At 47.5% G+C, this 70962-nt stretch overlaps 2 protein-coding genes, 2 long non-coding RNA genes and 1 pseudogene across 4 annotated transcripts in view; 3 read left to right on the forward strand and 2 right to left on the reverse strand.

The window, feature by feature from the left end:
• LOC106502936 lies at positions 13915–17450 on the forward strand. The gene is made up of 2 exons (XR_001296605.2): positions 13915–14143; positions 17196–17450. It is a non-coding gene; the product is annotated as an uncharacterized LOC106502936 (long non-coding RNA).
• Positions 24219–25728, forward strand: LOC102183166 (annotated as a pseudogene).
• Positions 31470–35610, forward strand: BTG2 (BTG anti-proliferation factor 2). Its single transcript, XM_018059998.1, has 2 exons — positions 31470–31711; positions 33130–35610. The coding sequence occupies exons 1-2, from the start codon at positions 31594–31596 to the stop codon at positions 33462–33464; spliced, it is 453 nt and encodes a 150-aa protein (XP_017915487.1). The 5' UTR covers positions 31470–31593; the 3' UTR covers positions 33465–35610.
• Positions 61743–66091, reverse strand: LOC106502934. The gene is made up of 3 exons (XR_001296603.2): positions 65130–66091; positions 62493–62689; positions 61743–61994 (listed from the first exon to the last, which is right to left on the reverse strand). It is a non-coding gene; the product is annotated as an uncharacterized LOC106502934 (long non-coding RNA).
• Positions 66637–70962, reverse strand: part of FMOD (fibromodulin) — a 10192-nt gene continuing 5866 nt past the window's right edge. Inside the window, exon 3 of the mRNA XM_005690371.3 lies at positions 66637–68233. Within this exon, the coding sequence (XP_005690428.1) occupies positions 68082–68233 (152 nt within the window). The 3' untranslated portion in view covers positions 66637–68081. The remainder of the gene's footprint in view (positions 68234–70962) is intronic.

Raw genomic sequence — 70962 nt, forward strand, 5'->3', positions numbered from 1 at the left:
CCCTGCCCTGTAAAGGGCTTGGCTGGGAACTCCAAGTTCCTCCTATTCGCTAGAGAGACAGGGGCATAGTACAGACTCCAGGAAGGAGCGGCGTGTGAAGATACCCTAGGACTTGAAGGCAGGGGGACACTGCTGAAGCTGCCTTTTGTTCCATTTCCTTGGGGTTCCCACAGGTTACTTTCTCAGGAAAAAATCAGTGCTACCCTTCTCGGACTTGTTTTCCCAAAAAAGCAATGCTCCTCGGTGTGGATCCATGACATCACACTTCTGGGCCCGGCTCCAGGCCTACTATCAGACTCTCTGTGCAAGCCAGGAGATTCTTCTTTATACTTAAATGAGAGCCACCCATCAGATAGTGGCCTCCTTGGGGTGGGGATTGCGGCCTTCTCACAACCCAGCCACCTGGTCTCAAGTTTCACCCCCTCCCCTGCTTTATTTTCCTCCTTAGCACTTACCACAATGTAATCTAACATAGAATGTACATATTCCACTTACTTATCCTGTGTATTATCTGATCCTCCATCACCCCCTTGTACACACCAGGAAAGGATTTTTTATCTGTTTTATTCGTTGCTGTATTCCCAATGCATAAACACCTGACACAGAGTAAGTGCCTATGAGTAAATCCTTATCCAAAGCCCTCCACACTAAGAGCTCATTACTGAGGGAGGCGAGGGCAGAGAGATAGTAATCCTCTTACAGTGAGATTACCCTTGCCCTCCAGGGACTTCCAGAAGCCACTGGCAGAGCAATCCTGGAGAATTCCTCCCGAGTCACCTATGCACCTTTCTCCGGCTGACCTAAGTGCTGGGCCACTTTGTAAAGAGTAGGGGTAGATTGTAGGGGTAGATTGTGATGGGGCTTAAAACAAGTCTCCCCTCCCAGGACTTCCTTCCTTTTGCCTTATAATCACCATCCATTCTATAGGCCCCTTCTCACCCAGCAGGCCCCCTTTTCCTTCTCTGAGCCCTAAGAAGCACCAGGGGGCAGTACCATCATCTGAGCACCAATGGCCAGGTTGGCTGCTGCACGGTCAGTGGACCCTTCACAGACATCCTCCTTTCTTCCACCCTAAATAGACTGTGAGTTTGCTGACAGTATGCGAGTGCGTGCTAAGTTGCTTCTGTTGTATCTGACTATGTGTGGCCCTATGGACTTTAGCCCACCAGACTCCTCTGTCCATGGGATTCTCCAGGTGAGAATACTGGAGTGGGTTGCCATGCCCTCCTCCAAGGAATCTTCCCAACCCAGGGATTGAACCCATGTCTCTTATGTCTCCTGCATCGACAAGTGGGTTCTTTACCACTAGCAGCATCAGCTGACAGAACAGACTCTGTCTAATTTACCTTCATCTGCCAGTACCTACATCACTTCTATGCAGAGCACATCATGCAAAATGCTGGGAGGGATGAAACACAAGCTGGAATCAAGATTGCTGGGAGAAATGTCAATAACCTCAGATATGCAGATGACACCACCCTTATGGCAGAAAGTGAAGAACAAAAAAGCCTCGTGATGAAAGTGAAAGAGGAGAGTGAAAAAGTTGGCTTAAAGCTCAACATTCAGAAAACTAAGATCATGGCATCCGGTCCCATCACTTCATGGCAAAGACAGAGAAACAATGGAAACAGTGACAGACTTTATTTCCTTGGGCTCCAAAATCACTGCAGATGTGACTGCAGCCATGAAACTAAAACACACTTGCTTCTTGGAAGAAAAGCTATGACCAGCCTAGACAGCATATTAAAAAGCAGTGACATTACTTTGCCAACAAAGGTCCGTCTAGTCAAGGCTATGGTTTTTCCAGTAGTCATGTATGGATGTGAGAGTTGGACTATAAAGCAAGCTGAATGCTGAAGAAATGATGCTTTTGAACTGTGGTGTTGGAGAAGACTCTTGAGAGTCCCTTGGACGGCAAGGAGATCCAACTAGCCCATCCTAAAGATCAGCCCTGGATGTTCATTGGAAGAACTGATGCTGAAGCTGAAGCTCCATTACGTTGGCCACATGATGCAAAGAAGTGACTCCTTGGAAAAGACCCTGATGCTGGGAAATATTGAAGGTGGGAGGAGAAGGGGATGACAGAGGATGAGATGGTTGGATGGCATAACCGACTCGATGGACATGGGTTTGAGTAAACTCCAGGAGCTGGTGATGGACAGGGAGGCCTGGCGTGCTGCAGTCCATGGGTGACAAAGACTGAGTGACTGAACTGAACTGCCAGTAGCTACATTATAGTAGAGGCCCCCTGAGTCATGCATCTGTAGCTTTATGAAAAAAAGCACATGGAATGCAGTTATATTCAGGGCTTGGTGTATGCAAGGCCACAGAAGGGGCTGAACAGAGGAGTTTTCCTTTACTGTGTACACGGAGTAACTATGGACGGGGGACTACACAGCAACATGCCTTGATGTTGGAACTAAATTGCCTACCTATTTCCTCTTACTATTACCTCCAGGAATAATAGCTCACATTAATATAATATTTACGGTGTGCTAAGTGCAGTTCGAAGCATTCCCCAAGGATTATCTCGTTTAATTCTCATAATATTTAAAGATAGGGAACATTATTATATATGTGACATGCATTTCAGAATCAGGGCTATTTTAGGGATAAAGACTATGAAGTGTTGGTGGGAAGGCCAAACTTGTGTGCTGAGAGATAATGAACAGATCAGAAAAAGGGATTTCTCAGTGTGTAAACACCACGTATACGAGGTAGCATAACATTTCACAGCAGAATCAGTTCCATCTCTATCATGCCTTCAGTCCTGATACGTCTCAGGAACGTCATTCAGAATTTCCCAGTTCTAGAGGTTTAACCTTCAAAATCCCAACCTAGGAATCAAGGGTCCACTGTTTGTGAACATTTATTTGTGTGCTGGCCATTTTTTACTTATTTAACTGGCTTTCTTCCCATTTGAAGTGGGAGTGAAGTAAATATGAAATCGCCCTTTCCTGTCCTTGTTTCCCACCTGCTTCCCAAGAAGTCTTCCTAAGAAAGGATCCTGCCCTCTTTAACTTCCACCAGACAGAGGCCCTATGGGGCAGGGCCATGTCAACCCACTCAGTGGGACCTCTCTGCCCCCCTTGCCCCACCAATCCCATGACTAGGAACCTCTCTTGATCCTTTGTCACAAGTGGTGAGCCCTAGGCCCCACTCCCAAGCACCTCTCTCTGTCCTGAGAACACGCTCTCTGGGCTCCCAGCTGGGAGTGACACATAAGACGCTCCTGGGCGCTCTTGAGTAGTAGAAAGAAGACAGAAAGGCAAGGACTGGGGACAGGGTGTGAGAAAGCCAGAGAGCAGGAGAGGCTGGAGAAGGCAGCAAATCCATTCCCCTCCCTCTCAGCTTGGAAACTGGGCTTGTAAATAACATCTGAGTGGTCTGTGCTCCTGTGTTTGAATCATGACTTTCTACTCCCCAAATAGACCTTGACTATCTGCTCCAGGCATTCCATGGGCACCGGGGTAGGACTGGACCCTGTTCTCCCCACTCAGGGCACTCTAGCGGCAGGATCCAGGACTCATGGGCTAGCGGCAGGGTTCTGCTGAAATATGGTCAGTGTGACCTTTGCAACACATCTGTGTCCCTGTTTTCAACAGTTCGTAAGAGAGATGTTATGGGGAGGGAGGTGGGGGGTGGTTCATATTTGGGAACGCATGTACACCCGTGGTGGATTCATGTCAATGTATGGCAAAACCAATACAGTATTGTAAAGTAAAATAAACTAAAAATAAAAATTTAATTTTAAAATAAATAAATAAATAATAACTACAAAAAAAAAAAAAAAAGAGTGGCAAATGTTGCTGTGTTTTCCACTGGAAATAAACAGATTCAGATGTTCAGGGGGCACAAGATTGGGCTTAAAAGAAATGTGTGTGTTTAAGCCCTATAGAAATTCATCCACTCACACCTCCTCCCCAACAAGTTTTGGGTCTCCCAAGAAAACTCTGTGAATGGGCAGTGAAAAGACCCAGTGCAATGGCTGCTGGAAATGGCTGAGAGGAAGCAGGGTGGAGGAGAGAATGGTCAGAACCATACAAACCTGCAGCTAGGTGTTCTGTCCCCACTATAGTGTGTCTCCATGCCGCCCTCCATGCCTCCTGCCCTTTCATATTTTATACTCCAATAATTTCTCTTCCTTCTTCATAGCAAAGAAGTGACTGAAGAATCTGCCATCTGCTGCCTCCCCCAATGCCCAGCTCCCTGTGCCAGGGTAACCCAAACAATTTAGGAAACTGAGATAAGATTCTTGCTGCCATTAAACATGGACAGGTCAGAGCATGCTGCTCAGCTGCAGTGAAACTCCCTGGCTAGTCTGCAGGGAAACAGGGAGACCAGGGCAGCTGGGCCATTAAACATGGATGGAAACCAACCCATAGAAGAAAGCGGTGGCACTTCTCCTGTTGGCCAGAGGGAGGGACAAGGAAGATTTAGCAAAGGTCAGCAGGGCTCATACTGAGCAGCATTCAGTCTCAACTACTCACGCCCTTCACATTCTGTCAGTTGGACAGAAAAAGCATGGCCTCTAGAGTCAGGCTGAAGTGGAAAATTCTGAAAGAGATGGGAATACCAGACCACATGACCTGCCTCTTGAGAAACCTATATGCAGGTCAGGAAGCAACAGTTAGAACTGGACATGGAATAACAGACTGGTTCCAAATAGGAAAAGGAGTACATCAACACTGTATATTGTCACCCTGCTTATTTAACTTCTATGCAGAGTACATCATGAGAAAAGCTGGGGTGAAAGAAGCACAAGCTGGAATCAAGATTGCCGGGAGAAATATCAATCACCTCAGATATGCAGATGACACCACCCTTATGGCAGAAAGTGAAGAGGAACTAAAAAGCCTCTTGATGAAAGTGAAAGGGGAGAGTGAAAAAGTTGGCTTAAAGCTCAACATTCAGAAAACGAAGATCATGGCATCTGGTCCCATCACTGCATGGGAAATAGATGGGGAAACAGTGGAAACAGTGTCAGACTTTATTTTTGAGGCTCCAAAATCACTGCAGATGGTGACTACAGCCATGAAATTAAAAGACACTTACTCCTTGAAAGAAAAGTTGTGACTAACCTAGATAACATATTCAAAAGCAGAGGCATTACTTTGCCAACAAAGGTCCGTCTAGTCAAGGCTATGGTTTTTCCAGGGGTCATGTATGGGTGTGAGAGTTGGACTGTGAAGAAAGCTGAGCATCAAAGAACTGATGCTTTTGAACTGTGGTGTTGGAGAAGACTCTTGAGAGTCCCTTGGACTGCAAGGAGATCCAACCAGTCTATTCTGAAGGAGATCAGCCCTGGGATTTCTTTGGAGGGAATGATGCTGAAACTGAAACTCCAGTACTTTGGCCACCTCATGCGAAGAGTTGACTCATTGGAAAAGACTCTGATGCTGGGAGGGATTGGGGGCAGGAGGATAAGGGGATGACAGAGGATGAGATGGCTGGGTGGCATCCCTGACTCAATGGACACGAGTCTGAGTGAACTCCAGGAGTTGGTGATGGACAGGGAGGCCTGGCATGCTGCGATTCGTGGGGTCGCAAAGAGTCGGACACGACTGAGTGACTGAACTGAACTGAACTGAACTGAACTGATGGCTTTAAGTACCCTGAATCTTAGTCTGCTCAATTATGTGCATGCATGCTAAGTCGCTGTTCAAGTATAAAATGGGCTTAATACTTAATTCCAAAGATTGTTATAAGGATGAAATGAAGTAGCATTTATGATATCTAGCACAGAGTCTGGCCAAAAGAGGTCAGTACTCAAGGTTAATCTTCCGCCCCCTTCCTCCTGGAGGGGGATGAGTTTCTTCCCAGGGACACCCGCTTTGGCCTGGTGGGATCTTTGCCCTGACTCCTGTGACCTCCAGAAACCCTGACGGCAGTACAGTGAGCTTCAGATGCTTGGATGGCATCACCGACTCAATGGACACGAGTCTGGCTAGGCTCTGGGAGTCGCCGTACAGGGAGGCCTGGCGTACTGCCCCTCATGGGGTCACAAAGAGTCGGACATGATTCAGCGACTGAGCTGAACGGAACTGAACTGTCTATCTTACCCCACTAGTCTGGAAGCGCCTTGAAAATAGCTGTCTTGGCACTACTGATTTTCTAGTACCCAGCTCAATGTCTAGCATATAAGAGTTGTTTGGAGAACGTTGAATTAAATTGAAAAAAAAATTTTTTTTTAAGGATGTAAATTGGATCAATGAACTAAAAGGTAAACTACAAAAGATGAAACGAATTGAGGTCATTTTTCGAAGAGAAGGTCATCACAGCCTGCTGAAGCTCACAGGGATCTTAGCAACAATTGGTTCAGCACACTCACTCACTGTGTTATGGAAGGGACTGAAGCTCAGCAAATTGATGGCAGAGCCTGAAAGTTCACAGGGCTCTGAGTCCAGGCTCCATGCTGGATGACCAGCCTCTGTCCCCCTTCTCTGTGAGCAGGGCAGGACACAGCCCTGCTCAGGTGACCAGAGGTTGTGTGACTGACTTTCAGCCGCACAGTCTGCCCAGGGTGGACCTGGACCTAGCCAGCTCTTTGGACATTCAGGCCAGCGCTGCCGCCCCCAGGGCACCTGACGTTTCTTGTTTGTAGGCTGAGGGCACTCAGCTTTGCGATCTGGGTTCTAGCGGTATTGTCCCCTAGTTCCTGTATCCTGCGAGGTCAGGGGTTAAGTGAGAGGATTTGAGGAGGGGAAAGGAGTAGCCCTTTTCCCTTCACACTGTCTGCTCCCAAATAGCCCACTACCTGTTATTAAGTCCCCCTGTCCTTGTGGGACCCTGAGCTCTGCCCCCCTGGAGCCGCCTTGCAACTTCTGCAGTGGAATAGCCCAGGGCCACGCTGGACGGGCCCCTCCTCACTCTGAGTGGCCTGCTAGAGCGGAGGTCCCAGGGGGCCTCTCTGATAATATCTTTACAGGCTATTCCGTGGGACCATTCTGGAGGTTAAATGACACAACATATGTGAAAGTTCTGGAGTATAGACGCCGTCATCATAGAAAATATGTCAGGTGAGGGACTGAAAAGAACCAGGTCAGGGATGCTCCGCCAGGCAGATTTTTTACACTGAAAAGATTCTCAGACCTTCTACCTCCTGGTGCCCAGAGCGACTGCTATGCCATCATCACCCAGAGGAAGGGACTGAACTTTTTGCTCTTGCTGAACCAGGAGTTCAGAAGCCAAAAGATGTGTGTGTGTGTGTGTGTGTGTGTGTGTGTGCGCGTGTGTGAAGTGTCAGAATCAGGGAGAGAATTTTCTTTCATAATAGCAGAGAAACAGGAGACTTCTTAAAGTTCTTTCTCATAATAACAGTATTCATTGAGCCCTAAGTGTTATGTACCCCTCACCTCATCAGTCACAGACGATCCTATGTGATAGAAACTCCTGTAGTTCCCATTTTACAGATGAGAAGGTTGAGGCACAGAGAATATTAGGTTGCTTGTTCAAACTAAGGTTTGAGCCTAAGCAACCTGACACCACAGCCTGAACCCAGACCCCTCATTACACAGTTCTGACTCTATTACAGAAGATCATTCTGGGGGTGCTTGCTGAGTGAAGAGCAGCTCTTGTTACAATGACCAACTGCAAGGAAATTTCTCTGGGCCTTTGGAGAGAGATTCAAAACTCGTCTCCATTCCAGTTCTAGGTCTGCTTAATAAGCCAGGAACAAAGCTATCCTGTGCCTTCTAGAACCTTCTGCTCCTTGAGGCAGCAGGGAGTTTATTTGGCCAAGGATTCACCCCCCAGGGGCTCATGTGCCTCAGCAACTGAGGGCAGCTCACAGATGGCATGCAGAGCTTTCGGACAGGAAGCTGCTGGCTATGCTTGCTCTCTGCCACATCCTGAGAGATGAGATGGCCTGGGAGGGACACTCTTCAGAGCTGGAGCCATGAAACTTCATCCTCTAAAAGGAGGGACTCCCCCCACCCCCACCCTACCGCTGGGCTTGGCTTTGCTCAGCTGCCTGGTGGCTCAGCTGGTAAAGAATCTGCCTGCAATGCAGGAGACTTGAGTTCAATCCCTAGTTTGGGAAGATCCCCTGGAGAAGGGAACTGGCTACCCACTCCCGTATTCCGGCCTGGAGAATTCCATGGATTGTATAGTCCATAGGGTCACAAAGAGTCAGACACAACCAAGTGACTTTCACTATCTGGCCTCCTCCTGGAGGCAGCTGCCTTTTTGAATGCCTAGTGGATCTCAAATTAGCTTGATCCATAAGTTCAAAATATACAAAACCCCTCGACAGCCCAAAATTGACTTGTTTATGAAGCCTCATGTGTTAAAAATAAAGTTTTACCCCCAGGAAGCTGCCTGGCTCTTTGCCCTCTCCCAAGTCCACACTTCAGTTCACTATACTTGGTACTCTACACTGTGGGGTAACAGCGGGAATGAGCTTAAATTTTCATGATGCTGAGAAAGAGGCAGAAGCAGATAAGACGAGCACACAAAGAAAGAAAGTGTAGTCACTCAGTCGCATCTGACTCTGCGACTCCATGGAGTAGCCCACCAGACTCGTCTGTCCAAGGAACTCTCCAGAGAAAAATACTGGAGTGAATTGGCATTTCCTTCTCCAGGGGATCTTCCCTACACAAGGATCAAACCTAGGTGGGTCTCCCACATCGCAGGCAGATTCTTTCCCATCTGAGCCATGCCTAAAGGGAAGCAGGTAAGACAAGCACACAAACCATGGAAAAAAGCTTAAAGATGTTTCCCACACCCTTAAGTAACAGACACTCTTCTCCATGGTACAATTTGGGTAAGTCCTGAGGACACAGTAGCTGCCCAAGGAGGGGGGACTTGATGTTTGAGGAAGGTCTCTCCCTTTTGGAGATGGTGGTGACCTGGGCTCTATGTGAGTGGCAGGCAGAAGTAACAACGTGCTGCTTACACCGCTTACATCTTCACAACCACACCTCATTTGACCCTGATGACCACTCTGTAAACAGATTCCTCCACCCTCATTTCTCAGACGAGGAAACTGAGGCTTAGAGACGTTTCTGAGCGGCCAAGAACTCAAGTGGCTTCTGACTCAAGTTCTTTCTCTTATGTGGCAGTTTGCTTGGGGAAGTCTTGTAAAAGCTTACGGAGCAGGAAACCTTGTCTTCTACAAAGGCAGCTTCCTCCCAACTTTGGGCAAGGACCACTGCTGGCCTTGTAAAATCACAGTGGTAAAAAGTAAGGGGGCCATGCTGATGAGGGCTGGTAGCTGGACAGCAGCAGGAGCAGCCAGGGGTCCTCAGGCCAAGCTGGGGCCAGGCTGCCCACCCCGTGTGGGGCGGCTCCACGCCCAACAGAGACGGAGGCGGGGGGCAGCCCCAGGTCTGAGCGTGGAGGCCCAGCCTGAGGGGTGCCTGAGGGGTGCCTGACTGAGTCTGGGATTTTGGAGGCCAGAAGCAGGCGTAAGATGAACTAGTGTCCTATTTTACTACCAAAGAGGGCGGTTCTTTGTTTCCAGGAACCAGCAGGAGAGGAAATGGGCTGCCTGGGTGAGGGTGTGGGGCAGAGGAGTGGGGGTGGATTAGATCTCTTGCATGAGGAAGTAGAACCTGTTGTCAAGGGGCTTCCCTGTTGGAACACTTGCTCTCCTCCTGGGAAGAATGGAGAGGCAGGGATTAGAAGCTGGCAGAGCTTTCTCCCAGCCCTGGAAGCCTAGAGGAAGACCAATCAGCACAATGTACCCTGAAGAAATGGGGCTGATCTTGGGCTTTGTGTGATGGGAGCAGCAGGAATCCCTGAGTCTGAGCAGGGCCAGGACTTGGCTCCCCTCCTCCCCTCTTTCTGCCCTCCTGTCCTCCACAAGCTCCCAGAGGACACAGACTGCTTCCCCAAATCTACTGTGCCACCGCCTCCCAGTTCCATCACTGCTAGATTAAAGGAAAGCCATGATGGCTGAAACATAGTGTGTGTGTGTGTGTGTGTGTGTGTGTGTGTGTGCATGTCCGTGTGCGTGCATGTGTGTGCGCACGCGCGCATGTGTGTGTGTGGTGGGGGGTGGGGGAGAGGGTGGTTAGGTATAGGAGCTGAGGCTCAGAAAGAATTCGCCAAGTGCAGAGTCGGTCCAGGGGGACAGTTTTCAAGGTCTTTTCACAAATTTTTTAGTCCTTTGACTTTCACAAAAACGGACACCAGCCAGAAAGGATTCTCCTCCATTTCAGTGACAAGGAGCTTGAGGCCCCAGGAAGGGTATAGCCAGCATGGAAACACCTATTCTGTGTTCTGTACTCACTGTCATTTCTTTGAGGCCCGGCTGGAATCAGGACAGAGGAGAAAGTGGCGGAGGTGATGAGGTATCAGAGGGGGAAGAAAACTGAGGGACAGGGACCCAAAGGCAGCCCTGGAACACCAGGTGTTGCTGGCCAACTTTCCATGTGGGGCCTGGAGAGGACATCTATTACTGCTACCACGATTATTGGTAATGACAGTTACTATTTATTGTTTACCTTGTGCCAGATACATAAATACTGTGGAAGGGATTAATGTACAAAATGCTTTAGAAACATGATCATCTTTAACCCTCAAAAGAATCAATAAGATAAGTATTTTTGTTTCTATTTTTCAGACAAGGAGCTTGAAATTCAGAACTTTCCTGAGACCTCAAGGGACTCCCAAGGCCATTCTTGTAACCACTGTGCACTACTGCCCAGGTGAGATACAAATGCTACCCCATTGTTTTTATTCCTCTATACCTGGTGCCTGAGAAAGGAAGGCCAATGTTCTTCACACTGTTCATGTGCTTCTCAAGGCAAGAATACTGGTTTGCCATTCCCTTCTCCAGTGGACCACGTTTTGTCAGAACCCTGCACCATGACCAGTCCATCTTGGGTGGCCCTACATAGCATGGCTTATAGTTTCCCTGAGTTAGACAAGGCTGTGGTCCATGTGGTCAGATTGGTTAGTTTTCTGTGATTGTGGTTTTCTTTCTCTCTGTACACCAATGGAGAAGGATAAGAGGCTTATGTAAGCTTCCTGATGGGAGAGACTTACTGAGGGGAAAACTGACATTACTTTGCCAACAAAGGTCCGTCTAGTCAAAGCTTTGGTTTTTCCAGTAGTCACATATGGATGTTAGAGTTGGTCTATAAAGACATCTGAGTGCCGAAGAACTGATGCTTTTGAACTGTGGTGTTGGAGAAGGCTCTTGACAGTCTCTTGGACAGCAAGGAGATCCAACCAGTCCATCCTAAAGGAAATCAGTCCTGAATATTCATTGGAAGGACTGTTCCTGAAGCTGAAACTCCAATACTTTGGCCACCTGACATGAAGAGCTGACTCATTGGAAAAGACCCTAATGCTGGGAAAGATTGAGGGCAGGAGGAGAAGGGGACGACAGAGGGTGAGATGGCATCACTGAATCGATGAACATGAGTTTGAGTAAGCTCCAGGAGTTGGTGATGGACAGGGAAGCCTGGCATGCTGTATTCCATGGGGTCGAAGAGTCGGACACGACTGAGCAACTGAACTGAATTGAACTGTTCTTCATTATCTTAAATTCCTAGGCTTAAAACATTTTTACTACCCCACCATTGCCCCCACCCCACCAGCCTAGGCCTCAGCAGTAGGGTGATTTCTGCAGCCACGGCAAAGGGCAAAGTGGCCACATCCTGGGCAGATCCCGTGACAAGAAAGGTCACTGTCTCCATGCCTGTGACTCCCACTCTCTGACTGGGGCCAAAGCTTGAGGTGGTGTACAGTTTCACCCAGACAGTTCTCTACCAGGGGAACGAGAGAGGAAGTGAGTCTTTAGGGGAAGGAGAGTGCGTGGGTGCAAAGGGACAGTCTGGGAGGCCCTGGGGACTTTCCCCTAAGCCTGAGCTCCTGCAGTACGGCAGCCAAGTGCCCCTGCACCCCAGCCTCGGCTGGGTCTCTGACTCTTCCCTGTCCTGTTTCTGCCACACCCTCTATTGTGTAACCCCCTCGCTTCCTTTTAGAATCCCTTCACCACCCACTGTTCCCCTCACCCATCCTCCCTCCCAACTCCAGCTGAGACAAGGCAGGCCTGGGGGAGGGGGGCACTCCAAGAGGTTCCACCCTGGCAGGCTGAACTCAGAAATGAGCAGTTCCCCGACTCCTGGCACCCCACCCCCACCCCCACCCCCACCCCCACCCCCACCCCCACACTGGAGGCTCCATGAAGCCTGGTTGACATGTGAGCCTTGAGCTTCTCTTGTGATTTCTCTTCCTTTTCTGTTTACTGACCTGGAGAAGGAAATGGCAACCCACTCCAGTATTCTTGCCTGGAAAATCCCATGGACAGAGGAGCCTGGTGAGCTGGTGAGTCCATAGGGTCACAAAGACTCAGACGTGACTGAAGCGACTTAGCACCTGGCCCTAGGCATCCTGCCTTCTTTTCTGCTTCTTCTCCTTCAGCTCCAGAGCTAACCTGTTTTTATTTGATTTGGCTAGGACGGTGGGGGGATTCGCTGGTGGCTCAGAGGGTAAAGAATCCGCCTGCAATGCAGGAGACCTGGGTTCGATCCCTGGGTTTGGAAGATGGCATGGAAGAGGGCGTGGCAACCCACTCCAGAATTCTTGCCTGGAGAATCCCATGGACAGAGGAGCCTGGTGGGCTACAGTCCATGGGGTCGCACAGAGTCAGCGAGAGGAGGCCGCTGGGTTAAAGGGAAGCCAGTCTCTTACAGCAGTGCCTCCAGTGAGACTCTCGAGGTCTGAGAGTCTCTGGAAGCACAAGTATCAAGACTCTTTTCGATTGTTTAGCAAGAGAAACAATGGAGAGCTGCGACTGTCTTACCCAACAAAGTGGCTCATCTGTCTCCAAGGCGAAAATACACACCATGGCTGTAAGGTGAAATAGGCATGCTTGACAACTAGAGACAAAACAGGCTGCCCAGAATACAAACACCCGCGCCCTCACAGGGACGGAAAGTAGTCACGCATGCGACCCCCGAGGTGAACCCACATTTACACACACACACAGTAAAGAGGAAGTTCAGAATTGGCCACCCCGGCGCGAGAGTTAACCTTGCCGGCCCTCCCCCACCCCTCCCCCTTGCCCCGCCCCCGCCCCCGCCCGCGTCACCGCTTGCCCAGTCGACTCGCAGCCGCCCCCTCCCCTCCCTCGCCCCTCCCCCCACCCCGCCCCTCCCCCTCCTCCTCCTCCCCTCCTCCTCCTCCCCTCCTCTCCTCCTCCCCCTCCCCTCCCCCCTCCCTCCCCTCATCCCCCTCCCACCTCTCCGTCCCCCGACTAGCGTCACCGCTCCCCCAGCGTCACCACTCCCCCAGCCTCCTAGGGGCCGCCCCCCTCCCCCGGCCACTTTTCCCCTCCTCCTCCCCCCACCACTCCTCCCCTCTCCTCCCCCCTCCTTCCCCTCCCTCTCCCCCGCCAGCGTCACCACTCTCCCAGCCTCGTGGAGGCCGCCCCCTCCCCCCGCCACTTTTCTCCTCCCCCTCCCCCCCACTCCTCCCCTCCCTTCCCCCCTCCTTCCCCCTCCCTCTCCCCCGCCAGCGTCACCACTCTCCCAGCCTCGTCAGAGCCTCCCCTCCCCCCGCCCCTCCTCCCGTACCCCTGCCCTCCCCTCCTCCCTCCTTCCCCCTCCCTCTCCCCCGCCAGCGTCAGGGCTCTCCCAGCCTCGTTGGGGCCTCCCCTTCCTCCCCTCCCCCCCCTCCCCCTCCCCCCCCCTCCTTCCTCCTCCCTCTCCCCAGCCAGCATCACTCTCCCGGCCTCGTCGGGGCCTCCCCCTCCTCCCCTCCTCCTCCCCTTCCCCTCCTCCTCCCCTTCCCCTCCTCCCCTCCCCCCTCCTTCCCCCTCCCTCTCCCCCCCGCCAGCATCACGGCTCTCCCAGCCTCCTCGGGGCCTCCCCCTCCTCCCCTCCTCCTCCCCTCCTCCTCCCCTCCCCCTCCTCCCCTTCCCTCCTCCCCTCCCCTTCCTTCCTCCCCTCCCCTCCCCTCCCCCTCCCTCTCCCCGGCCTGCGTCACCGCTCTCCCAGCCGAGTGGCGGCCGCCTCTCTCCCCGACGCTGACGTGGCCGCTACGCCTGACTACCCGACCGCCCGCCGGAAGCGCAGCCCTTGTAGGGCGCAGACTCCTGAGGGCTCCGCGGGGCCGGAGGCCGCACAACAGCGGCCCGCGGTCTCTGGCCGGGCTCTCATCTTCCAAACGACTCCCCGGTCCCGCAAAGGTAAGCCAGTTCAGAGAGAAGAGATGGATTTCCATCTCCTCCAGAGAGCTGGACCGCCCAGGGAGGCAGCCTTCCCAGACACTTTCTCCCAGAATGCTCATCTTTGTGTTTCTCCTGAACCGTTCAATGCAGGACTGAAATGCAGATGACAGCTGGCCTTTGATAGACACACTCAAATGATCCCCATCAGGCTCTGGGGCCCTCAAGTCCGATCCAGAGTCTGTGAGGAGAGGCCAGTGCAGCGTGGTGGGAAGGACAGCCTAGCCTCTGCTGGGTAACCTTAAACCTCATAGTTGCTGCCAGCCTCATTTTCCTTATCCCTGAAGTATAGAAGGTTCTTGCCTTATGGAGTGGTTGTGAGCATCAAATGGGCGTTCAACTTGTTCTTGTAAAACAGCTTTGGAAACTGTGAAGTGTTGTGCAAAATTGTTCAGTTCAGTCGCTCCGTCCTGTCCAACTCTTTGCAACCCCATGGACTGCAGCACGCCAGGCCTCCCTGTCCATCGCCAACTCCAGGAGCTTACTCAAACTCATGTCCATCGAGTCGGTGATGCCATCCAGCCATCTCATCCTGTGTCGTCCCCTTCTCCTGCCCTCAGTCTTTCCCAGCATCAGGGTCTTTTCCAATGAGTCAGCTCTTCGCATCAGGTGGCCAAAGAATTGGAGTTTCAGCTTCAACATCAGTCCTTCCAATGAACACCCGGGACTGATCTCCTTTAGGATGGACTGGTTGGATCTCCTTGCAGTCCACGGGACCCTCAAGCATCTTTTCCAACACCACAGTTCAAAAGCATCAATTCTTCTGTGCTCAGCTTTCTTTATAGTCAAACTCTCACATCCACGCATGACCACTGGGAAAACCACAGCCTTGACTAGATGGCCTTTGCTGGCAAACTAATGTCTCTGCTTTTTAATATGCTGCCTGGGTTGGTCATAACTTTTCTTTCAAGGAGCAAGGCTCTTTTAATTTCATGGCTGCAGTCACCATCTGCAGTGATTTTGGAGCTCAAGAAAAGAAAGTCTGTCACTGTTTTCACTGTCTCCCCATCTATTTGCCATGAAGTGAAGAGACCGGATGCCATAATCTTAGTTTTCTGAATGTTGAGCCTCAAGCCAACTTTTTCACTCTCCTCTTTCACTTTTATCAAGAGGCTCTTTAGTTCTTTGCTTTCTGCCATAAGGGTGGTGTCATCTGCATATCTGAGGTTATTGATATTTTTCCCGGCAATCTTGATTCCAGTTTGTGCTTCATCCAGCCCAGCATTTCTCATGATGTACTCTGCATATAAGTTAAATAAGCAGGATGACAATGTACCCTGGAAGAGCCTATTCAGGTGCCCCTTCTAAGGAAGGGATCAACAGAGGCCCAGATACTGACTTGGCTTCCAGAATTCTGCCTTTCTGGGGCCTCACCCAGCCACTCTGGGATGCCCTTTGACCCTATGGAAAAGCTTAAGCTTTATAAACAAAATCACTTGGTGCCTGCCATCTGTGCTGCCGTGGCAGCGATGGGCTGTTTTGGGCCCGTACTAGTAAGCAAGTGTGGTGAGCATGCTTGAGATGACCTGTCCAGTTAAACCCGGGAAGGAAACCAGAATTGCCAAAAGCCAGTGGGTGAGCAGTCATGTGAATACTTGTACAGTACTGGACTGTCTTCTGCCCCTCCTAATAAGACCTGCAAATCTAGCTCAGAACTTCAAGGGCCAGCAAACTATTTCATACTGGACACCAACTGTCTACTGCTGCCTCCATTCCAACCCCCTTCATTAACTTCAGACCATGTTTGCTGGCAGCTTTGCGTGTATGTCCTCAGTATGCATGCCTCCTCCTTGTCCCCCTCTTGGAGATTCTTGAGGTCAGGAATCATTTCTTTCAAAGTAGGCTGAAGAGCTTCCTCCTTGCACCCTTGAGGATGGGGACCAAGCTTCCTTCTTTTTGATCACTTTAAAACAAGGAGGAGAAAAGGTGTTCAGATCCTGGGGTCAAGTGATTGATTTGTGACTCATGTATAAATGGCACTGAAGCATGGGAGGTCAGACAAGATGAATCTCTGCAATACTCCCCTCGCCCTCTTTCTCCACGTCCTGGCTCAGTGATCCCCACATAACCCCTTCCCTGCCAGGGAAAACTGTGCTGAGTTGCTGAGAAGTAAATTGCACAGTGTAAATTGCAGTTACCCTCTTTTCGGAGGTGGTTGTCCTCATTAAAGATCAGGCACTTGAGTGTGACACCCAAGGCCATATTCCCAATGGGTGTTTGTCAGCTGAGGTCCACTGCTCCTTAGGTGCTAGCTAAGACTGGTTCAGAACTTCATTCTAAGGCCTATAGCAAATCCAGTGCCCCTCCTCAAAATATTCCAGATTCCTCTGGGAGCAAGGTTGGCTCTAGTTTTGAGCTTCTCTTTTCTTAAGTCAAATTAGTTTAGGAAATGTGTTGCTGATCCATGAGTGTTTTTGCTATATGAGCTGGATTTCAGGCCCTTTCCTTACAATTCTTCCTGTTTTCTTTTGCATGGTAATTCAGCTCTTTTTAATCCCTACCCACACTTCTGTGCCTCTCTACAAATTCAGTGAGATGGGCCCAAAGCGTCTGTCTGTTCAAACTCTTAGGCAGATTCCCTCCTCCTGGAATCTGGCTAGAAGAGGGTGGTTGGTGTCTTCCTGGACTTACATGCATTTTTAAATAAGGATGCTTGGGAAAGACCCTGATGCTGGGAAAGATTGAGGGCAGAAGGAGAAGGTGAGGGGCAGAGAATGAGGTGGTTGGATGCATCATTGACTCAGTGGACATGAGTTTGAGCAAACTCAAGGAGATAGTGAAGGACAGGGAAGCCTGGCATGCTGCAGTCCATAGGGTCACAAAGAGTCGGACATGACTGAACAACTAAATTCTTCTTTGAATTCAAAACCTGGGCGTCAGGGAGTTGTTCTCTTTCTAGGAGCTTACCCATCCCCACTAAGAACATAATTCATTCTCCCCAACTTTAGGGGCTAAACCTTCTCAAAGCCCTATTAGACATATCTCATAATATCCCTCTCTCCACTCTCCTCAGGAGCTTTCACCGTGGGACCACATCTCTAATGCTGAAAAGCAGCTGAAAATACCCAGGACCACCTGACTCTCTGACTCAGTGGGACTCAACCCCTGACCTCAGGGGAGTTTCCTGAGCCATGAAGGAAGCCTTGAGCTGAGCACAGAGGGAAACATGGGAAAGGATGTTGATTATTATTTTCCTAGCTATTATCCTGACCTGATTACTCTTGTCATTATGGGCTCTCATTAAAGCTCAGTTGAGGATGACACTAAATGCTACCGAGAATAACTTCAGATTCCTCGGATCCCGTGTTCCCACATTAGGGATTCACACAGATTATGGAAGCAGCAAGGTGGGTCTCCTGGCCCACACTCTCTTATAGATGCGCAGTGTGTGGCTCGGGGAGGTGACTCCCAGCCTGCCCACCAGGCTCTGCTCTGTGAACCACATGGATGAAGTGCTCTGCGTCCCCGGGCTGGCAGCCACGCTCAGCTGAGAAACACCTGGGGCCCTGAAGCCACAGCTGGCCGCCACAGTACCTCTTCTTTAGATTCTTCTCGTGTCCCCATTTCTTGGGTCTGTCTTTCTCCACACGTTAGCCCCCTCCCAGGGGGCTTTCTGGCCATCACAAGTGTGATGCCAGCTTCCTGCCTACCCAGACACCCAGCCGCAGGAGGCCCAGCCCACTAAGGTTTTGCCAAAACAACATCTGCGGCAGCGCTTCTCTTGTTTTCTGTCTGGAGATGAAGGGGGTTTGTCCTGGGCTTCGGGGAGTGAGGATGAGGAGTATGTACAACGTGTCTGTCCTCTCGGTTTGGGAAAGAGGTGATAAATGCAGCTTCAGATCTGCGGCTGACCCCAAGTGCCTGTGCTCCGCTGCTGAGGTTCCAGCACTTGCAGTCACACCTTCTAGCACTGTTGGAGAAGGCCCGGAGGGTGAAGCTGTGGAGGGCACATTCTTGGGGAGGGGGTCTCCAGGATACCAGACTTTTAACAGACAGTTTATATCCTTTTGCTCCTATGATGCACCTAGGGAATTACAGAAGCGAAAAAACCTCTCTGGGGACATTTCCAACCAAATCCTGGTCTAACCACCTGTCCACATCTCCCCTGCTCAAGCTCCCACCCCGTCACTCTCACTCTCTCTCACGCGCACTCAGCCCCTACCGCAGGCCCGTGCTGGTGAAGGAGATCGGAGCTGGAGCACTCCTCTCGTGGGTCAGCAGGACGCAGCAGCTGAGAAGCGACCCTCAAGGGCACCGCCATCTTTGGGGGAGCAGATCCCCTTCATACCGTCAGCCCGTGTCACAAGTCTGATGAATTAGTAACACTTTCCATCACTTGCCCCAGCAGGAGAGAGAGCCTGTGTGAGCCAGTGCGGTGCAGGATAACGTGAAGGTGTGAAAGGTGGCTTTGGGAAGCGCAAAGCAGGCCCTGAGAGCCCAGCTCCAGGAACCTGGAGGCCTGTCTTCCAAGCCACAGAGGCCACCTGCAGTCCCCTGACTGACTCCTGGGAGCAACTCTCCGGGGCTCGTGTCTTTGTGGCTGAAACCCTAGGCTCAGCTGTCTCCCGAGGCACAGGCAGGACTGAACCTTCACTCCTTCCCACACTGGCCACTGTGCAAGGGGCAAACACACTCACTCCCACACCTCTGTGTAAGTGCCCTCCACTAACGTGACTCCCCCCGACCTCCCTCCCGACCCCTCGCGGCCAGCAAAGTCCCTGGTAACCTCAACCTCATCCAAGCGCTTTCTGCAACTCCTGACCTTACCTGAAACAGGACCGTCTCAAGGGGAGCCTGTTGCTCCGTCACAGCCCACACCCCTTCAGGCCCACGTGGTGAGGCGGCATCTTCCTGCTCTGCCTTCCCTGTTCCAGCCATCGCTTCTCATCACTTTCTCTGAAGGTCGTTTAGTGCTACTGTACCGTCGTCTTTGACCTTCCTGGTCACTCTTTCTCACTGACCCCGTGTCTTGGCCCTGTAAGGCCCCGAGTCTTTCTCTCTGTCCCAAATTTCTGCCTCCCCCTGAGGAAACGTCACCATGTGTATGCACAGCTGAATTTTTCTGCCCCTTGGGCTCTCCACCTCCCACTCCACCTGACCATATCCTGCCTTCAGCCTCCAACAGCTGCCACTCCAAAACCCACCACTGCTCCTCCAGAGCCTGGCACCAAGGGTACTCAATAAATACTCCCTAAGTAAGAGGATAAATGAATGAGGGGATGAATGAAGACTGTGTCACAAGAAGGGATGTGGAAAAATGGGAAGAGCTCTCTAGAGGTGAGAGACAGGTTCTAGTCCTAATCCTGCCCTAAATAGCTGTGTGACATTGGGCATCTTTTCCCCTCTCATGGCCTCCTTTTATTCATCTGAAAAATTAAAAACTTTGTGTAGATGATTTCTGAAAACCCTGCTTCTGACTGTTAGCAATACCAGGCTGTGGTTTACTTATTTATGATATTTATGTCAAAAATAAGTATATATACTTATCTATGATGTTTAAGCATTACACTAAGCACTTTCTATATATTATTATTCATCTACCCAATAACTCTGGGAAGAACTTATTGTCCTCATTATAAAGATGAGAACAATTGAGGATAAGAGAAATTAAAGATTTGCTTTGTCATAGATAGTAGGTGGCAGATTCAGGAATAGAATCGAAACAAAAACTTGTTTTTGTTGTGGTCAACAAAAATAAGCGTGTCTGAATGTGCCTCAAGTATCAAGATGAAAGAGGCCTCCTGTTTAAAGAGACTGCTATTTGCTTTTCTAAACTAGGCTTCTGAGGGAGCTTTCCCTGGCAGTCCACTGAAGGGGGCATGGGTTCGATCCCTGGTCAGGGAAGCTAATATTCTGTATGCCGTGTGATGCCGCCAAAACAACAGCAATAATAAATAATATAAATAAAGAAAGGATAAACAAGGTGTCTCTGAGGTGGCCGGGGGCTGCCTTCAGGATGCTGTCTGGGGGTACAGACCGCATTTTGCATAGGCCGGATCCCCACCAGCTCAGCCAACAGTTACGAGCCCGGTGCTGCAGCAGAGGAGGCGCTGACGCAGATCGCGGTGTCTGGGCAGATGCGCCAGGTGTCTTGGTGCCCTCAGAGTGCCTCTGAGACAGGCTGTGTCACGTGAGGTTCATGGACCGTTGCATCAGAATGGCCTGGGTTCTATGACAAATAGGCCTGCATCCCATCTCAAACCACAGAATCAGAACCTCAAGCAAGCAAGAGCCTGCTTAATATGAATTTTTACCAAACTCTCTAGGGATCTGAGTTACTATAGTAAGAAGTCCGAGGGTGCAGGGATTTGAATGCCAGATAAGGGATACTTGATTAATGCTATAGGCAATGGGAAGCCTTTGAAGTCTTTTGAAAGCTGAAAAGTGACATGTTTAGGATATTGTTCAAAGAAAATTATTCTGGCAAGTCTTCAGTGTGGACTGAAGTGAAGAGAGACTGGAGGGCAGAATAACCAGTCAGTCAGTCACTCAATCGTGTCCGACTCTTTGCAGCCCTATGAACTCCAGCACACCAGGCCTCCAAGTCCATCGCCAACTCCCAGAGTTTACCCAAACTCATGTCCATCGAGTCGGTGATGCCATCCAGACATCTCATCCTCTGTCGTCCCCTTCTCCTCCTGTCCTCAATCTTTCCCAGCATCAGGGTCTTTTCCAAGGAGTCAGTTCTTTTCATCAGGTGCCAAAGTGTTGGAGTTTCAGTTTCAACATCAGTCCTTCCAATGAACACCCGGGACTGATCTCCTTTAGGACGGAGGTTGGATCTCCTTGCAGTCCAAAGGACTCTCAAGAGTCTTTTCCAACACCACAGTTCAAAAGCATCAATTCTTCTGTGCTCAGCTTTCTTTATAGTCCAACTCTCACATCCATACATGACTATTGGGAAAACCATAGCCTTAACTAGATGGACCTTTGTTGGCAGAGTAATGTCTCTGCTTTTTAATATGCTGTCTGGGTTGGTCATAACTTTCATTCCAAGGAGTAGGCATCTTTTAATTTCATGGCTACAATCACCATCTGCAGTGATTTTGGAGCCCCCCAAAATAAAGTCAGCCACTGTTTCTACTAATAAGAGTTTTTCCAAGAAAATGCACTGGTCATAGCAAACACCCTCTTCCAACAACACAAGAGAAGACTACACATGGACATCATCAGATGGTCAACACTGAAATCAGATTGATTATACTTTTTGCAGCCAAAGATGGAGAAGCTCTATATAGTCAACAAAAACAAGACCAGGAACTGACTGTGGCTCAGATCATGAATTCCTTATTACCAAATTCAGACTTAAATTGAAGAAAGTAGGGAAAACCGCTAGACCATTCAGGTATGACCTAAATCAAATCCCTTATGATTATACAGTGGAAGTGAGAAATAGATTTAAGGGACTAGATCTGATAGATAGAGTGCCTGATGAACTATGGAATGAGGTTTGTGACATTGTACAGGAGACAGGGATCAAGACCATCCCCATGGAAAAGAAATGCAAAAAAGCAAAATGGCTGTCTGGGGAGGCCTTACAAATAGCTGTGAAAAGAAGAGAGGCGAAAAGCAAAGGAGAAAAGGAAAGATATAAGCATCTGAATGCAAAGTTCCAAAGAATAGCAAGAAGACATAAGAAAGCCTTCTTCAACGATCAATGCAAAGAAATAGAGGAAAACAACAGAATGGGAAAGACTAGAGATCTCTTCAGGAAAATTAGAGATACCAAGGGAACATTTCATGCAAAGATGGGCTCGATAAAGGACAGAAATGGTATGGACCTAACAGAAGCAGAAGATATTAAGAAGAGGCGGCAAGAATACATGGGAGAACTGTACAAAAATGATCTTCACGACCCAGATAATCATGATGGTGTGATCACTAATCTAGAGCCAGACATCTTGGAATGTGAAGTCAAGTGGGCCTTAGAAAGCATTGCTACGAACAAAGCCAGTGAAGGTGATGGAATTCCAGTTGAGCTGTTTCAAATCCTGAAAGATGATGCTGTGAAAGTGCTACACTCAATATGCCAGCAAATTTGGAAAACTCAGCAATGGTCACAGGACTGGAAAAGGTCAGTTTTCATTCCAATTCCAAAGAAAGGCAATGCCAAAGAATGCTCAAACTACCACACAATTGCACTCATCTCACATGCTAGTAAAGTAATGCTCAAAATTCTCCAAGCCAGGCTTCAGCAATACGTGAACCGTGAACTCCCTGATGTTCAAACTGGCTTTAGTAAAGGCAGAGGAACCAGAGATCAAATTGCCAACATCCACTGGATCATGGAAAAAGCAAGAGAGTTCCAAAAAAACATCTATTTCTGCTTTATTGACTATGCCAAAGCCTTTGACTGTGTGGATCACAATAAACTGTGGAAATTTCTGAAAGAGATGGGAGTACCAGACCACCTAACCTGCCTCTTGAGAAATCTGTATGCAGGTCAGGAAGCAACAGTTAGAACTGGACATGGAACAACAGACTGGTTCCAAACAGGAAAAGGAGTAAGTCAAGGCTGTATATTGTCACCCTGCTTATTTAACTTATATGCAGAGTACATCATGAGAAATGTTGGACTGGAAGAAACACAAGCTGGAATCAAGATTGCTGGGAGAAATATCAATAACCTCAGATATGCAGATGATACCACCCTTATGGCAGAAAGTGAAGAGGAACTAAAAAGCCTCTTGATGAAAGTGAAAGAGGAGAGTGAAAAAGTTGGCTTAAAGCTCAACATTCAGAAAACGAAGATCATGGTATCCGGTTCCATCACTTCATGGGAAATAGATGGGGAAACAGTAGAAACAGTGTCAGACTTTATCTTTCGGGGCTCCAAAATCACTGCAGGTGGTGACTTCAGCCATGAAATTAAAATACTCTTACTCCTTGAAAGGAAAGTTATGACCAACCTAGATAGCATATTCAAAAGCAGAGACATTACTTTGCCGACTAAGGTCCGTCTAGTCAAGGCTATGGTTTTTCCTGTGGTCATGTATGGATGTGAGAGTTGGACTGTGAAGAAGGCTGAGCACTGAAGAATTGATGCTTTTGAACTGTGGTGTTGGAGAAGACTCTTGAGAGTCCCTTGGACTGCAAGGAGATCCAACCAGTCCATTCTGAAGGAGATCAACCCTGGGATTTCTTTGGAAGGAATGATGCTAAAGCTGAAACTCCAGTACTTTGGCCACCTCATGAGAAGAGTTGACTCATTGGAAAAGACTCTGATGCTGGGAGGGATTGGGGGCAGGAGAAGGGGCCGACCAAGGATGAGATGGCTGGATGGCATCACGGACTCGATGGACGTGAGTCTGAGTGAACTCCGGGAGATGGCGATGGACAGGGAGGCCTGGTGTGCTGCGATCCATGGGGTCGCAAAGAGTCGGACACGACTGAGCGACTGAACTGAACTGCACTGTTTCCACTGTTTCCCCATCTATTTGCCATGAAGTGATGGGACCAGATGCCATGATCTTAGTTTTCTGAATGTTGAGCTTTAAGCCACCTTTTTCACTCTCCTCTTTCACTTTCATCAAGAGGCTCTTTAGTTCTTCTCCACTTTCTGCCATAAGGTGACCAGTAGGCTATGGCAACAGTCTAGATGGAACAGAAGTCCTGGGGAGGGAGAATTTTGCCCACGGTAAGAGGCAAAAGCAGCAACGATGTTGCAAATGTAGTTGCATTGTTGTGTTGGTCAGTGGCTAAGTCGTGTTCAACTCTTTGTGACCCCATGGACTGCAGCACACCAGTCCTTCCCTGTCTTTCACTGTCTCCTAGAGTTTTCTCAAATTCATGTCCATTCAGTCAGTGATGCTATCTAACCATCTCATCCTCTGCCACCTTCTTCTCCTTTTACCTTCAATCTTTTCCAGCATCAGGGTATTTTCCAGTGAGTCAGCTCTTTGCGTCAGGTGGCCAAAGTATTGGAGCTTCAGCTTCAGCATCAGTCCTTCCAGTGAATATTCAGGGATGATTTTCTTTAGGATTGACTTGTTTGATCTTCTTGCTGTCCAAAGGACTCTCAAGAGTCTTCTCCAGCACCACATCAGTTATTCAATGTTCAACCTTCTTTATGGTCCAACTCTAGGCCTTGGCAACTGATCAGGAGGGGTAGGGTTAAAGATGTCTGCCAAACTCAGCCTGGTGTCTAGACAAAGAACAGTAATGCTATTTTGAGAGAGAATGAAATCAGAAGTTGAGCATAAAGGAAAAAAGTATCTTGACTTGTTCAGTCTGACACGACTGAGTGACTGAACTGACCTGAACTGAGCAAGTCAAGATAATTTTTTCCCTTATGCTCAACTTCTGATTTCATTCTCTCAAAATGGCATTACCATTTTTGTTACAGGCTTGTTACGAGCTGAGATTAAAACACCAGAAAAAATATTTCAAAATGTCCAGTTCTCAACTGAAATAAATAGCAGTTGGCAGCTCAGCAGGAAAGTTAGGGTTAGAGATGATAGTTTGACATTTGCTCTGGGTAGGGAGATGCTAATTGAAACACTTCTAAAATCAAGGTAGATAATGCAAATGAAGATTAAGTATATAAAAATCACAATAAATCCCAGCCTTTTCCCTTTGGCTCACCACTGGAAATCCTGGTGTCACCATGGGCCACTGCCCCGCCCCGTATTATAGATATTGTACTAACAAGCCGTACTCAAAGTCTTCCTTCTGCCAAGGTATCCCTGATTGTGAGATCCACATCTTTGACCTGTAGTGGAAGAAGGCAAAAGTGGATGAGTTCCCACTCTGTGGCCACATGGTGTCAGGTGAGTATGAGCAGCTCTCCTCCAAAGCCCTGGAGGCTGCCTGCATTTGTGCCAACAAGTACATGGTGAAAAGCTGCTGCAAAGGTGGCTTCCACATCCGAGTGTGGCTCCAACCCTTCCCTGTCACCTGCGTCAACAAGATGTTGTCCTGTTTTGGAGCTGATAGGCTCCAGACAGGTATGTGTGGTGGCTTTGGAAAGCCTCAGGGCACAGTGGCCAGGGTCCACTTTGGTCAAGTCATAATGTCCATCTGCACCAAGTTGCAGAACAAGGAGCATGTGATTGAACTCTGCAGGGCCAGGTTCAAGTTCCCTGGCTGCCAGAAGATCCACGTCTCCAAGAAGTGGGGCTTTATTAAGCTGAATGTGGATAAATTTGAAGACAGTGTAGCAGAAAAGCAGCTCATCCTGGATGGATACAGGCTCAAATACATCCCTAGTTGTGGCCTCTGGGCAAATGGCGAGCCCTGCACTCATGAGATCCTTGGTGTTATCCCCTCCTTACTCATGCCCACCAATAAATCCTACTTTCCTATCAAGTAATAATAATAATAATAAACCCCAGCATCCAGCCATGGTTAGTGATAATCACGACTTGGTCTCAGCAGGGATGCTATAAAAAGTAGGTGGGGACTGGACAAATTGAAGGACGCATTCCCTGTCTTAGGTACCAGTCATCGGTAAATAAGAATGTGGAATCAGTGTAAACAGATACGTTAATTTTTAAAGAGACATTATAATTCTAGTATAATTTGATACAACACTGCTACTGCTGCTGCTGCTGAGTTGCTTCAGTCGTGTCCGACTCTGTGCGACACCATAGATGGCAGCCCACCAGGCTCCCCCATCCCTGGGATTCTCCAGGCAAGAACACTGGAGTGGGTTGCCATTTCCTTCTCCAATGCATGAACGTGAAAAGTGAAAGTGAAGTCACTCAGTCATGTCCGACTCTTTGCGACCCCATGGACTGCAGCCTACCAGGCTCCTCCGTCCATGGGATTTTCCAGGCAAGAGTACTGGAGTGGGGCGCCACTTCCTTCTCCAGATGCGACACTACCTACTAGTTAAAAATTGAGAGCTAAAATTTTAAATGCTTAAGCGCTATATAGACCAAACAATGTATATTGTGATTGAGTCTGCTTCACAGGCTTCCAACATGTGACTTCTGAGCTATATGGACGGTAACTGGTAAAGAGAGGAAATCCAGAGACTGTGTACTACGGAGAACCATGACCCTCCCCAGCTCCCAAGTTTGCCTGTAGGTAAGCCCGGTAAAGCTTAGGCAGGCCTGTTATTTTGGCCACCAGGTGTCCAATGGGCTCCCAGGTTGGGTGGCAGGCTGCATCTGCCATGGCTGTTTCTATTCATCACTTGGAAACTGTGGGAAACTGCGGGAAACTGCTGAGGGTGATCCATTGCAGGTTAGAGGCTGCATGCTGCCAGCAGCTGCACCATAGCACCCTCTGTGGCTAGCTTCAGCCTTCACTCTGAAGATTTTGTGTACCTCAGAGCATCTGAGTCCGGAAGCAGATATCTTGTTTAGCAGATCCTACTTGCTCACTTTCCTACAAAGAAGTTCTCTTGCCAAATTTAGGTCTTTTTTGTGCAATGGCATCTTCTTTTTGCATCTTCCTTCAGAGCCACTGGGAAATGGGTTACTTTTTAGCTTTCTGACTCTTCTCCAACCCTCAACAGTTTCTCAGAAATTATCCTTACAGACTTGAAAATGGTCGTGACCAGGGGATTAGAGAGTCCTTTTCATATTTATATTTTACCAAGACTTCCTTCAGTCCAGATGGGTAGTTTTCCACTTAACCCTAATCATCTTTACATTACATGTTTCTGTCCCTGTTCTCAGTTCACTTTGGGGTGAGGAAAGGGAATTAAAGACAGACACTTAAAGATAACTAACATCCCCAATTTCTTAGTCTTCTTTAACAAGTTCTAGGAACAATGTTATCTTCTTTTTGTCTTTGATTCCTGTTCCTGATTCTAAAGAGTAATTCTCAGACTGATGGTCTAGAGCTGATCTTGAAGGGTACAACTTTGTGAGACGGTGAGAGGGAACTCAAAAACATGTCCTGAACATTATCCAATAATGTTTGCAAAGAATTATGAATATGTTTAGCAATATTTCCCCTTTGATTAGAAGAAAAGGCATTCATCCTCCCTGGGTGACGTTTCTTATCAGCTATGGGCAGCAGTGCAGGGTTATCACCGATGAGGCCTGAAGAGAGGAAAGATCAAATTAACATCTATACCAGCCACACGCAGACACACCTGCCAAAATATACACTCCACCAAAATACAAACACTTTACAAAATGATGCCCTTCAATATATACTGATGCTGCTGCTAAGTCACTCCAGTCATGTCCGACTCTGTGCGACCCCAGAGACGGCAGCCCACCAGGCTCCCCCGTCCCTGGGATTCTCCAGGCAAGAACACTGGAGTGGGTTGCCATTTCCTTCTCCAATGCATGAAAGTGAAAAGTGAAAGGGAAGTCGCTCAGTTGTGTCCAACCCTTAGCATGGACTGCAGCCTACCAGGCTCTTCCATCCATGGGATTTTCCAGGCAAGAGTCCTGGAGTGGGGTGCCATTGCCTTCTCCATCAATACATACTATGCACATGCTAATATCTGCAAATATATATGTGCAGGCCCTTCTATCCACAAATATCAAACACATTCAAGTACGTACATTCATATATACTGCCTCCCTACCCACACGGATACACACACACATACACATGCACACTCACACACTGACTTACTGAAACTACGCACTGCACAGTGTTAGAATGAGCTGATATAATCTTCCTAGAAGATCACAGCCCAGCCTCAGCCTGCAGATCAACTTTACTTAAACTCAGGTTTCAACACGTAGTGGAAACTGGGAGGTAGTCTTGACAACCGAGCTAAGGCCCTGCAGGGTCAGCAGGCTGCTGGGAGAGATGGTCACGTACAATGATCTGATTGTGCTGCATTGGGGAGTGGAAAGCAGAGCATGCCTGATGACCCCACAGACAAAGCTAGGGCTGAGAACTGAGGAGAGGAACCCAGTTCTGGGTGGGGATTTGATCTGAGAAGGGTTGTTAGGGAAGCTGTGGGTCACTCTAGAGCGGCCTCACAGGTAAGCTGTGCAAGTGGGTGAGATGGGAATCCAGAGAAACAGTGGGTTGGGGTCACATGCACAGAAAAACTTCTGGTCCAGTTGAGGCATACACTGGCATCACTCCCACCTCCACACTACCTGCCCAACATGGCAGTAGGTAGAGTCATAGTTCAGCAGAGTGTGAGGACATTTAATGTTCAAAATTCAACTCAAGGCATTTGGAGAGAGGGGAAGAGAAGAGTTAGGAGGAAGAGGAACAGGAAGAAGAGAAGAGAGAGGGAGGGACCCATGGTTCTTATCAGATGCTAGAACTATACCTTGGCTATGCCAAGAAATGGGAGGCAGCAGGCGACAGAAGTGAAATCTGGACTTAAGAGCTTCTCAGGACCCTGGTCCTAGCAGTTTAAGGGAAGTTTCAGAGAATTCCAAAAGTAATTTGGATTCTTATAATGTATTTACCTTTTTAAAAGAAACTGAGAATCCAAATCCTGTAAAGTGACTTGGAAGCTTTGCATGTTGAAAGCATTAAACTTCCTCTGCCTAGGCTTGTGTGTGGAAAGAAGAGAGGATGAGAAAGTACATGAAGTGCTTTCTGGCTCTTACTATCAATGCCCTCTACGAAGTTCAGTAATTAACCACCAATAATGAGACTAAGACACTCCCTGGGTAATGGGGGAATCTGTGGGGTAAGACCTTGCTCCTATTTCAAAATGAAGAATATTCCCCTCCAATTCATTGCCTCGTCATCTAGAATAACAGCTCTGTGGGATGAGGTGGGCCTAGGCGCCGCTGTAGTAGAACAGGGGCTTCATGGTCTAATGAAAAGGGCATGATATTTGAAGTCAACAGATCTGCTAGTCCTGGACTGCTGAGAACTAGCTGTGTGACCTGGTGAGTGACAGGAAAACCTACAATAAGGACAGAATTCTTTTTCCTAAGGCAAAAAACAGGTGATCTGTCACAAAACCTTCCCCCCATCAATTATGGACTAGAGCAAGGCCCAGAACAGCAGACCCCTGTCAACAGCATACCCAGGAAGATGTTATTTTCAGATTTTGGTGTGAAATCACTCTGCACACATGTTTATACCTTGGCCTGTTTCCCTGGTCTTGCTGACAGCTGATCTTTTTGTTTGATGTTCTCTGGGTTATCTTGTTTCCAGTTCCAGCCCTATCTCTGAACACACATTGTTTCCCCCCTCAATGAGCAGAGGTAAGAGTCTAATCCAGCCTGATCCAGCTTTGGGGAGGAGTCAGTGAAGAGCTCATCTAAGAGATTTGTTCAATGCCAAAACACCCAGGTCATTTGAATAGGTTATATGAAGCAATGGAGCAGAATATTTGAAACCTGAACTGTCCTGGAAATATAGAACACACGAGCATAGTAACCTGTTTTCCAGTAGTCTGCAAACAAGATGTGAGCCTCTAAAAATATCACTAATCTTATCAAACAACAGATTATAAATGCCAAATGAATGGTATGGATAATCTTAATTCTGTAGTGAGAGAATGATCGGCACCAGTTTTCAAAGTGGAGGACCCAGCTTAAGCTGTGCCCTCAGGTGTGTGAGGGCTCGGGAAAGATGGCAAGGAGGCAGCGAGGCATCCAAGAGATGATGGCATGAGTGCAGCAAGGCCAGGCACATTCATAGCACATGGGATGGGGACCACATTACAGGGCAGGGATAGGGATCGTGGGCAAACGCTGAGGGCCCTGGGATGCAGAACTGCGCTGATGCTTAGAGAACAGTGAGGAGAGTCACCTGGGAGCACAAAGTGGCAGAAACCTAAAAAGGTAGACGCAGCCAAATGATGAAAATTCTTAACTATTACACAAAGGGGTCCATACTTAATGCAGTAGACAAATGGAGGATATCTCAGAATGATCTGAGCAAAGGAAGAGCACGTGAGTGAAGAACTTTAGGAAAGTAAATCTACTAACAGTGAGAAGTGTGGTTTGGGGACTGGATTTGATAGTGTCTACTGCAGTCATCTAGACATGAAGTAACACGCCTTGAGACTGGATCTAATGAAAAGAAACAAGCCAAAAGTCAGTATGAGTTTTCTCAGTAGAGTGACTGGGGAACCGGTGGTATTTGAGAGAAACGGAGGTTAGGAAGGAGGCTGGCCTTGGAGAAATCAGTGGAGTTTAGACTGACGTTGATGTAGAGGCTGGACATCCAAGAGGAGCAGATAGGAGGAGCGGGATGAAAGGACATGCGAACAGACTTGCGGAAAGGAAAGCCAGTGGTAAAAAACAAAGTAAATATCAAAGTGGACAACATGAATCAGATCTCTGTGAGGAAAAAAAGTGGAGAGAAAAGGAAGGGGAATGAGTGGACATAATGAGGAAAGGGGAACAGGAAGGGATCCGTGGGAGACACAGCCGGGGAGGAAGGAGGCAGAGGAACCTGGGGTCAGGGAAGAAAAGAGGAGACTGCCCCAAAGTGAAGGAGAATAAGGATTTACAGAGGCCATCGGGTTTGACTCGATGTTAATATCTATCTACGGGGCACCTACGTATTCTGAACCCTGGAATGTTGGTTGGGCGTTATCTTCATTCAGCAGACCTCAAGGAGAGCCTGTGATGGCGCCAGGTTCTGAGGATGGAAGAGCAAGACCCGCCAGTCTTGCTGCCGCCAACACTGCCGCCACCGCCGCCCAGCAGCACTAGGTGAGAGTAGGCCACGGTTCTAGGCAAGAGGACAGGCATTTCTGGAGAGGAAGAGCGGAACTTGGGGACCTTGGCACTACCGCAGAAGTAAACAGAAGGCTAGTCTCCGTTTCCGGAGAGTCAAGAAGCCACTCTGGTGGGAAAGTGGTAAAAAGGGCGAGTGGCTTTGACAGGGTGTGGCTGAAGACGCAGGAGTCAGAAAAGGGGAGCGCCTGGGGGAGGTGGCGTCAAGGAAGGCTTCTCGTCGGAGGTGTTCCTTAAGCTGTGTGGAAGGACGGGAGGAGAGGGGAGGTCAGACCACACCCAGCCTGACGCGCTGCTTTCCTTCCCAGAGACCCCGGCCGCTCCCGGTCTCCCTTTGCCCTGCTTCCCCGGCCGGCACGCGGAGATCGAGTTCCCAGAACTGACGTCACGGGCAATGACCTCAGGGCGGCGGGGGCGGCGGGGGCGGCGGGGGCGGCGGGGGCGGCGGGGGCGAGCGCGAGTGGGCAGGGCTGATACAGGCCCCCGCCCCCTTCGCGCCGCCGGCCAATGGCCTCCGCCGCCAGTGCCCCCGCCTCTCGCCGGCGCCTGAAAAGGGCAGCTCGTGTTACTAGCACTGACGTCAGCGGGCGATGACCTCAGGGCGAAGGGGGGCGGGGACGAGCGCGCCGGGCGGGCGGACGCCAGGCCCCGCCCCCCGGGCCGGCCGCCACCCCGCCTCTCGCCGTGGCCTGAAAAGCTCGTCTCCGGGCGAGTCCGGGCAGAGCCGAGGGGCGGCGGAGCGAGAGAAGGCTATCTGGGCAGCACGTCCAGTCGGAGACCGCCCAGGCCCGCGACAGGAGCCAGACGCGCAGGGCCGAGAGGAGAGCAGACATGCTCCCGGAGATAGCCGCCGCCGTGGGCTTCCTCTCCAGCCTTCTGAGGACTCGGGGCTGCGTGAACGAGCAGCGACTGCAGGTGTTCCGCGGGGCTCTCCAGGCGGCGCTGACGGGTGAGCACGGGGCGGAGGGCCCGGCGCCCTCGGGCTCAGTCCCCCCCGAGGGCGGGCTCCCCGCCGAGCGGCCCCGGCCCGTTCGCTCCCTCGGGTCGTGGTCCTCGGCCCTGCGCTTGGGGCCGGGTGCGCCGTGGTTCCGGCTGGCTGCTGCCCTCTGAGCTGTCGTGGGCGCAGAGTCCTGACTGCGACCCCGGGTCGCCGCTGGGTGCCGCGGAAGCGGGGTGCCTGTGGGTCTGCGTGCGGGCTCTTCTCCCTCACTGGACCCAAGACTCTTCAGGCCACAGCCCGACCAGCCGAGGGTCCTTATGGAACGAGAAGGCGCAGTGGAACCTTCCAAACAACTCGGGCTCCCAGCCGAGGCTCTTCCGGCCGCGCGAGGCGCGCCGTGCCTGGGGCAGTGGCTGGCACTTCAAGTTAGAATCCGGGCCCCCTTTCTATCCTCCAGCCTCTCTTAGCCATCTGCCACCATTTCTGGTACCGAGAGAGGCTTGTATGCAGTAACTGCGCTCCGCGGGGCTGTGTTGGGCTTGGGGGTGGTGCGGCGTGAGATGAGGAGGTGGGCAAGAGATAAGCAGCTGCTGGCTGGGAAGAGACCTGTCTCCTGCTGTTGGCTGGCGGGCTTGGGCAGCGATAGCCATCTTTAAATGTGCCGACACAGTCCCGCTTCTTTCTGAGGGACAACATATGTTTCATTAAAACATCCCAGTTCTGCCTTCCTTAGCCACTGTGACAGGCCTTTGACTTTTCAAGGCAGAGGAAACCACCGAAGCACTGGGTGGGAGACATGATGACTTGCTGTGGGCCCCACAGTGAGGACAGCCTTTTGGCCTTGAAATTTTGACTCAGAGGTTCCCAGAGGCCCTGCCTGGACATGTCAGCCCCAGGCACATCCTCCTCCTTAAACCGGGAATGTGCCAAAGGCAATATACTGGCCACAAAGGATTGCCCCAGAGCTCTGGCACACCCTCTCGGTACACATACACCCATGTCTTAGAAGGAGGGGTCTTTCCAGATTCCAAAATTATTATTATTTTTTTTGCTACAATGTCAGGAGGGTCATAAAACTCTTGAGAAACCATGTTGCTTACTTAAAATAACTAGGCCCTATCCTCTCATCCTGTCATCACCCTCACCCTAACCATCACGCTCACCCGAACCTACCAGTGCAGGGACAGAGACTTGGGTTCTGTCCCTGGGTTGGGAAGATCCCAGGGGGAAGGGCATGGCAACCCACTCCAGTATACTTGCCTGGAGAATCCCATGGCCAGAGGAGCCTGGCGGGCTACAGTCCACAGGGTCGCGTGAACACAACTGAAGCAACTTAGCACACATCCCATCACCCCCCGCCCCTTGTGGTCGCATCCATGGCCCAGCTGCACTAACCAGTGCATCTCCGCCTTGTCCTGTCTCCACAGAGCACTACAAACACCATTGGTTTCCTGAAACACCATCCAAGGGCTCTGGCTACCGCTGCATCCGCATCAACCACAAGATGGACCCCATCATCAGTAAAGTGGCTAGCCAGATTGGACTCAGCCAGCCTCAGCTGCACCGATTGCTGCCCAGTGAGCTGACCTTGTGGGTGGACCCCTATGAGGTGTCCTACCGCATTGGGGAGGACGGCTCCATCTGCGTCCTGTACCAGGAGGCCCCAGCGGCCACATCCTATGGACTTCTCACCTGCAAGAACCAAATGATACTGGGCAGGAGCAGTCCTTCAAAGAACTACATCATGGCAGTCTCCAGTTAGATCACTTGCCAGCCCCAGCTGGCACTCTGCTGTACTCAGCTCTGCTGTGAGAGCAGGCCACTGCGTATCTCAACCTGGGGAACTGTATTTTAAATGAAGAGCTATTTATATATATATATATATATATATTTTTATTTTTATTTTTTTTAAGAAAAGAGGAGGAAAAAACCAAAAGATTTTTTAACGAAAAAAAACCTTAAAGGATGCTGCTTCTAAGTGGCCTCCGCAGGTGCCTTTGGGGAGAATTGTGTGCTTGAGTCTGGGAGCCAGTGTCTGCCTGTGGGAGGGAGGAATGGTGTTCTGGCCCAGGTGAGAGAAGTTTGGCTAACACCCCAGGAAGGTGTGGGAGGGAGCAAACAAGATTAGCAACTGTGAACAAGAGAGGTCAGGATCTGTCCTGGGAGAGAAAAGAGGCTGAGTTCAAACTTCTCACTCTCCCAACCAGGACACCTGCACCCCTGGCCCCTCTCTTACTCAAGGGCATTCAAGCCTGGACTTAAGTCATACTATATTGCCTAATCTTCTCTTTTATTTTTATTTTTTTATGAGCTCCTAGGCACAGAATGAAAAGGCCTTTCCTAATTCCTTCTGTCCTGAGTAGCTTTTCTTGAAATTGTGACTTGTTTCTAATTCTATTCTCAGAGACCTGTAGATGTTGCTTCCCACCAAGAATATAAAGCTTTTTGTTCTGGAGGTCAGGGGAGTGAGGCAGGGGTTGGAGGTTACTGGAGTCGGGACAGAAGGGCATCATGTACCGACCCTTGCCTTGCTGTAATGCTATTCCGTGTGGCGATTAACTTGGGGGTGACTTGGAATTTTAGAATCCAAAGAGTATCCACTGGGATGTTTTTTTGGCCAAAACTCTTCTTTTTGTAACCAGATGGAAGTCCTAATGATGCTACCATCATCTGTTCGAGAGGTAGCTCAGAAGCTACAGGGAACTTCAGGTCCTTGATTATTGCCTTCTTTTTAAAAGCACACACTCCTCCCCAACTGCCCCCCCCCCTTAACCCACGAACCCTACCCCACACCCCTCCCCTTCTGGTTGGGTCATGGAACTCCCCTATTTTCTAGGACAGGAGTTCTCAGTCACTGTGCAATATGGCCTCCTGGGTCCCAGGAAGAGCTGGAGGAGAACTGGCTGTCACAACCTCCTGGCGCCCTGGTGGGCTTAGGAAACTCTCTCTCTTTCTGTCCTCAGGACTATGGATTTATGCTCAGCCTTGCAGGTATTTCTTGGCTGAAGGAGAGAATGCCCCAAGTTACTGCTTGGTACTCTTATAGAACTGACTGTAACAGCCAGACCTTGGGCATTGTTTTTTCCTCGGTGGTGCTCAGAGCACCCGTGGGAGAGGCTGCCGTCTCGCTCCCTACAATCCAAGCTTGTCTACAGACTTGTGCAATAGTTACTGTGCTGAGTCTGAGGAAAATGGAAAATTCCACAGGGAAGAAATCCCATTGCTTCAGTTTCTCAGTGACATTGGTGAGGGGTCTTCAAGCCGTGAGTTCCCCAGACCCAAGTCCCCTTGCGAAGGCCACAGCTGGGTGTCTGGTGAACCTGGCTGCTGTCCCGCTGTTGCCCGTAGTGAGGGACTTTTCTCTCCACTGCCGGTCCCCTTTCCTGGATTTCTTAACTACTCGATTCTGACTCAGAGGTGCTATTTACCAAACACTCTCCCTACCCATTCCTGCCAGTTCTGCCTCTTGAACTTTGCAAATCCCAAGCTCCCTTCCCAGGCCCTGTTTCCAGTCCTTATTGCTTTAATGTTGACTTCAGGCCGGTAGACCCAAGTGCTCATTTTCTGGCATATGGGTTGAAACAAAGCTGTGAATCCCTGCAGATTGTTGTTACATCTTGTCTGCAAACAGTTTCCTGCCTTTTTATAAGCAGCCTGGTGGTTTCATACTTAATCCTTTCTCTCTTCTTTTTGACATTCACTTTAAAAACAATAAACACCCAGAGCTGGACTGTTGAGCAGGCCTGTCTCTCCTTTTAAGTAAAAATAAATACATTTGTAAGCTATTCTGACAGAAAAGACAAAGGTTACTAATTGTATGACAGTGTTGTTATATGGAAGAATGTACAGCTTTATGGACACATGTACACTTTTTGGGTTACTTTAATAATAAAAATGTAGCAGATGAAGTCCTGTGGTGTGGAGAAGATAAAATTCCCACATGGCTAATTTGCGTTTCCCTCAGATCCAAATCCTTTGTGTCTCACGGTGTTTCTCTTTAGCTGGATTCAGAAGTCCTGTGGCATAGGTGGGAGGGACATTTCCAAGCATTTCCTCTTTCTTGGGAAACAGCTTCTTCCTTCCTTCCTTTAATGCATATTCTGACTTCCATGTGAAAATGCTGGATGGGCCCATGATCTAGTCTGAACTTTCCTAGGTTACCCAGGGCTCATCTTATGTATCCTGTTCTTGCTCAGCCATACTCATGAGTTCATTCAGCAAGCATTTATTGTATGTGCTAGGTACTAAAAACATTAAAAATGATTAAGACATGGTCCGTTCACAGACTGGGGTGGTGAACAGAGGACGCTGAACCCCTTTCCAGATTGGGGCAGAATTTTTAAAATTCTTGTCCTGTTCCCTTGTGATCTTTTGGGGCTCCCACATGACACTATTCTTACTATGAGAGCAATTGAGCCTCAGGATACAGGCATTGGCGCTGAACATGTGACAGAAGGTTAATGTTACCAGTTAACTAAAATGTGGCTACTTCTGACATCAAACACCAAGAGCAAACGTTTGTTACCCACTTATGATTCTCTGACTGGATGGATGGGATCTGTGTAAGGACATACGAGCAGCCTTCCTTGTCCCTGACTTTTGGGTTCTACCCATGAGGTTTTGACACAGGCTTCTCCGCTCCCACTTCACTTGCTGGCTGTGCAGTTCACACTGAGGTCACAAGTGAATTTTTGACCTAGGGTATCTTTTTGTTGGCCATAAGTGGGCTATGCATGCGTGCTTAGTCACTCAGTCATGTGACTCTGCAACCCTCATGGACTGTAGCCTGCCAGGCTCCTCTGTCCATGGAATTTTCCAGGCAAGGATACTGGAGTGGGTTGCTGTTTCCTACTCCAATGGATCTTCCTGACCCTGAGTCTCTTGCGTCTCCTGCATTGGCAGGTGGATTCTTGACCACTGCCACCTGGGAAGCATAAGTGAACGGTACTTAAACTTAGTTTTAAACATGTCGACTTGTGAACAGTGGCATACCCCCACCATACGCATACTTCATACCTCCATGACCTTCATCAACAAACACGCAGTTTGACCTAGGTGTCCTAGATGGGAAATAGGCCAGGGAAGCTATGTGTGATATACTGGGAGGGTAGGTGAGCCAGGAAATGGCAGTCAGGGAAGCTAGCTCTTCTGTACCACAAATAGAATTGGTTAGAGACCCATTTGTGTCAAGGAATTGTTTAAAAGAAATGGCCCCATTTCCATGGCTACCTTCTAACACAGATGTCTTAGGTACTCATTTGTCAAGGACCTACTTTTTTGGTAGGTCGTTACAAATGAGGTTAGGGTTGAATTTTTGCTCTTATTAGGTACAAAATCAGCATCTATCTTCTTGTTTCCCAATAGACTCCTCTCATGAAGGATATTTCATTGTTTAGTCAAAGTCCTGAAATTCAGGAAGGGTTGTCTGGAAGCTAAGAGGATACCGTCAGTCACTTCTGTTTCCAGGGAACCCGTAGAATGGCAGACTGGCCTTGGAGTTGCTCTTGGTTCTAGATAGACTGGTAGTCCCTCAATTTACATAGGAGGGTTCTGTGATCAGGCAGTGTGCTGTTTACTTTAGATCTGTCAATCAGAGTGGAGAGCTCCCCTTAGCCAGGTGAGGAAACAGGGGCTGGGAACAGGAATTGCTTGAGGAGTTGCAGTTGGTGGATTTTTTGTGTTCAGGGCCCAAGCATTGGTTGGTCCATTCTGCTCCTAGCTTCTCTACTTGGTAAACAGCGCTAGCCTGGGAGACCTGTGCTCGGTCAGCTGTTTCTGGATGATAGGCACCACCCCAGAGAGTGTAGACAGGGCTCTAGGAGCTGTAGATTAACAGCCCATCCTGGCTCCTGATAAGAAGGTTTGGGTGGGAGAGTCCTTGATGCTGCAGCAAATGAGCCCCAGTGGAAAGAAACCCACTTCAGTGAGGCTGACGTCTGCTCCTTTACTAGCCTGTGGTCAGGAAATATCGTGGGAAATCCTGGCTTCCAGGAGAGTGCTGGAAAGAGTGGTACAGTAGGGAGTTCTAGGCTGGGAGGGAGAATCTATGGGTTGTGGTCCAGGTTCTTCTTCCCAACTAACTGTGTGAGTTTGAATAAGTCCCTAAGTTTTCCTATCAGAAATTAGGAGGTGACCTCTGTTCCTTTCTTCAGCTTTTGGTTCTAAATCATCTTCTTTATCCTGGCAATCACTGGAAGGCAAATTAGCACATTTCTTATCATTATTTTCAGTTAGTTGAACCAAAAGTTCATTTGGGCTAGGAAGTGGAATCAGTAATAATCTTCCCTTGTTCAGATCAGATTCCTGACTGATAAGGTTTAAACTCCCAGATCTAGGGAGGCAGTGCTGCCAAGAGGTCAGAAGCTCAGACGCTAGTGTCAGCCTGCCTAGAAACCTAATCTAATCTAATCTCAGCTCCACCACCTACCTAGACAGTGTATTAGAAAGCAGAGACATCACTTTGCCAACAAAGTGATACAGTCAAAGCTATTGTTTTTCCAGTAGTCTTGTATGGATGTAAGAGATGGACCATAAAGCAGTCCCTTGGACTGCAAGGAGATCCAACCAGTCCATCCTAAAGGAAATCAGTCCTGAATATCCATTGGAAGGACTGATGCTGAAGCTGAACCTCCAATACTTTGGCCACCTGATGTGAAGAACCAACTCACTGGAAAAGACCCTGATGCTGGGAAAGACTGAAGGCAGGAGGAGAAGGGGGAGACAAAGGATGAGATGGTTGGATGGCATCACCGACTCGATAGCATGAGTTTGAGCTCCGATAGCATGAGTTTGAGCTCCAGAAGATGGTGAAGGACAGCACTGCCATGCTGCAGTCCGGGGGATCACAAAGAATCGGACACAAGTTAGTGACTAAACAGCACCACCACCTACCTACTGGCTGTGAAACCTGGGGCAGATTACTTCACCAGGCCTTCATTTCCCCATTTGTAAAATAGGCTTAGGAATAGAATCCATCCCAAAATGTTGTGAGGATTAAATGAGATGCATATTCTATCCATATTCTTGAATAGTGCTTTGCACTATTCTATTAATTACTAAACGAACAAGAATTATAGTTTTAAGTAGAAATTGACCTCATCTCTTCAAGGGCTCTGAATTGGTCCCGAGATGAGTAAGGACTCTGACTTTCTGACAACTGGAAGGAAACCATTATAAGAGTAATAGTTCCTATGAAGGCCTCTAAGAGCAGCTACAGAGAACCCCATTCAAGCAGTCTCTCTGAGTACCTGATGAATGAATGAATGAACTGATGTCTGACCTTTGTCATTGTTGCTGAAATGGACAGTGTTCTTTCCAGACAGCTGATCTCATTGGCTACTAAACAGTTTTAACCTGTTGGCTTCAGGCTCTGCTGTAGATTTATACCAAAGTGGCTACATGCTCATTCGCACACCAAGTGGGTGGAGAAAGAAATTTTCCAATAACACCTTTACTTACCTACATCCTGCCTACTTATGGAATCACACCTACCTGCTCTCCCTTCCCAGAAGACAGATAAATGGGGAAGTTGAGAAAGGCAAGGGTGATGAGTTCTAGAGAGTTCTGCCTTTCTTTCTGCACCATTCATTTGCAGAGCCAGCAAGAAAAATATTTGAGCTTAGTCTGAAAGATTACCAGGGCGCTGGATAACAACAATTTTATACAAACAAGTGTACCCCACACATGCAGCCAGGCCTTCCCCTGGCATTGAGAGAAGCCAGGTTCTCTGACCTCCCATCAGCTCCAGGTCATTTTGTTCCCACCAGAACCCTGGCTATTCCACTGCCCACCCTCATTCCCATAAACAAGGATGGGTCTTAATTCAGTCAGCCTGGTAAACCTGATGGGTTGCCCAGAGCACATCAGGTAAGAAGTTATGGCTGGGCAGGCTGGAGCAAGAGCTACTTGATTTACCAGCAGGGAGGGACTCTTTAAAGTTTGGTGGGTAGCAGGGAGGTGAGGGAAAGACCAGACAGTCAATGGATGAGGCTAGCTGGACAGAGAACGCAGTGAACTTGCAGAGCTAGCTCAAGCCTTGTCTGAAAAGGACCTCATTTATTAGCTCTAGTTATCCTGGGAGACCAGTAATACCAGTTATTGTAATTTTTCTAGAGAAGCCTGAAATGTAGATTTCTATTTGACATCTCCCTCAGTTCTAACCATGAAGACTACATCTGCCTAGGCTGCCAGTTTGTGACCTACAATACCTCTAGGGTGTGGGGGTTCTGACCCCCGCCCCCACAGTGAGGCTCTGCCTAAGGACACCAGTGTGGACTGCCACAATGGCCGTGGTCTTTAGAGACCCTGATAGAGACAAGGGCACATCTGGGGCCTCTGCCCTCTCCAAGGACTCAGCTAGAAGTAGCTCTCCCTTCCCTTAACCTGTGCCTGGGACTGTGGTCTCTGGGCTTCTTCTCAAGCCTGCTCTGCCCCCTCCTACCCCCTCACTTGATCTGGTTAACTCTTGTCTCTCAAGATGTAGACCTGGGACATGTGTTCCCAGGATACTCGGTTTTTTCCACTGTCCTAGTCCTTTTAACCTGAGTTTACAGCTAGAGTGTAGGCCAGGGCCTTATCTGAGGAGTGTTTGTTTGATGCCTAGTAGATGTTTTTGAATATTGTTTGAATGAATGCCAGAGTAGCCAAGGAGTGTGTTAGTCAGTCAGCTGACTCTGACTCTTTGTGACCCCATGGACTAGCTCTAGGGGATCTTTCCAACCCAGGGATTGAACCCGGATCTCCTGCATTGCAGGCAGATGCTTTTCTAGGGAAGCCCAAGAGCAGCCAAGAGCAGAGGCTAATAGATGAAAGGGATTTTTAATAGATCAGGGTAGAAGAAAAGGGGACCTCAGGTCCCTTTAAGGTCTTTCAGTGAGAGGTCTCAGCTCAAAATACCAACCTGTGATTGCTCCTTCTTAAAAAAAAAAAAAAAAATTCTTAGACTCTTGCAGTCCCGTAGATCTTTAAGCACCTGTCGTTGAAATGTAAATATCACTTAGAGAGGGGTGGACACACTTTAAATCATAATTTGGGAGAGCCTCAGTTAACAATTAACTCCCTAAATGGGTTTACCTGGAGGGTAATCACCTGGAGAAAACAAAGGCTGGGCTGCTAATCATACAGGAATTCTGAGCAAGGTGGCAGGAGAGACAATAGACTCCACAATTTCTGAACACTGATCCTGTCTGCAGAAATCCTTCCCAGTGTCTACTGGTGAGGACAGCTGTGGGGTGGCAGAAATAACTCTAGATTTAGGAGCTGGGAAATCGGGGACTTAGCTTCAGGTCTGATAGTTTCTAGTAATAGACACCTTTGACAACTTAGAAGTCACTTCCCCCTTCTGAATCTTGGTTTTCTCATCTGTGAAATGAGTTATTTACGCTCAGTCGCCCTCTCACCATTCTATTTCCATATAGAACAGGAAAATCTGATTCTCCCCTCCCATTAGGCCAGCACAGAGTCCAAGTCTGTGCTCTGGACATGTCACAACTGAACTAACATAACAGCCTTCTACTTGCTTTACTGCCTGGCCTGGTCAGCAGCCTGAGATAAGTGCAAACTGTTCTTATCATGCCATTCCCTTCCTGCGGCCTTTTTGGTCATCCTGAGTCCCTTAGTCCAGTCTTTCCAACCTCAAACACTCAGTGCAGTGGCCTGTCTGCACCAGGACCCCTCATCTTGTCGGTTCTCACCTGCTCGCCTTTCCTTGCGGTCCTGTCCACATTTGCGAGTTTCTCTACTCTGATAATTATGGCCCAAAACTCCTCATAGAAAAGACTTTGACACACTTTCTTCTAGAATATGAGCACTGACCATGTGCTGAGCATCAGCTATTACCAGACATTCTGCCCGGTGCCTTGCACATGGAATGTCTCTTGAAATGTCCACAGCACACTGTGAGATGCTGTTAGCTCAGGCTCACAGATGGAGCAAAGCACCGGTACCTAGACAAGGAGGTAGTGGAAACAGGTTTAAAGCCTAGAGGACACTCTAGGGTTTCTTCTGCTGCCTCTTCAAAATACTTACCTTGGATAATCCTCCTAGTCCTCTTTAAAAACATTCTTATCTCAGGGTATTTCAATACTTGTACACTTTTATAACACATTTTGACTTCAGAATCTCTTAACGATATATCTCTTGATATGTACATGTCACTTATCACTGTTCCTACTTTCATAACAAAGAGTCAGCACATCTTCGTGTCTCCCTTTGGGCTGGTGTCTGGTGGCTTTGCAAGCTTGCATCCCATCTCCAACTGTTAGTGCAGGAGGAACCACTGTGTTTTATTTCCTTTTATGCATCTGCGGGCTGTTCACAACTTCCATGAGATGTCTAAGCCCACTGCCGGAGAACACTGGCCGTTGAATGAAAGGATCCGGGCTGAGTGAACTGCGGTGTGCCCACAGGTGGGGCAGCCACCTCTCCTCACTGCTCTCTTCTAATCCTCCTCGGGACCTGAAAAGGAAACTGTCCAATTTGGGAGTTTCCTAAGAGAGGGTGAGGAAGCCCTGTGAGCTGAGACCCCCTGCCTACATCACAGTTCCCAACATATGATCTACACACCAGCAAGCTCTGACGGTAGGACTTCATTTGGTCTTTTCGGTTAGGTCTGTTCCACGTACAACTGGAACCATAACTTGAAATAATAAGCAATAAGTAGGCAGATCTGGGGGCTCCCCAGGTGGCTCAGTGGTAAAGAATCTGCCTGCCAATACAGGAGACGCAGGTGACTTGAGTTCTATCCCTGGGTCGGGACGATCCCCTGGAGGAGGAAATGGCAACCCCGCTCCAACATTCTTGCTTGGAAAATCCATGGACTAGAGGAGCCTGGCAGGCTACAGTCCATGGGGTCGCAAAGAGTCAGACACAGCTGAGCGCAAGTCAGCACAACTTGAGTGCGCAGAGCACGCATGAGCGTGAGGCGGGCATGCACACACCCAGATAAGGGAGTTTGGAAATAGAGGGAGACGTCTCGGGAAAACGCTGTCACATTCCGTAGGCTGATGCATCATTTAAGGGTTTTGTCTTCATGCTTAGACCATGGGTTTAAGTTTACATGGTCTGAAAGGGATTAAACATTCTGGCTGAGACAGAGGAGGCTATTGAAGGAAGGAGAGGGCCAGAGGCACAAGCCCTCTGAGGAATTTTTCCTTTACGAGTGTTTTTGCCCTAGTTCCAGGAAAGCTGGTGCTGGAGAGGGCTGACTCCTTCCCTCTGTGTGTGTGTGTGTGTGTGTGTGTGTGTGTGTGTGTGTTGGGGAGGTGGGGCAGTGACATGCGTTTGAGCAACTCAGCCATGAGCTCTCAGCAGCTGGCGGGTACCCAGGGAAGGACGGTTAAGCAGCTGCGCCCCTCCCCCAGCTCCTGGCTGACCCCAGTAATCTGAAAACCCTTTCTTCTCCTGTAGAGCATCTCCCTGCCAGCTGCCCGGCCCTCCAGGTGTTTCCTGTAGCTCTTTGTTTGCTGGCTTGGTGGCTGCGGGCTGCGAGAGGGAGTCTGGTTTGGCTTCCTGTTAGCCAATGGAAGCCAGCATGGGGATGGGCCCGCCGCCTGTATCTGGGGGACTACCACAGGCAGCAGCTGCCTCCTGACACCTGCCTTCCTGAGAGAGCCTGAGCAGTGCTTGGCGAGAGGGAGAAGCAGAGCAGGGCAGGGGCTTCAGCTGGGTCAGAACAGTGCGGTCATTTCACAAGTGAAATGTCCACAAGTTTCCCACCCCAATACCCCTTTCCCCAGAGGAGAGGATCAGGGTCTAAGGTGTGGGGCCATAAGGACCACAGGACCAAGGCCTGGTTGCCCTCAGCACTTGCGCTCACATGACAAGGGCAGGCGGTGCTTGGTCTCCCGCCATCAAGCGGAGGGCATTGCTGCTGGGCTCACAGGCGAGAGTAGGAGGGGCCATCTTGACAGAGCCTCCGTTATCTTACCGAAAAGCTGAAGCGGCCATACAGTCCGTTCTCACCAAACCTCTCCAACCCCAGATAGTCAGTATGGAGACAAATGCTGTCTTGGGTTTCTCCCTAGCCACTCTTCCCAGGAGGTAGGGCAATATTTGCAGTTCAAGTTTTCCCATTTTTAGTTGAAGTGATCCACTCATCTGGATGATTACTCCATCTCTGCCTCCCAGGAAGGCAGTTGGCTTTGGGAGCTTAGGCTCTCTATCCTGATGCTACGTTGTATCTCCAGTGCTTGCATCAGTTCAGTTCAGTTCAGTTCAGTTCAGTCGCTCAGTCGTGTCCGACTCTTTGCGACCCCATGAATCGCAGCACGCCAGGCCTCCCTGTCCATCACCAACTCCCAGAGTTCACTCAGACTCACGTCCATTGAGTCAGTGATGCCATCCAGCCATCTCATCCTCGGTCGTCCCCTTCTCCTCCTGCCCCCAATCCCTCCCAGCATCAGAGTCTTTTCCAGTGAGTCAACTCTTCCCATGAGGTGGCCAGAGTACTGGAGTTTCAGCTTCAGCATCATTCCCTCCAAAGAAATCCCAGGGCTGATCTCCTTCAGAATAGACTGGTTGGATCTCCTTGCAGTCCAAGGAACTCTCAAGAGTCTTCTCCAACACCACAGTTCAAAAGCATCAATTCTTCGGTGCTCAGCCTTCTTCACAGTCCACCTCTCACATCCATACATGACCACTGGAAAAACCATAGCCTTGACTAGACAGACCTTTGTTGGCAAAGTAATGTCTCTGCTTTTCAATATGCTATCTAGGTTGGTCATAACTTTTCTTCCAAGGAGTAAGCGTATTTCAATTTCATGGCTGCAATCACCATCTGCAGTGATTTTGGAGCCCCCAAAAATAAAGTCTGACACTGTTTCCACTGTTTCCCCATCTATTTCCCATGAAGTGATGGGACTGGATGCCATGATCTTCGTTTTCTGAATGTTGAGCTTTAAGCCAACTTTTTCACTCTCCCCTTTCACCTTCATCAAGAGGCTTTTTAGTTCCTCTTCACTTTCTGCCATAAGGGTGGTGTCATCTGCATATCTGAGGTGATTGATATTTCTCCCAGCAATCTTGATTCCAGCTTGTGCTTCTTCCATCCCAACATTCTCATGATGTACTCTGCATCTAAGTTAAATAAGCAGGGAGACAGTATACAGCCTTGACATACTCCTTTTCCTATTTGGAACCAGTGTGTTGTTCCATGTCCAGTTCTAACTGTTGCTTCCTGACCTGCATGTAGGTTTCTCAAGAGGCAGGTCAAGTAGTCTGGTATTCCCATCTCTTTCAGAATTTTCCACAGTTTATTGTGATCCACACAGTCAAAGGCTTTGACATAGTCAATAAAGCAGAAATAGATTTTTTTCTGGAACTCTCTTGCTTTTTCGATGATCCAATGGATGTTGGCAATTTGATCTCTGGTTCCTCTGCCTTTTCTGGCACCTAGTAGGTTCTCAACAATATTCTGGAGACTTCCCTGATGGTCCAGTGGTGAAGACATCATCTTCCAATACAGGAGTGGGTTTGATTCCTGGTCGGGAAGCTAAGATCCCACGTGCCTTGTGGCCAAAAACTAAACCTTGAAACAGAAGCTGTATTGCAAAATCAAACATAGACTTTAAAAATGATTCACATCAGAAAGAAAAAAAATCTCAAAAAATATTAAAGTGAATGAATGGGAATGTTCCCTCCCTCTTTTCTGCCTTTGTGTTTGCAATGGGCTAACAGAATAACACAATAATAAATGGCACTAGTGCATATAATCTCATATATAGTGCATCAGACCCAGATGCTGAGGTGGGTATTGAGAAACATCAGAGGTGGTCTCTAGGACCTTAAATTTAATTACGACACGTAAAAAGGAAATCTGAGGAAGACATACACAAACAAAAGGTCAAATGAGATATAATGAGATAATATAATCTCATTGAATTCTCAGAGTAACTCCATGGGATGACATGATTACTCTTAGACTATAGGTGAAGAGCCTAAGATGCAGGGAAGGTGGAGCAAATTACCTTCAGGCATACTGCTAGTAAGTGGTAGAACTGGGTCAAATCCAGGACTGGCCGAATAGAGGGTAAAAAGAAGAAGAAAGAAAAACTAAGGCAAAACTGGACACAGGGTGTCTTGTCTTCTAATTTGCCTTGTCACCTTTAGTCCTCTGGTCTTGTGGATTCCAGAAACTTTAATACCAAGCCACAGTTCATATTGCAAATAGTCAAAAAAGCTAAGAAGTCTGGAATCTCAACCTTACATATATTTTATGTCCAAACTCAGACTGCCTGTCCTTTGAAATCCTGCTGTTTATCCTAGCCTTGACTAACTATATAACAACCCTCTGAACTCTTATAGGAAGAAGTTGCCATTCCCTCCCTTATTCATGTATTTGGTCTTATGTTTGTGTATGTCTTCCTCAAATTTCTTTTTGAGGTGTCATATTTCAATTTAAGGTCCTAGAGATCGCCTCTGATATTTCTCAGCAGCCACCACAGCATCTGGGTCTGATGCAGTATCTGGGTGTGAGCCTGAGTGCAATAAGGGCTGGAGGATCGAGTAGTCTAGTCTATGCCCTTCAGTGGAGTTCCGCCAGCTGCACAGTGGTCTCTCTCCATCTGCCTCTCTCTCTCGCCCTTTCTCCCCTCTTTGCTCTTTGCATCTGTCCAGCTGGAGAAATCCCAATCCAGTAAAGACCAACGGGCCACATGAACTGCTTCATCCTCAGCTGCTGACTTCCCAGCTCTTGTACAAAAGACAGGAACTCCTTGTGTTCACTGTGACCCACTTCCTTTCCTACAAGGACCTGCTCAGGGTGGAGGCTTAGGTCTCTGTGGATTCTCTTGTTTTTACAAAAGGAAAATAATCTCCCTATCATGGTCACCAATAGATTTTTCCCATGGCACCTTCCAGGGGGGAGAAGGAAAAAAAAGGAACACTGATTGTGTCCTGGGACGAGATTCAAAGATGCCCCGGAGAGTGGAACAGGAAATAAAAGCACTCGATTATAGTGCTATTTGAATATGAAGGATTAAAACGGGTCAGTGTAGGTCTTGGAATCCAGGGTCTATATCCAGGTTCCAGCACAGGGCCAGTCACACGTGCGGCTTGAAGGACATTTTTATGCTGTTGAGTTTTCAGTTTTCTGCTTGGCAGGCAGGCAGTTATGTATCCTGGAGTAAGGGCTCTCTTATATCCAGAGATGGTTCTTTGTGAGAAACACAGTGTAGGGGTGGGCAGAGCTGAGGTTTTGTCCACAGGATGTTGCCAGACCAAAGGAGTTGATGGGATCATTATAAATGTGAATACATAAAACACTAATATGGGATTAAATGCAAACTAATGGAACTATATAGAATGATACATTATACATGAATAAATGCTTAGATGGTTGCTAGACAACTGGAAAAGATTAGAAATGAGTGAGATTAGATTGAGCAAGGAATGAGAGAGAGAGGTTGTGAGAAATGCCTTTGTTATCTTATGTCAGAGAGAAGAAACCCCACACAATTCTGAGCACAGGCAGCTTGGCCAGCACTAACGAGATGGGTGGGTAGGGAGCCAGGTAAGAGGAGAGCAGTGAGCTCTGTTCTCTGAGCGCTCTGAGCAGCTCTACCCACCCCACCTCTCAGCCCCTCACTCCAAGCACTACAGCTCAGTTCTTCAGCAGAAAGAGCAACCTGGGGCGTTCAGCCCAGAAGAGTGCAGACTGTGACCTCAGAATCATAACTTTGAGTATACTATACATTTTTACTGTTTTAAGACACAGGTAATGATTGCCTTTTATTCTGGATTTATTCAGATCCCTTAGCACCTTAACCTAGAGTTCCCATTAATCCTCCCAAACCAGACTGGATTGATGATGGAGGGTGGAGGGAGAAAGGAGACAAAAATCAGAAATTCAGGAGATTAGGAGACAGGAGGACCCTTCACCCCTACTCTTTAAAAAAAAAGATCTTTGCATTGTCTGGACCTTTCTGGTCTCAATTGCCTCACAAAATAATAGAGGTGAAGCACTTTGAAAAATGTTTGAAGTGCCTTGCCCACTCCCCTCCTGGGAGTTGTAGCTGTCGGGAAATTGAAAATAAGGCCTCCATGGGGGATCTCTCTGGTGGCCCAGTGCTTAAGACGGCACATCCACTGCAGGGGCGCAGGTTAGATCCCTGGTTGGTGAACTAAGATCCCACAGGCTGCACACCAGGAAGAAAAATGAAGAAAGAGAAGGGAAGAAAGGAAGGAAGGAAGAAAACAAAGGCTCCTATTTGGGCAGCCTCTGCTGTTTATAGAGCACTGGATCGCATGTCAGCTTACTTTTGATATACAGGTGGCAGGTAACTTTTTCACCATTTATGGAGAGACAACTGAGGCTTAGACAAGCTCGATGACTTTCCCAGAATTATATAGCAGGCAGATGATAAGCTGAGCGTGGAAGCCAGGTCTCCTGATTCTTGGTCCACTCCTTTGCACCTAGCCTCTCAATGCTTGAAAGCACCCATGTGTTACTTTGATAGGATCCCACTTTAGAACAACTCAAACGATATTACTTAATGACAGAGTACCCAGATCCCACTATTCTCCACCTGTTCCCAAAGTCTTGGATTTTTCCATTCAGCCCTATTTTTTAAGAGGCAAAAAATGCCCAGTCAAGGCGTTTTTACTGAACGAAAACCTTCCAAGCACAAAGCCCCCAGCTACCACAGTGTAGCACTGCTGCCCCAAAGCGAGGCCTCGCTTCCAGGGCCTGGCGCTGCTCAGAGCTGGCCAGAAGCCGAGGAGAAGCGTGGGGTAGAGCACCTCAAAGGAGAGCAGGTGGGCTGGCTGGCCGCAGTGTCAGCACTCCCAGTAACGCTTTTCTTTTCCAGCCACACATCCAGGGTCCGTTCCCCTCTCACCTCCCCGCCAGCCTCTCCCGCTACCCCACCCCACCCGCTGTCTGTCTTTGGGCTAGCTCTGAGGAGCTGATGCACTCTGGAGGGACGGAGGCCATTCTCCATTATGACTGGCAGATGGATGAAAAGAGGCTTGCAGCCCGCGTGGGGCCACTGCTGCCATCTGTCTGGTGGGAAGGCTGCGCGGATGGCCTTGCCCATTCACTCCTTCACGCACCACTGGGCTCTGGCCTTTTGTTTGGTTGACTGCGGGTGGGGCTGCGGTCCTTCGGGCAGCGGAGGGAGGCAGTGAGGGGAGAGAAGCAGCGGCTTTGTGTCTGGAGCAAACTTTCAGTGATTCATCAGGGTGATTGACACGAGGAAGCTGTCCAAGCCCCCAGACACCCTAGTGACTGACAACCCCAGCCCTCTTCCCCCTTCGCACACCCCTTCACCTCCGCTTTGGCCAAGCAGCTCCCTGGGGTTAGAGGGGGTGGCCCCGGCTCCTTTGCAGGGATGAGGAGCAGGAAAAGCTGCCCTGGTCTTTTCTGTCTCTCTGTCTACCCTCTCTTGCTATTCGTTTCCCAGGTTGAGGTGGGACCGCCCTTACAGATTTTTTCTTTCTGTTTGGTTTCTGTGTACAAGGCCTGGCAGCTGGAGCAGCCAGAGCATGAGGAAAGGCCCATTAGCCACCCAGCAGCTGAGAAGGAAATAAAAAAAGGGGGAACTGAATAGAGGTGGTGGGGTTGGCAGTCTTTCAGCCCAACTCCTGGTCTTTGAATAACACTCCAGGTCAGGGACTGGGATCAGTATGTGGAAGGCTTTAGGGCATTTAATTATTTAAAGGTCTCAATAAAAGGAACCAAAACCCTGGGGAAGGGGGGAGGATAGGCAGATGGTGTGCCCAAGCTGCTGGGAACCTGGGAACCAGGTGCAGGATGGGTGAGGGTGGGGGTAGGAGAGTTTAGGAGGGCTGAACCAGAGGTCAGAGCTCAGGAACTAAGAGAATAGGGGAGGGGAAGTGAAACAGAGATTGCCCTTCAGACCCAAGCAGGCCCTGCACATAGCCTTTCCCTACACCAGCTGGGGGCAGGTCTCTCTCCTTTCTGCACTCCTGCCCACCACTCCTCAACTTCAAAATTAATATCAGCCCTAAGAGAGATACATTTTGGAAACACACAACGAAACTGTGAAATGAAGGTGATTATCCCTTCTCTATTAGGTTAGTGCAAAAGTAATTGCAATTTTGACAGTTGAAATTTACCGTTTGATATTGGAATACATTCTTTCTTTTTCTATTTTATTTTTTAAATTAATTTATTTCTTAATTAAAGGATAATTGCTTTACAGAATTTTGTTGTCTTCTGTCAAACCTCAACATGAATCAGCCATAGGTATTCCCTCCCTCTTGAATCTCCCTCCCATTTCCCTCCCCACCCCTCCCCTCTAGGTTGGTACAGAGCCCCTGTTTGAGTTTCCTGAGACACACAGCAAATTCCTGCTGGCTATGGTAACATAAGTTTCCATGATACTCTCTCCATACAGCTCACCCTCTCCTCCCCTCTGCCCACATCCATGTCTGTTCTCCATGTCTGTTTCTCCACTGCTGCCCTGCAAATAAATTCTTTGGTACTGTCTTTCTAGATTCCATATATATATGAGTTATTATATGTTATTTATCTTTCTCTTTCTGACTTACTTCACCCTGTATAACAGGCTCTAATGTGTGAAATTTTTTATTCTAGTTCTGTGAAAAATGCCACTGGTAATTTGACAGGGATCACATTGAATTTGTGGATTACATTTGGTAGTATAGTCATTTTCATAAGATTGATTCTTCCTAGCCAGGAACATGAAATATCTCTCCATCTGTTTACACTTCTCCATCTGTATACACTTATACACTTCATTAGAACTAACTCAAATGCATTCCTTTTTATGGCTGAGTAATATTCCATTGTGTGTATGTACCACAGCTTCTTTACCCATTCATCTGTCAGTGGACATCTAGGTTGCTTCCATGTTCTAGCTATTGTAAATAGTGCTGCAATGAACAATGGAATACATGTGTCTTTTTCAATTTTGGTTTCCTCAGGGTATATGCCCAGGAGTGGGATTGCTGGGTCATAGGGTGGTTTTATTCCTAGTTTTTTAAGGAACCTCCATACCATCTTCCATAGTGGCTGTATCAATTTACATTGCCACCAACAGTGCAAGAGCATTCCCTTGTTCTCCACACCCTCTCCAGCATTTATTGTTTGTAGACTTTTGGTTAATGGCCATTCTGACCAGTGTGAGGTGATACCTCATTGTAGTTTTGATTCGCGTTTCTCTGATAATGAGCAATGATGAGCATCTTTTCATGTGTTTGTTGGCCATCTGCATGTCTTTGGGGAAATGTCTGTTTAGGTCGTTTCCCCACTTTTTGATTGGGTTGTTTGTTTTTTTGGTATTGAGTTTTATGAGTTGCTTGTCTATTTTGGAAATTAACCCTTTGTCAGTTGTTTCATTTGCTATTATTTTCTCCCATTCTGAGGGTTATCTTTTCACTTTGCTTATATTTTCCTTTGCTGTGCAAAAGTGTTTAATTAGGTCCCACTTGTTTACTTTTGTTTATATTTCCATTACTGTAGGAGGTGAGTCATAGAGGATCTTGCTTTGATTTATTCCATCGAGCGTTCTGCCTACGTTTTCCTCTAAGAGTTTTATAGTTTCTGGTCTTACATTTACATCTTTAATCCATTCTGAGTTTATCTTTGTGTATGGTGTTAAGAAGTGTTCTAATTTCATTCTTTTACATGTAGCTATCCAGTTTTCCCAGTACTACTTATTGAAGAGGCTGTCTTTGCCCCATTATATATTCTTGCCTCCTTTGTCAAAGATAAGGTACCCATAGGTGCATGGGTTTATTTCTGGGTTTTCTATCTTGTTCCATTGGTCTATATTTCTGTTTTGTGCCAGTACCATACTGTCTCGACTGTAGCTTTGTAGTATAATCTGAGGTCAAGAAGGTTGATTCCTCCAGCTCCATTCTTCTTTCTCAATACGGCTTTGGCTATTCAGGTCTTTTGTGTTTCCATATGAATTGTGAACTTTTTTGTTCTAGTTCTGTGAAAAATGCCATTGGTAATTTGATAGGGATCACATTGAATCTGTAGATTACATTTGGTAGTATAGTCGTTTTCATAATATTGATTCTTCCTACCCAGGAACATGGAATCTCTCTCCATCTGTTTATGTCATCTTTGACTTCTTTCATCAGTGTGTTATAATTTTCTGTGTATAGTTCTTTTGTCTCCTTAGGTAAGTTTATTCCTAGATATTTAATTTTTTGTTGCAATGGTGAAAGCGATTGATTCCTTAATTTCTCTTTTTGATTTGTCATTGTTAGTATATAAGAATGCAAGTGATTTCTGTGTACTGATTTTGTATCCTGCGACTTTGCTAAATTCACTGATTGGCTCTAGCAATTTTCTGATATTATCTTTAGGGTTTTCATGTCATCTGCAAACAGTGAGAGCTTTACTTCTTTTCTGATCTGGACCCCTTTTATTTCTTTTTCTTCTCTGATTACTGTGTAACTAGGACTTCCAAAACTATGTTGAATAGTAGTGGTGAAATTGGACACCCTTGCCTTGTTCCTGATCTTAGAGGGAATCCTTTCAGCTTTTCACCATTGAGAATAATGTTTGCTTGCTGTGGGCTTATCATATATGGCCTTTACTATGTTGGGGTAGATTCATTCTATGCCCATTTTTTGAAGCGTTTTAATTATAAATGAGTGCTGAATTTTGTCAAAGGCTTTTTCTGCATCTATTGGGATTATCTTATGATTTTTATCTTTCAATTTGTTAATACGGTATATCACATTGATTGATTTGCATATAGTGAAGAATCCTTGCATCCCTGGAATAAACCCAACTTGATCATGGTGTACGAGCTTTTCAATGTGTTGTTGAATTCTCTTTGGTAAAATTTTGTTGAGGATTTTTGCACCTATGGTCATCAGTGACATTGGTCTGTAGTTTTCTTTTTTTGAGTTGTCTTTGTCTGGTTTTGGTATCAGGGTGATGGTGGCCTCATAGAATGAGTATGGAACTGTTTCTTCCTCTGCAATTTTTTAAAGACTTTTAGAAGGACAGGCATTAACTTGTCTCCAAATTTTTGACAGAATTCTCACGTGAACCCATGTGCTCCTGGGCTTTTGTTTTTTGATCACAGCTTCAGTTTCAGTGCTTATAATTGGGTTATTCATAATTTCTATTTCTTCCTGGTTCAGTCTTGGAAGATTGAACTTTTCTAGAATCTGTCCATTTCTTCCAGTTATCCATTTTATTGTCATATAGTTGTTCATAATAGTCTCTTATAATCCTTTGCATTTCTGCATTGTCTGTCGTAACCTCTCCTTTTTCGATTCTAATTTTGTTGATTTGATTCTCCTTTTTTTCTTGATGAGTCTGGCTAACGTTTTGTCAATTTTGTTTATCTTCTCAAAGAACCAGCTTTTAGTTTCATTAATCTTTACCATTGTTTCTTTCATTTCTTTTTCACTTATTTCTGTTCTGATCTTTATGATTTGTTTCCTTCTGGTAATTTTGGTTTTTGTTGTTGTTCTTCTTCTTTTTCCAGCTGTTTTAGGTGTAAAGTTAGGTTGTCTATTTGATGTTTTTCTTGTTTCTTAAGGTAGGATTGTATTGCTATAAACTTCCCTCTTAGAACTGCTTTTGCTGTACCCCACAGGTTTTAAGTTGTGTTTTCATTGTCACTTGTTTCTAGGAATTATTTGATTCCCCTTTTGATTTCTTCAGTAAGCTATTCATTATCTAGAAATTATTCTTTAATCTCCATGTGTTTGTGTTTCTTACAGTTTTTTTTTCTTGTAATTAATATAGTCTCATAGTGTTGAAGTTGGAAAAGATGCTTGATATAATTTTAATTATCTTAAATTTACTGAGATTTGATTTGTTACCCAAGAGGTGGTCTATCCTGGAGAATGTTCTATGTGCACTTGAGAAGAAGATGAATTCTTCTACATTTGGATGGAATCTCCTGAAGATATCAATGAGATCCATCTCATCTAATGTATCATTTAAGACTTGTGTTTCCTTACTAATTTTCTGGGTTGATGATCTGTCCATTGGTGTTAGTGTGGTATTAAAGTCACCTACTATTACTGCGTTACTGTCAATTTCTCCTTTTATGTCTGTTAGTGTTTGTCTTATGTATTGAGGTGCTCTCATGTTGGGTGCATAGATATTTACAATTGTTATTTCTTCCGTTTGGATTGATCCCTTGGTCATTATGCAGTGTCCTTCCTTTTCTCTTGTAATCTTCTTTATTTTAAGGTCTATTTTGTCTGATATGAGGATTGCTACTCCAGCTTTCTTTTGCTTCCCATTTGCATCGAATAGATTTTTCCATCCTCTCACTTTCAGTCTATCTGTGTCTTGAGGTCTGACAGCATACATATGGGTCTTGTTTTTGTATCCACTCAGCCAGTCTGTGTCTTTGGTTGGAGCATTTAATCCATCTACATTTAAAGTAATTATTGATATATATATGTTCCTATTGCCATTTTTAAAAATTGTTTGAGGTTTGATTTTGTAGATCTTTTTCTTCTCTTGTATTTCCTATGTAAGTCCCTTTAACAATTGTTGTAAAGCTGGTTTGGTAGTATTGAATTCTCTTAACTTTTGCTTGTCTGAAAAGCTTTTGATTTCTCCATCAATTTTGAATGAGATCTTTGCCAGGTTTAGTAATCCAGGTTGCAGATTTTTCCCCTTTCAGTACTTTAAATATATCCTGCCATTCCCTTCTGGCATGCAGAGTTTCTGCTGAAAGATCATCTGTTAAACATATGGGGTTTTCCTTATATGCTACTTGTTGCTTTTCCCTTGCTTCTTTTAATATCCTTTTGTGCTTAATCTTATTAGTTTGATTAGTATGTGTCTTGACATGTTTCTCCTTGGGTTTATCCTGTATGGGACTTTTTGTGCCTCTTAGACTTGATTGACTATTTCTTTTTCCATGTTGGGGAAATTTTCAATTATAATCTCTTCAAAAATTTTCGCATACCCTTTCTCTCTCTCTTCTTCTGGGATCCCTATAATTCGAATGTTGGTGTGTTTAATATTGTCCCAGAGGTCTCTGAGACTATCCTCAGTTCCTTTCATTCTTTTTACTTTATTCTGTTTCTCAGCAGTTTTTTCCACCATTTTATCTTTCAGCTCACTGATCTGTTCTTCTACTTTAGATATTCTGCTATTGATTCCTTTTAGAGTATTTTTAATTTCAGTAATTGCATTGTTTGTCTGTGTATGTTTCTTCTTTAATTCTTCTAGGTCTTTGTTAATTGATTCTTGCATTTTCTCCATTCTGTTTTCAAGGTTTTTTATCATCTTTACTATCATTAATCTGAATTCTTTTTCAGGTAGTTTGCACATTTCCTCTTCATTTATCTGGGCTTCTGTGCTTCTAGTTTGTTCCTTCATTTGTGCTGTATTTCTCTGCCTTTTCATAAAAAAAAAAAGAAAAAAAAAACTTATTGTGTTTTATTGTGTTTGAGGTCTTCTTTTCCCAGGCTTCAAGGTTGAATTCTTTCTTCCTTTTGGTTTCTGCCCTCCTAAAGTTGGTCCAGTGGTTTGTGTAAGCTTCATATAGGGAGAGGTTTGTGCTGAGTTTTGTTTTGTTTTCCTCTGATGGGCAGGGCTGAGTGAGGTGATAATCCTGTCTGCTGATGACTGGGTTTGTACTTTTGTTGTGTTTGTTGTTTGAATGAGGCGTCCTGCACAGGGTGCTACTGGTGGTTGGGTGATGCTTGGGTCTTGTATTCTAGTGGTTTCCTTTGTGTGAGTTCTCATATTTGATCCTCCCTAGGGTTAGTTCTCTGGTAGTCTAGGGTCTTGGAGTCAGTGCTCCCACTCCAAAGGCTCAGGGCTTGGTCTCTGGTCAGGAACAAAGATTCCACAAGTGGTTTGTTATGACATTAAGTGAGATTAAAGCAAATACCCCAAAATGAAAAAACAAAGATGAACCCCAGACAAGTGGCAGTTATAAAATCAGGCAAGTAATAATTTAAATAATGGAATATACACATATACATATACACTGATAAACAAAACCAAAACAGTCCCACAAAAATAAAGTACAACAGATTGACCCAGCAAACAAAGGAAACCAAAAATGACATCTACCAATTAAGAACAAAACTAACTAAAGCACAAACTGGAAGACAAAACTAAAACAAGGTGCTGGGGAATAAAGCAATTAAAAAAAAAACTAGCTAACCAACAAATATGTTGATAGGAAAGGAAAGAAAGTAAAAAAGAATAGATATGCAAAGTTAAATAGTGGTAGATAAAGGAGATTTATATACATTAAAGATTAACTGCAAGGGGAAAAGAACAGTAGGAAAAGCAAACAAAGAAATAAATGTAGAAAAAATAATAGGTTTAAAAATTTTAAAAATTAAAATGTAGAAAGAGAAAAAAAAAGTAGGAAAAAAAATAAAAGGAAAACTCCATAGAACTGCAAAAGGCCAACATAGAGGCAGAGGTTTATAACAACAAGAAAAAGTGTAATTGAAAAAAATCTCACAACCTTAATTAGATTCCATAGTGCTAATAAAATCAACAACTACAACAGAGGAAAAAAACAGAAAAAGAAAAAAAATCCTAAAGAAACTTCAGAACAAGTCAAAATATATGAATAATAAATATTTTTCTTGAGTCACTGCTGTCAGGGTCCTTTCCCTCCCTGGGAGTCACAGTCCACCTCGCTCCCTTAGGTTGCCTTCCAACACTGTCTCGGTCTCTGGACCTGCTGTGGGGACAGCTCAGATTCTAATCTGGCCCTACTCCTGTGTTCTTGCCTCCAATGTCCACAGCTATCAGAGCTAGTGCGTTTTCTTTTGTGAGAACTCTCAATATCCTTTTATATATTCCATAGACACAGAGTCTGCCTAGTTGATCTGCTACTTGCACAGCTGGTGGGAAGGTTTTAGGTCTTCTTCCTTAGTCACACCGCCCCTGGGTTTCAATCGTGTTTTTATTTCCACTTCTGCATGTGGGTCGTCCGCTGGGGTTTAGCACCTGAGGCTGTCCTAGATGGCTTGGGTTTGCCCCTGTGAGGGCCAGGTGTGGAGGTGGTGCAGCTGCTTGGGTCACAGGGGTTCTGGCAGCACCAGGTACTCAGGGAAGTTGGTGGCTAGGACAGGAGGAAATATAGTGCTCTAGGAGGGCATGGCAACCAGTATTGGCCAGTATGCTCCAGTATTCTTGCCTGGAGAGCCCACTGACAGAGAAGCCTGGCAGGCCACAGTCCACAGGGTCATAGAGTTGGACACGACCGACATGATCCAGTGTGCATAGACAGAACACTTTTTTTTGCTTGTGGCAGCTCTGCTCCTGTAAGCATGTAGATGGTGCAGCTGCTTGGGTTGCAGGAACCCTGGCGGCGCCAACTATGTGGGGACACGGACTGCCTCCACCACAGGAGTTATGGCCCTATCAGAGTCTTTTTTCGAGCTTCTGGTAGCTGGCAATCAGAAGGCCTCTTTGGCCAGTCTTTCTCCATAGCTCCACCTATTCAGGCATTTAGAGGGCTCCCTTGCCTGGTGTCCTTCTCTGTTGTTCAGCACATCAGGCACATAGAGGAGGCCCCCCTGGCTGGGGTCCTACTCTGTAGTTTGGCACATCAGTCACTTAAAGGAGCACCCTGGGTGGGGTCCTGCTCTGTAGTTCAGTGTGTCAGGCATTTGATGGGCCAGCCTCTCTATTGTTCAGTTGCTGATGCTGGCGTGTGGGAAGAGAGAGGCTATGGGGATGGTTCCACTCCCCACATGACTCAGCAGTATCGCCTTGCTTCCATGGCTTCCTGGCTTTCCTCCACAGGCATTTCCCACCACAGTCTCCTCTTTCACATCCCCTTGATCCATCTCTCCACAGCCAACAGCAGCCCTCGCCCTGGGATTGCTCAACAATCCATAAACTCCAGCTCCTAGCTGCTGGGCTTTTCAGGGGACCAGCGTTCCTGTCCAGTGTCTGTATGGCTGCATCAAGGGCTGTCTGATTCTCATTCCATTTAGGCTGCCACAGATCAGCTGTTTTCAGTCCCAGCCTTAAATGTTTCTCCTCTGACCCAAACAACTGCCCGCGGTGGGGATGGGACCCCTGCCTCAGTTCCCCCACCCGCCGAGGGCAGGTCCAGACCTACTACACTCATGCTTTTCTCCCTGGTTCCTTCATCCTCCCAAGTTTTGCGTGGGTGTATAGATTCTTTTCCAGTGGTCATGTACTCCTGTCTGCTCTCAGCTGTTGTTCTGCATGCACTTCTGTGTCTGAAGGTGTATTCCTGATGTATCCGTGGAAAAAGATGTACTCCATGTCCACCTACTCCTCTACCATCTTGTTCTCCTCATCTGGAATACATTCTTAAATAAATGTGGTTATGTTATACACCATTTTAATGCACATTTCTCCCTTTATGCTTTTTTGCTAATGACATTATTTGCTGTTTGTTTTATATTTATTTTAGACTAGAGAAATGAAGTTAGACAAAAAGCAAATACGAGCAATTTTTTTGAGCTCAAAATGGGTCATAAAGCAGTGGAGACAATTTGCAACATCAACAACACATTTGGCCCAGGAACTGCTAATGAACATATGGTGTAGTGGTGGTTCAAGAAGTTTTGCAAAGGAGATGAGAACCTTGAAGACGAGGAGCATAGTGGTGGGCCATCAGCAGTTGACAGCAAACAGTTCCCAGAGTCATCAGAACTGATCCTTTCATAACTACATGAGAAGTTGCCAAAGAACTCAGTGTTGACCATTCTATTGTCATTTGGCATTTGAAGCAAACTGGAAAGGTGAAAAAGCTTGATAAGTGGGTGCCTCATGAGCTGACCACAAATCAAAAAAATCTTTTTTTTTTTTAAGTGTCATCTGTTATTTTATGAAGAAACAACAAAACATTTCTTGATCAGATTGTGATGTGCAACAAAAAGTGGATTTTATATGACAACCAGCACCAACTGACTCAGTTGCTGGACCAAGAAGAGGCTCCAAAGCACTTCCTAAAGCCAAACCTGTACCAGAAAAGGGTCATGATCACTGTTTGGTGGTCTGCTGCCAATCTGATCCACTAGCACTGCCTGAATTCCAGCAAAACCATTACATCTGATAAGTATGCCAAGCAAACCAATGAGATGTGCCCAAACCTGCAATGCCTGCAGCTAGCATTGGTCAACAGAAGGGCCCAATTTTTCTCCAGAACAACATCCAACCACATGTTGCACAACCAGTACTTCAAAAGTTGAACAAATTGGGCTACGGGGTTTGCCTTATCTGCCACATTCACCTGACCTCTTGCCAATCGACTACCACTTCTTCAAGCATCTTGAAAACTCTTTGCAAAGAAAATGCTTCTACAACCAGCAGGATGCAGAAAATGCTTTCCAAAAGATCATGGAATCCTAAAGCATGGATTTTTATGCTATAGGAATAAACAAACTTATTTCTCATTAGCAAAAATGTGTTGATTATAATGGTCCCTATTTTAATTAATACAGATATGTTTGAGCCTAGTTATAATGATTTAAAATTCATGGTCCAAAACTGCGATTATGTTTGCACCAACGTAATAGCACTTAGGGATGCTCCAGAGTGGTTCAGTGGTGACCGGGACTAAGCAGATGGATAGGAGGATTTTTCCTTTCTTTCTGTGGTAAAATTTCTACAACAAAATTCACCATTTTATCTAGTTTCATTTTATAAAGTGAGACCATACAGTGAATCTATCGAAATACTGAGAAAGCCAATAATTGGAGGTCCTGCTTTTGGGAGCACACACTGCTTCAAGAGGCAGCATATGTCCTCAAGAACATAGGGGCCCTAGGTCCCTAGGAAGAAACATACTAGTTAGATGCAGTTTGAATTCAGCTTCGCCATGTATTAGCCATAAATAAGTTATTTCTCAATGCCTGTTTTCTCATCTTTACAATGAGGATAAAAAATTGTTCCATCAGCATGGTTGAGGGCATTAATATAGGTAAAGCATTTAGAAGAATGTCTGGCTCTTTGTAAGCACACAATAAATGTTATTAAACATTATTGTCATTACCAGATCAGGAGGCATTCATACAGGCTACACAATGGGAACTGAGTGAAACGGGAAATTTGATGAAGGTGTTATTTGCCTCTGCCCGTTCTCCCATTTGTAATGAGCTATGGTTGGAAGTGTGGTTTTTGCTATTGCTAAAATAGTTTTGTTTGGGTAGCCCCCCTGTCCCACCTGCACCCCCTTCCACTTTCACCAGGACGAGTACACAGCTCCAGGTCTGGGGCTCTGATACTCTCTGGTCCAGACCCTTACTTTGTGGCACTTTGGGCATTATTGTTAGCAGTAATTTATTGACGAGATGACAAATTCAAATGGCTAGGGGACCTGAGATATAATTCTGCTTCCTGAGGCTCTTCTCACTCTCATTAGCCCCGCCGAGGCCACAAAGGCACGAGGCATGAGGGGGTCCCTTGGTCACCGTGGGGCACAGTGTAATGTACCTCAGCCTGTCCGCACTTCTCGGTGTGGTCAGCCTCAAACGTGGGGGGTGGGCTGCTTTCTGCACCTTCCAGTGACACAGTTGGCCACTCTCAACACGCCGGGGACAACGGTGACGCCTGTCAGCCAGGGACAGCCGCGGACGACCCGCGAGGGCTGCGCGGACTCACACACCCGCAGCGGGGGCGCGCTGCGGCCCGGTACCGGCGTGAAGGCGCGGGCGTCAGGGCCGGCAGGTGTCTGCCTACCTCCCTCCCGGATGTGGGGCGAGGGAGGAGCCCGCGGCCGCTCACCACGTCCCTCAGTCCCTACGAGGAATTGGTAAGACCTAGACACGCTGCGAAAAGCGCTCGCTACTCGGTTTTCCCAGTTTGGCAACAGAACTGGTGCCGCAGCTTCCTCTCACTCTGGGAAGCTCAGCAACAAGCTGCTGATTGGCTGGCCGGGGGGGCAGAGCGAACCAATCAAAGTCCTCCCCGACGCCTGCTGTCTGGGAGCGGCGTTAACAGAGCGGGAGAGGGAGGGCGGGGCCGGCGGGGTGGGGCGGGGCCGGCGGGGTGGGGCGGGGCCGGCGGGGTGGGGCGGGGCCGGCGGGGTGGGGCGGGGCCGGCGGGGTGGGGCGGGGCGGGCGGGGCCGGCGGGGTGGGGCGGGGCCGGCGGGCGGCCGCTTTGCCCGCCCCCTCCCTCCTGCCGCTGCTGCCGAGCGTCCCGGGTTCTTCAGTCTGAAGGTCTCCCCCATTTCTCAGACCTCCCCCACAGCCTGACGGACGGCGAGGCTGGTGCAGGCTTTTTTGAGTCATTCTGGAGGTTCTGGGTTTATGGAACCTCCTCGGCCGTCTTTCCAAAGCCCCTCTGGATCTGAGCATTCGTTTTCCCACGTTTGTCACTAGGGCCTTCCTGTCGTCTTATCTGTATGTGCGCACGCCCTTCTGTGTCTCACCCACCTTCTAAAACCAAATTAACCATCCGTTTTATTACACAGTACCTTATTGGCAGCAGCCTCCTAGACTTTAGTAGAGCATGCATTTCTGAGGATATACATTGTGAACTCGGTAAGATAAAGCATTTCGAGTAATCTTGTTCCCCACCTCAATGCACACAAACATACACGTACAGATTCAAAGAATTTAGTACAGTAGCAACAAGATTAAGACTTTAGAGATGGTGACAGCGTACGATTACTGGCTCTGTGACCTTGAGCAGATTCTTAACCTCTCTGAACCTCGGTTTCTACCAATGAAGAATGCTACTGATGGTAGCACCTACTTCCTAGCATTATTATGGCAAAATGTCTGACATAATGCCTAATAAATTATATTATTTTAGGTATTAATAACGAAGGAAGGAGTATTCCTTTCCCACGTTTACTCTCAGTCCTCCATTCTTGGTTTAGGTGCTAGAGGTAGCAACTAGATTCTAGGAACATGTAAAATTTCTATCATTAAAACAATTTAAGATTCAGGTTAATGCTTAGCACATTCTCATAGCCCCCAGCCTTCGCATGGATCCTGCTTTTGGCTCATGAATTTTCTAAAGGGAGAGACCTATTGGCAAGATAGGATTATTTTTTTCCTCAAGAACTTTTATTCAAATTCGTTCCTTTCAAAAATTTTAGAACAGCACTATCTGAAGATTTACAATAACCCCATTTTATAGGATTTAACATTCTCCTTTTTTCATAGACTTCTGAAGTGCCCTACCTGATCTCTCCATAACATTAACACCAAGATTTGATTGTTTTTCCTAAACCTCTTCTACTGAAGTCCGTCCTTGTCTTCTCAGACACTCATTTCTTCTGCAGTCTTTGCCTCTCCTCCAAATGCTATACACTGGTGCATAGATGTTCTTCAGTGAACACAGACTGGCAATTCAGTGCCCGCAGGCCCCTGGTGGTCATCCTGCCATGCTCCATCACCTGCCGTGCCCTGTTGGTGTCAGAAGTGACCTTTGTTGATGTGTTGTGTTGTTAAGAACAAAAGCAATCATGTCTGGGACATCTCAGTAATCCCAAATGCTGGGGACAGGGAGGAGGCAAGGTACACAAGGATGCAACCCAGAGCATTGGGGTGTAATTCAGTGGGAAGCCAGTAGACCTGGGCTTCAGTGTTGAGTTTGTGCCATTTTAGGGGCAAGTCAATAAAGTGTTTGGTCTCAACTACCCTATCTGTAAAATGGGTGAATCAGACCTGTCTCCTTTCTTTATAGATATTTTGGGAAAATAGAATATACCGTTGAAGGTACTTAATATTTTGGGGGGAAAAATATTGTGTGGGTGTGTGTGAGTGTGTGTGTGACAGGCTATTAAATCCATTTTATGCCACTATTTCCATTTGGCCCCCCAAAATGTGTCCTAACAGTTGTTATTAAGCCTTATGGACCCAGGTTGGCTCCTAGGTAGACTAGAAAAGATGGAAGTTGCTTACCTTTCCCCACAGACAGAATCCTCTTTGTGGATTGCCTCAGCCTTCTTGGTGGAGGGACCTAATCTTCGATGACGTGAAGGACCAGTTCTGTTGCTGCGTGCTCAGCAGGCAGACTCCAGCTCCAATTCTCTGTGTTGGACCAGCAGGTTTAGCCCCCTTTCTTTTGGGGGACTGTCAACAAAGCCTCAGCATGGCCTCTAAGAAGGAATAGATCAGTGTAAGGAACAGATCATCTTTGACAATAAAAGATGGATGTGCAAATTAAAATAAATATCAATACCAAGTCTCATCCATCAGACTGTCCAAATTACTGAAGTCTGAAGCTACTGGCATCATGGGGATGTGCAAAAATGGGGACTCAGGTATGACTGATATGACTACACATGGTGGCTCAGATGGTAAAAAATCTACCCGTAATTCAGGAGACCCAGGCTCGATCTCTAGGTCAGTCAGGAAGATTCCTTGGAGAAGGGACTGGCTAACCAGTATTCTTGCCTGAAGAATTCCATGGACAGAGGAGCCTGAGCCTGACGGGCTACAGTCCTTAGGGATGTAAAGAGTAAGACAAGACTGAGCGACTAACGCTTTGGAGAGCGGTTTGACAGCATCAAGTAGAGGAAAATTTGTTCATACTTCGCAACTTAGCAGTCCCCCCTGGGCATATATACCAGTAGTTGTTAACAGGTGGTACTCCTCCCCCCACCCCCTGCCGCCCACCACCGCCAGGGAACATTTGGCAACTCTGGAAATATTTTTGATTTGGACTGGGGAGGAGGCAGATGCTACTGGCATCTAGTGGATAGTGGCCAGAGATGCTCCTAAACATTCTACAGGCAGTCCACTCTGTCCTCCCACCCCTTCTCAACAAAAAATTATTCAGACTCAAATGCCAGGAGTGTGCTGTTAAGGAATCCTGATGTAAACTCTAGAGAGACTCTCAAATGCAGTCTCAAAGAGACAGGTAAAAGGAGGTTTACTGCATTATTTGTTTCTAACATTACAGTATTGAAAATAATCTCAGTGTCCCTCAAAAGGAGAATAGAGAAATAAAGTATTTCCATAACATGGTTGGAATGAATGAACTGGAATTTACAAGAATCAGTATGGGTAAATCTTGAACACAGTGTTCACTGAAAGAAGCAGAGTAATACAGAAAGTGCTATCATGTGAAGTTTAAAGACAGACAATTCTCTACTTCGCCAGGTTAGTTATTGTTGTCTCCGCCAAATTCCACAGCAAGAACCTGGAGACCTTTACATTCATTCTTTCATGAATGTAAAGGTGCATACTCCGTGCACCAGCAATTAATATTATCTGTCTCAGGGTTTTGCATAAAGAAAACATTTGTTGAGTGATTGAGCTGTGCTCACAGAAAGATAAGACAGTGATTTGCCTTCTTTTCTTGCCTTCCCTCTATGATCTGCCTTTCTGCCTGTCTTCCCGTGGCTCCATTTAGGGTCCTGGAACTTGGATGATAAAACACTGAATCTTCATTTCTCATGCTGCTATCTGAAATTTTATGAAGGTACCAAGTTATATCAATATTAGCAACCTGAAGCTTTGTAACCCACCGAAATTGGGTGTATTTTCATATCACGTTACAGTCACTGAAGATACTTAGAAATGCCACTTGTGCTCGTCTGCACTTTGAAATGACTGTGGTTAGATTTGTTGCTGGATCTCGTTATTTATTACATGAATATGCAATCTTGATAACTGTATTTCTGTGTAATTGGTTTTCTTTGGAATCCAATGGATTTTATTTTATACCTTTAAAAACATTTTGAGAAGAGGTCCATAGGCTTTGGCAGACTGCCACAAAGGTCAGGACTCCCTGGTTACACCATGCCTTCGGATGTTTTGATTATTTGTTACGTGTCCAATGTACTGATCTGAGCCAGATAGGAGAAAGTGGGAATAGAGGGCTGCCTTTAAAGATTTCAGGAAAGGGTCTGATGGTGTGAAATGAGATGCTGCCTACTAGTTGCTGGAAGACAGACATGTGAGATTGAGCTGGGCTTTGGAGTGTTAGTAAGGTTTCTTGGTACTTGTGTCTGAAATAGAGCAAAGGCAGTAATGGTCTTACCCCTGCCTACAGCTCTAGTCTCGTTGTTCCTTGTCATTGTGCCCCCAGCCATTTCTGTTGCCTTTTGGTGTCTAGGGGGCTCCCTGCATTAGGAGGTCTATGTATTCTGCGAGCTGTGCTGGACTCCTCTCGTTTCTTCATCTCCCTTTGTGTCTGAGTATCTGCTCCAGTCCTCCAGTCTAGGCCAGGCCCCTAGATACTCCTCATGTAAACCTGTCCTCCTCTCCTTTGCAGCCCTTTCTCGTTTGTAACCATGTGGTCTTCAGGTGATTCTTTAGTTCCGCGCTCGTCACCGCACTGGATTATAAATCTCCAGTGGCAGGCGGCTTGCTTTTGTTGCCTACAGTATCTCCATTGCCTGACCAAGGGCTCTTTGTAAGTATTGATTGATGAAGAGTGAATTTTAATTGGAAAATTTATTAAAGGACTGTGAATACTAACAGAATGAATTTAGGTCCACAAAAAAAAAATAAAGGCAGATGGCCTCCCCCAACTTGTGACACCCCATCCACCCCCAAGTCTCCTCCATACTCCAGTAATTCTGCATGTACCAGTAACTGTGAGGTCTTCAGGCTAGCGCAGTAGAGGCAGGATAGCAAGACTGGCAGGCTGGGGATGACCTGGGCACAGATCCTGGCCTTGATGCTTCCTTCCTGGGTGACTTCAGCCTCTTTGTGCCTGTCTTTCCACCTATAAAATATTGAAAATAATAGCACCTCTGGCATAGAATGTTTAGGAACGCTAATGAGGCAACATAAGTAAAACACCTAACCCATAATAAGTGGTAGCTTAAAGGAAGAGAGCTGACTGAGCCTGATGGATAATCCAGCCCTGCTGCCAACCTGAGAAGCCCTGGATTTAGAAATCAGAGAAGCCTTGCATCACAGCTGAGCCTGGCTCTGGATTCTTCCCCTGCTGTCTTGGTTGGGATATTCATGAGAGCTGCTAAAAAGCAAAACTGAGAGGCAAGGGATTCCTCCTTGCAGCATGGCTGGACCCCCTTCTGTGTGTCTGTGTCTCCACCTCCTCCATGTGACAGCTCCCTGAACTGGAGCAGATGTGCTGACCTTGCTGTGCTTGAAGAGAGGTGCATGGCTGAAGTTGCGACTGATCTTTTTGCATTCTCAAATTCCTGCTTAACTCTTGCTCCGGAGGATTATAATCAAATTAGCTCACTCTGGCTTCAGATGAACTTGTATCATTTGTAACACGCTTGGCATAGAATGTCACAGAATTCATTAGTGAATATATTCAGTAAATAATATATTCAGCTCAATAAATATCAGTTGTGGTTATTTCTCTGTTAGAAAATGATGATTTGTCCTAAAAGCACAATGCTAGCCCACCCTCCTGACTTATATAACAGTTGCTAAGCATCATGTTCTTAAAGGCTTTTGAGTAATGTGCATTGAGAGGTTGAACGAAAGAGCAGATGGGCTGTGCTATGCTGTGCTAAGTTCTTTGTGAATAGTGTCCAGTTCTTTGTGACCCTTTGGGCTGTAGCCTGCCAGGCTCCTCTGTCCATGGGATTCTCCAGGCATGAATACGGGAGGGGGTTGCCGTGATCTTCCTGACTCAGGAATGGAACCACGCTGCTGACTGCTTAGTTTCCTCTTTCAGGCGCTTGGCAGTACTTGACTGCCCTCAGTTCTGCATAGTTGCCACTAGAGGGCAGGAGCACTTAAGACAATACCCTAGACCCACCAGTGCGAGAACGGTGGAAGGAGAAAAACATTAGAATGAGTCGGGACCGGGCTGGGGGAGGGGGAGTGCAAAGCAAAACAGTTTTTCTTTCTCTCTCGGGGAGCAAATGGAAGGAAATGTGAAGCCAGTGGAACTGAAGTTAGATTTAAAGAAGAACTTCCAGAGCACAAAGTTTTCTGTAGAGATTTTATACAGAGATTTTTATGCAAAAACAAAAAACCCTTAGCTACATCTGCCCAAGCAGAATAGATGAGAATGCGGGCTCCTCCAGTCTGAGGCCTGTGTGATGCCAGTAGGTCCCCTGAAAGTAACCTTTCTCTGGGTTCGCCTTAAATGATCCATTCTGGCACGTGCGCTTGTAGAATAACTTTATTGGTCGGGTTAGCCACCACTCATGCTTTTCCTGTAATAAGGATCCTTTATAGAGGCACGATGGTGTCCACATGCAGACGCTTTCTGAAGAGCCCTGGGCCAGGGGCAGCCTTGCCCCTCACATCAGAGCTTCTTGGCTGAAATGAGCTGGTTTGGCTTTTGTGGATTTGAGGTTCTGGAGCCAAGAACATAGTTCAAGGATCCCCTCTTCTTTCTTTGGGGAACTGGGTATCAGGGGAGCAATGGCATCTGTGCAGGGAGCTCTCCTTAAGCAGTCTCTGCCCACGGCTGCCCAGATGGCCCCGTCCCAGTGGCACCCCACAAAGCAGGGGTTAGGTCCCCAGGCAGCACTACTTTCAGAAATGGGAAAGATTAATTGCTCTCCAGCCAAGCTATAAAGCGACAGCCAGCTTCAGTAATGACGGTGGCAAGTCCAAGGCTGGTTGGAGTCTGTCTCTCCAATCAGGTTATCGGCCTTTCTGCTTGCATAAGAGGACAAATTACCTCTCTCATACTTGAAGAACCACATGGCCTCTGCCTTTGAAGATAAAAACTCAAGTAGGGAGCTGCTGGGAATGCAGAGAGTGCTGGGCAAGAAGGACACTACTGGGGCTGCCTCCTCAGTTCAGCCAATTCAAGGTGTATTTGCCTCCATTATGGATGCTGAGAATAAGCAACATCCGGTCGCTTTCCTTTTCTGAAGTCTGACCCACCTCCAAAAACTGCCCAGTTGCTAAAATATAGCCCCACACATTTAGCTAAGTCTGAGGTTGGCTGTCTCCTCCCACATCAAGCCTGGAATATTGCCATCACGCTGGTGACCTCTGGGGTAAAGGTGATTCTTGGTGTCCTTCCAACCTCAGCCACCAATGTGAGCTCTCTGCGCAGTCACTGGGCAGTTACGCATGCGCCTTGGCTTCTCCGGCCTCTACCTAAAACGTCTGTGGGGCATGGTTGAGTGGATGAGGCGGACTGCGGAGGCGACAGTCGGGCAAGAGGTATATCTGAGAAGCAGCAAGTGGGAGCCCAGACGGCACGACCAGCCCAGCACGCGGGGGAGCAGTCAGGCGCTGCCTTCAGAGTCAGATATTACTTCAAAAGCACAGTTATTCTATTGCTCAGGCAGTGGTTCAGGACACTGGATCACTGTGAAGACCTCGAGGGTAATGAGATTTCGGGGACTGAGACTTCAGGGTTTACACCTTCTGCCAATCACTTCTGTCTTAGAAACGGACGTTTCATGTCCCTTAGCAGAAGGCTGCCTGTCCCCTGACTCCACCTAAAACTGCCTACAGGGAAGAAGACTAGAGAGAGAGCCCATGGACCTCTGTCACACGGTCTGTCCCAGACCTTCCAGCAAAAGCCAAACCAAACCATCAAGCCAAATGCAAAGAGGCGTGGGGGCACGGCCCTGCGCCCAGTGGCGCTCAGATCTCGATGAGGCTGGCCAGGCGCAGGCAGAGGGGCGCGTCGGCGGGCATGGCGCTGCGCTTGATCTCGTTGCCGTCCAGGCGCAGCACCTGCAGCTTGGAGAAGTTCATGACATCCACCACGGTGCAGAAGCTGCTGATGGAGAACTCTGTGGGGACAAGAGGGGAGGGGATGGGGAGAAGCCCAGATCAGGGGCCTGGGACCGCAGGAAAGCCCCACGGTGTCTGTGAAGCTTCTAAGGGGAGGGGAGAGCTTGGCTGGGTGGGGCAGGCGCTTCCCAGGATCGGAGTCAAACTTGCACCGTTGGGGAGCAGAGCCAGGAATAGAGAGATGTCTCCGCCTGCATAGCTCCACCTCTTTACCCACGCCCCCCACCCCCCAAAACCCTGGAAGGTCCTTCCTGGCAGGCCTTGGTCTTTTCCCCTCTGCGGGCAGCAGGTGGCAGCAGAAGGCAGTCAAAGAGGAACCCTAGCAGCTTTGAAGTTCTCCCTTGATTGTGTTTGAAGAGGCGGGCGTTTCCCAAATGCTTTGAGAAGGAAGACTGGGTAGGTGGAAGGACTTAAATCTTGAACATTTCCTAACAGTTTGCAGATAGAGAAAGTGGAAAGAAATTAAAGAGAGAAAACTTGGACCAAGAAACAAGTGCGTCTGAGTGCAGAGCTTTGAGGGGATTGTCCCATGTACATTCTGAGTACAGACAGAGGAGTGATCTCGGCCCTGAGGTTTAAGGAGAGATGAATTGAGCTTCCATGGAGCTCAAAACTCAAATAATTTCCTTGCCTCCTGCATTTAATATGATTACTTTACTCTCCATTTTTGTAATCTCAAAAGAAGTTTGAAGATTCTCCCCCAAACCTCCAAGTCCTGCAATCCTAACAGAAACAATCGTTTTGTTTGGTTTAAATACAAGTTCTTCAGCTGCCACTCACCTGGTTCTCCCTCTGCTTGTTCTCTTGGACAGATCAACTACCTCTGTCTCTATCCTGCTGGGTCAGGAACTTGAAGGATTAAAACAAGATCTCAGCTAGAACTCCAGCCTGCGTGTGTGCGAAGTTGCTTCAGTCAGGCTCCTCTGTCTGTGGGATTCTCCAGGCAAGAATATTGCAGTGGGTTGCCATACCCTCCTTCAGGGGATCTTCCCACCCCAGGGATTGAACCCACATCTTTTATGTCTCCTGCATTAGCAGGCAGATTCTTTACCACTGGCACCTCCAGGGAAGCCCCAAAACTCCAGCAGGGACAGCAAAGGTTACCACCGAAAAGCTTCTGGCGCCCATAGAGGCTGCCTTCAATATGGTCTGTGAGAGCGTCAGAAAGATGGTTCGGGTCCGGAGGGACTTTGGGTGAGGTTATTTGTCGGGGCTTGGTAGGCTACATCTGGAGGGCTGTAACACTTAGGCAGACTCAGAGCTTGGCTTGCTTTTGCTTCTACCAGAGGCATTTCTCTGCTTGCCACAGTGGTCAGGAGCTGTGTGTCAGCCTGGAGCTGGGCAGGAGGAGTGGGAGGAAGGCTTTCCTGATTCTCTTCCTGGGGTGACTGTCAAAGGCATTGTGGTTATGGGTATGGAAAGTAAGCTCTCTATGGAGAGCTTAGATAGATGAAGAAATTGTTTCTGAAATTAGCACTAGCGATTGCTTTCAGTCTCTGTTAAGAACTGACCCAGAGGAGATGGGGAAGTCTGCAGCCAATTAACATGTGCTACAAATGTAAGACAGAAAAACCAAAGAATAATGAGAAGAATGGGAAATATCCTTCTTTAGAGAGCACTCGGGGAGGGTCAGGTGGAGACCCGGAATGCTTTTGGATGTCCCCTTTCTGGTCCCAGGCAATAGATCAAGTGACGTCTGAGTGGACAGGTTGGGGCAGAGTCGAGGCTGAGTCAAGTCTGGGTCTATGGTGTCTGCATGGAATAGGCAGAGTGGGTTGGGCTGGAGAGAAAAACGAAGTGGCCTGGCTTGAATATCACTTCCAGCTGTACTGGGCGACTGCACTTAGAGGTTCCACAGTGGATTCTCTACACTAGCCTGGGGCCTTCAGACTGTCTGCTGAAGTCCTGGCTCCCCACTGTGCAACTATAAATATGAGGCATATTTAGGAGTTGCTCAACACTCAGCATATATAGATTCTATCCACAAGTTAAGCACTGTGAGCCCCCATGTTAGTCCTCTCTAAGTTCATGAATAGGACAGGGGCTTCTGCTTGGAAATGCTGGAGGATACTTTGCATCCCAGATTAAATTTTGACATAAGTTTTTCCAAATTCCTCCTGGTGTACTGGCCCTGCTCCATTGGATCCCAGAGCTACTGAATAACATTCTGAGCTGTGTTTCCTGCTGTTGCCAGGCTGGAAAAACTGAGGGAGACACTAGTGGGAGAGAGAAGCAGGGAGGGAGAGAGCCAGGCTTAAGTCCCCGGCACTCAGCGCCTGTCCTTTCAGCTCTCTTCTCAGAGGGTTGCTTCGATCCTACCTTCATTACCCACCCTGCTCTGGGTCCCCTGCAGGGAGACCTCCTTCACATTCGCCCAGATGAGTGGCTGAGCTTGGGGAACTCGCTTTCCTGCTAGTGGCCTGAATCAGAGATGTACTCCTTCCTTCCTCAGCCAGAGAAGCCTGGCTCTCAGTCCTCTAATGTTAAAGGCAGAGGCTCTACCACATGATCTGGGTGACCTGAAGAGATTGCTTTTCCTTCTCTGTGTCTCAGTTACCCCATGTTTGCAATGCGAAAGATAAAATAAAACTGTATCTGGCAACGTCAAAGTGGCAATGAGGGGGAAAGTTTATAATATAGTTACCGTGTGTTGAAAAGCAAGTGCTTTTTCAGTTGTGTGCCAGGTCCCGAACCAAAGCCTTTAATGTACTAATCCACTAATTAAGAA

Source organism: Capra hircus, chromosome 16 (assembly GCF_001704415.2).
Source record: "Capra hircus breed San Clemente chromosome 16, ASM170441v1, whole genome shotgun sequence".
Taxonomy (NCBI): Eukaryota; Metazoa; Chordata; class Mammalia; order Artiodactyla; family Bovidae; genus Capra; species Capra hircus.

Excerpts from the sequence above, each read along its gene's own strand:
- BTG2 (XM_018059998.1), top strand. The coding sequence starts at position 31,594 with ATGCTCCCGGAGATAGCCGCCGCCGTGGGCTTCCTCTCCAGCCTTCTG. Across the intron at positions 31,712-33,129 it reads TCTCCAGGCGGCGCTGACGG|AGCACTACAAACACCATTGG; the intron begins GTGAGCACGGGG and ends CTGTCTCCACAG.